Source organism: Pseudophryne corroboree, chromosome 6 (genome assembly GCF_028390025.1).
Source record: "Pseudophryne corroboree isolate aPseCor3 chromosome 6, aPseCor3.hap2, whole genome shotgun sequence".
In the NCBI taxonomy this organism is placed as follows: domain Eukaryota; kingdom Metazoa; phylum Chordata; class Amphibia; order Anura; family Myobatrachidae; genus Pseudophryne; species Pseudophryne corroboree.
In genome coordinates this window covers 743,858,419-743,930,507 of record NC_086449.1, presented here as the reverse complement: position 1 = coordinate 743,930,507, position 72,089 = coordinate 743,858,419, and the positions used below count along the sequence as shown (strand labels likewise).

The 72,089-nt window shown below is 46.3% G+C and overlaps 1 long non-coding RNA gene and 1 pseudogene across 1 annotated transcript; both read left to right on the top strand.

Moving 5' to 3' along the window:
* Nucleotides 1-38,151: 38,151 nt before the first annotated feature.
* On the top strand, nucleotides 38,152-59,117 carry LOC134935650 (uncharacterized). Its single transcript, XR_010180309.1, has 2 exons — nucleotides 38,152-38,200; nucleotides 58,546-59,117. It is a non-coding gene; the product is annotated as an uncharacterized LOC134935650 (long non-coding RNA).
* LOC134938757 (5S ribosomal RNA) lies at nucleotides 50,814-50,932 on the top strand (annotated as a pseudogene).
* Nucleotides 59,118-72,089: the final 12,972 nt, after the last annotated feature.

The window sequence follows — 72,089 nt, the reverse complement described above, 5'->3', positions numbered from 1 at the left end:
GCCTGTATAATACTTGTCATGAGTACATTGAAGGACAGAAGAGGGTGAAGAAGAAAAATGGGAAAGTAGATGGGGAGAGAAGACGGAATAAGTAAAATCAGAAGGGAAGTGGGAAGGAAGCAAGCGTCATGGAAGAGAAAAATAAAGTTCATAAAAAGAATCAGAAGAGGCTAAGTGCCAAGCATGTAAGGCTGTTGATGGGCAAATCGGTGCAGGTCTGTAAGTGGAGAATTCATAGACTGAAACTATGGGCCCCAGACCTTGTGAAATATAGGGACTATACTGTTCTGGGGGCTGGTGATCTATTCCAAGGACACACAAAACCCGAGCCAATGAATCAGGGAAGTTCTAGGTGACAGGACATGATCTTCATATCCCCGCATTGTCACTAATAAAGGTTGGATGTTCAAGGGAACATTGCATGCAGTTTTTTGGGGACTAAGTACCTGCGGGAGAAAACTTTATATGAGGTCTCCTTATACTAATAGAGGCCTGCGCAGTGCGTATTCTAATGGCATCCCAGTCTTTGGTGTCCAGTGGTGACCCCAGATCCGCTTCCCAAGCAATCTCATGATGAATCTGGAGACAGGAAGCCAGGGCCAGTATCGTGTGATAGATGGCAGAGATATCACCTTTGCAGCCAACTGAAAAAAGACACAATCTCTCGGAGGGGGTAGGGTGGCGGTGAATTTTGGATTTTGTCTAGGAATGAATGAAACTCCGAATCTGGCAATACTGAAAATGTAATGTAGCAGGGAGATAGAATTGTTTACGTATTTTTTAACCCATCCTGAGTATATGGATGCAGTGGAAACATTTTTTGCCTATTCAAAAGATTTATATATATATTAAAGGATGTTTGCAAGGCTGGTGACATGTAGGTTGAGTTGCCTTTAATAGAATTGGTAATTTGATAATTAACCTGCAAATTAAAACAAATTGTGAATTTTATCACTAATTCTGCAAAATGGACCTTTAGTAGATGGCCTCATAATTTGCCCCGTAGTGGTCATAATGATGAGTGATGAAAAAACAAAACAAATGCAAGGTACAAACAAACTCATCGGGTCTGTAGTTTATGAAGGCCAAAATGGCCTAAATGCAGGGCAAACAGAGCCGGACTGTACCACAGGGGCAATCCTCGGTGGGCCCCACTGTCCGAGGGGTCCCCACCCCTACCTCTAATGTCAGGTTCCAGTGAGTGCACACAAATTATACATTTGTTACTCTGTTAGAGGGTCAGTTTCATGGTTTCTAATAGCTGTCCAAGTCTCTGTAGGGCTCTGTTAACTGGCCAAACTCCTTAAGCATGGGCCCATTCCGCTGAATTCCCCAGTGGGCCTTTCATGCCCAAGACCGACATTGAGTGCAAATATCCACTTTGGTCATTTCACATAACCAGAACCCAGATTTCCACCATCATGCATTGCTGTATGAAAGAAGAAGGCAGTTTGAGGAAGACCACAAGTAGGCACTGGCTGGAACAAGGGCATGCCTGGCTAATACTAAGTAGTAGCACTAAGCTAGTGCCTCTAGTTCAGCATAGCAGTGTAAATACGAGATTTAAGTTTGTTGACCATGTAGTGGAGGGGAAGCTTTTTAGGGTCATTGCTGGCATTTGTTAAAGAGAAGTGCACTCCTCTGTGCAGTGGCCCGGTGGGATGAAATCACTGCGCATGCGTGACCTGGCACAAGCGTTAGAATGTCACAGTACTGTACGGACTTGTACTGTGTAGCTCCTCAGAGGTGAGATCGATTACCGTGGTATTATGTGCACTAGCGCTACTATAGCCACTGCTGTGTGCTGCTGTTATCACTGTGTGTGTACCACTATTACCAATAAACCTGCTAGCCTGGTTAAGGACATCTGTGTAAACTAACTTCCATTTCACATCCTGCTGTACACCCTATTTGAAACCACCCTGATTTACCAGTAGGTCATATCAATAGCATTGAGAAGAGTCATATAATTATTATCTTATTATCTCTTAATAGAGACAATGGATATGTTCACCCTAATTTTTAATGATTTACATTTTTGCATCTTTTGCGGAGAAACGCGTTTCTAAGTACCCTCTGATGCAAAGAGAAAACTTATGGAAGGTTGGACTTTGATGTTTCCAATTTTGCACAATCCGCCTATCCAGATTATTCTGCCATGCCGTAAATCTTAGGGGCACTTTAGTTTATGGAAGTGTCTATAGAGACGGGAATGTTTGTGTGCACCTTGATGTATGCTGGTCAGAACAAATAGATACACACGGAAAAACAGAAAAAGTGATTCGTGGTGCACATCCAGTGACAACGTGCATTGTGTTCCTCTTCACAATAGAGTGGTTTCCCTTAGTAAGCTAATACTTCTTTATTGCTTGCCAAATATGTTTATGCCAAGGCCTTGGAAATATATCCCTTTGAAGAACACTATTTGGCACTCATCTAAATGGTGATTGAAGCTTTCATTTAAAGAATTTGGGCCTTACATCCTGTGTTAGTGTAAACAAACCATGAGATATACGCTTTGTAGCTTTTATCACGTATTGTCATCTGCAGCTTTCCTGTTCTTATAGTTAGAACAGTCAGTGTTCCCCAAACTCAGTTCTCAAGACACCCTAACAGTCCAGGTTTCAAGGAAATCCATGCCTGAACATAGACATTTAAGTCGAAATGACTGAGGTACGTCAACTGAGCTCAAGCATGGATAGCCTTAAAATCTGTACTGCTAGGATGCCTTGATGACAGTGTTTTTGAAAAATATTGCTCTATGGTGTACCTTCCAAAACACCCAGTCAAATAGAATTCTGATGATGCTCAGGCATTAAGGATATGACCAGAAGGCTCCGGCTTACTTCTCCCCTGTCCAGTGATATTTAAAGGGACAAATTGTAGCTCAGTCTAAAACACACACAGTGTACCAGGACAAATAATCAGGAGGAAATAACTATTCCACCGTAGATGGCACTGTCACATCAGTGAAGTGGAGACAACTGTCAATTACAGTATGTGCCTTTTATTACTAGACACACAGCAATCAGTATAAAGAACCAGACCCTTAGGTGATGATATGATTGCAGGACTCCGGCCTAATTAATAGCTCCAGGAATGATTGAGCTTTTGCAACTCTTCAAGAGAGGAACACCCTTTCATCCTGGTAGACCAGTTCCACACTGGGTGGTCATGCCCTGCCCAGTTATGGGAGGAAGGTGGTGGACTATCACACTCCATAGGACTTAACTCCTTCCCCACATGTGGCAAATCTCCACTCTGACACTCCCTCCAAATTCTTATAATGTGTACAGTTGCATTATATTATTTAAATAGGCTTACCATACCATCCATTTAAACTGGGACACTTAATACGGCTTTCAGAACGCAAACCCAGGTCGGACCTGGCTTTTGAACCCATGTCCGACCCTTTCACATTGCAGTTTCAACCCGGGTTATTCCTAACTTGGTGCCTTTCATACTGAACCCGGGTCACCCATGTTAAACACTGTGATGTGATTTAAAATGGACTTTTCTGGCTCATGTTGATGAGGTTCAAAGGAAATAAAAGGAGGGTCTGGAGATTGCTCTGAGCAGACGCATAAACAGCCAATCAGCACCTTTTTCTGAGACCTGCGTTGAATATCCCGGGTCAGAGGCTTTCACACTGCACAATGACCTGGGACTTACCCGTGTTTAACCCTTCTTTTAACCTGGGTTGAAATGCCGGGTTGCTTGACCCGGGTATTCACTTTGACGCTTTCACACTGCACCTCGACACGGGTCGACTTGGCAACAACCCGGCAATAACCCGGGTTATTTTTGCGATGTGAAAGGGGTATAAGGAATCCACAGGTTCTGTGGCTGCCCTACTTCAAGCCTGCACATCACCTGGTTTTAATCATCCACAGAACCTGTGTAATCCATGAGCATCCTGGTTCAAAGAGATGGTATGGTAAGCCTATATATAATACCCCTTCACACCGCCAATGCAGGATCCCACCCGGGAATTGGAAACGGGTCCTTCCCGGGTGGGATGCGGCATTGGACACTGCTGCTAGCTTCCCCGACCCATCAATATGCTGGGTGGGTTGCCATAGCAGCGGGGGCAGAGCCGGCAGCAGGGGTGAAGCTGGGAGATGCGATCATCTCCACGCCTCCTCTCCCTGTTGCAGTAAACGGGTCCCGGGTCGCATCGACCTGGGAGCCCGTTTACGCTGCCATTGACCCGGTATTTATTCCCGAGTTGAATTGCCAGGTCAGAAGACAAATAAGTGACTAACTGAAGCATTAAATAGATTTATAGATGTTTGGATAAAAAATTTTGTTGGTACTGCAAGACTTTTATACATCCTTATACTCATCCCCACCCCCTCCCCAGGGTGATACTTCCTCCTTTTGGGAGGCGCTACCCGTCCCACAAATTGAAGAGTCCCAGGGAGCTTCCTTGTTGGTCCCAATATCAGAGAGCGAGGTGGTTGAGGCTATAGCGGGACTTACATCGGGCAAAGCACCTGGCCCAGATGGCCTAACTCCTGATTACTACAAACTCCTTGGCCCGCTGGTGGCCCCGACTCTGGCCTCTGTATTCAACACTATCATGGAATCGGGCTCGCTTCCGACGTATTTTAATTCAGCAGTTCTGAGACTTCTCCCAAAACCTGGGCGTGACCTTTCTAACCCCGGCTCTTATAGACCAATATCTCTTCTTAATATTGACTACAAGATACTGACTAAAATTTTGGCCAACAGACTTAAAGTGATTTTACCTAGTGTGATACACTCTGACCAAACGGGATTTGTATGTGGTCAAAACCCGGTAGTGAACATTCGACGGGTTCTGGCGGCGGTGAGTGACTCCCGGTGCCCCAGGTCTGAGCTATCGAAAGCCATCCTATCGCTTGATGCCGAAAAGGCTTTTGACATGGTGCACTGGGACCATCTTTACGATTCCCTAATCCGTTTTGGCTTCCCGCGTCGGTTTATAACAATCCTCCAAACATTATACTCTGGTTCCTCCTCCCAGCTGATCTGTAATGGCAATTTATCTTCCCATTTTCCGATCAAGAGAGGCACCAGACAGGGATGCCCCCTCCCCCTCTACTATTTGTTTTGGCGCTGGAGCCACTGGCAATAGCCTTGAGACAATCTCCATTGTTCTCGGGTATTTCCATTGGCTCCCTTGATTTACGTTTATCTCTTTTTGCAGACGACATGCTTCTTTTTCTCTCTGACCCCGAAACCTCTATTCCCCAAATTTTTAAAATCATCCAGAATTTCAGCTCTTTCTCAGGGTACAAAATTAACATAGAAAAATCTGAACTGCTTATGCTTACAGGCCCCCCCCCCCCCTCATTCTCTAATAGTGCCTCTCTGTCCTCTATCAAAATTGTGCAATCCCACATCAAATATCTAGGTATCTTAATCCCGAGAGATCTAGCGCTTCTCTATAAACTTAACTACACCCCAACCATCACATATTTCGCTAAAACCCTGGAGAATTGGTGCAACCTCCCTTTATCGCTGCTGGGCTGATTGGAAGTAGTGAAAACAATCTTGCTGCCAAAACTCACTTACTCTATGCAAATGTTGCCTATTAGACTTACTCTACACGATGTGGGGGAGCTGTATTCGATTTTCCAGTCTTTTATCTGGAGACACAAAAAAACACGCATCTCTAGACAAAAACTACAATTATCTAAATCGGATGGAGGCTGGGGTTTCCCCGACATTCTTCAATACTCACGGGCCCTAATGTTCCGCTATATCTATGACTGGTTACTTGAAACAAACAAATACACCTCCTACGACCTGGATTGCGCTTTATTCTTCCCTTATGCCCCAGGAGCACTTTTACATACAAATAAAGCAAACCTGCCTGCAGTGATTTATACGAATATACTTTTCAAAGACACTTACAATGCTTGGTGGGCTGTTAACAAAAAATTAGGAAAATCCCCTCAAAATTCAAAATGGATACCTCTGTGGGGCAATCCTTTATTTTTACCGGGATGCAGGAAACACTCTTTTACAGGCTCAAGCTGAAAGGGTTACGTAGCACTTCTCAAGTTTTTGATCCTGGCGGGAAACTCATTTCTTTCTCTTACTTGAAAGAAACGTATGGGGTCTCAGATATCTATTATTTTCCTTATCTCCAACTCCAACACTACATCAGATCTCTTCGCCCTATCATGTTGCGGCCTGACACCCCGGACCTTATCGCTCAGATGTCGACTTTGTTCTTGAAGGACAAGTATAAAACGAGACTAATATATCAGAAATTGATATCACCTGCTAAACAGGTGGTGTGGGGGTCGGTCGCTCAGATGTGGGAAAGAGACTTGCCTACCTGTTTACCTGAATCCTTAATATTCAAATACTACCACAAAACATTGAAAATTCTACATACAGCCTCCTTACAAGAAGTACACTTGAAATCACTACATAGGGCATATATTTCTCAGCAACAGCGAAGCCACTATGTTCGGGAGGAGGATGGGTCCTGTCCTAAATGCCACTCTTCCTCAGCCTCTTTGTTTCACAACTTTTGGGATTGCGGCCATGTAAAACGATTTTGGCACAAACTGAGGAATTTTATAAATTCCTCCTTTGCTTTAAATATACCCTTTGACCCGCTCCCAATGTTGTTTGCCAATTTTGATTCATGGTCCCTGGAAGTTTGGAGTAGGCACCTTATCCCCTTCTTTACGGTTTTGGTAACTGTTGCTAAAAAAGTGATTCTAAACTCCTGGATCTCAAGGATAGCCCCCTCAATGGCAGAAGTACACGCCCTACTAAATAAATTAATGTATTACGATAGATACTCTTTATACCCCAACGTCCAGTTGAGAGCTAAATGCTTTACTAAGAAATGGAACCCATATATTAATACCCGTCCAATTGAAGAACGCTCCCAAATACTAAAGATATTTGATCACTACTCTATTTGATCAATAGTTATCCTATCTGGCCCCACTATACGATATTATTTGATTGTTTGGGCGTTGTCTGGCTGGACCCCGATATCCATCCCCCCTCCTCCCTCATCTCCTCTCCCCCTTACATCCCTCCCTTTTCCGGTTCTATTTCTTCTCCCCCCTCCTTTACTCCCTCTGTCTTGTCTCTTATCTCTTGACCTCCTTTTGATAGACCTCACCCAAAAATTTGGTTTGGGAAAGCAAGGTTATGTAAATTTTTGGTTAACACAGCATTTTACGTAAAGGCTTGCAAGCTTTTTTATGGTCCTTTTCTTTTCTATGTGGGTTTCAGACGAATTTGTCCAAACTTCTGAAGTCAAGGGGTAGCTTGTCTCCCCTTGCTGCGCCTAGTCTGTTCTGTTATAGAGTTTATTATACTTATTGTCCGGAATTATACAGACCCATTCTACTATTGTCTGATTTTACCACAGGATTGATTATCAAAATTTTTCTGGGTCTACATTGTCTTTCTGGATGTCTCTCTAAATGTCTTATGTTTTTTGTCTAATGTTTTGTATTGAAAAAATTGAAAAATCCAAATAAACATATGTTTAAAAAAAAAAAAAATTGTTAACATTAATCTTTATTAATGTTTTGCAGACATAAAACAGGGTACAAAAACAATAAGGGAAACATGGGGGGAAACAAATGGTGAGTAATATGGCACAAGGGAAAGGAACAAGACCAAGAGTTACATAATAAATACAATAATACATCAGCTAGAACGTGCATCAATATCTGAGTATAGGTAGCAGGAGTCTCATTACTGTGACTAGGATCTTTGGGTTATTTTAAAAAGTGGCCATGTTTAGTTGTACAGATTCACAAGCAGTAGAGGATGAGTCCAAGAACTGAAGAACTGGCCAATAGAGACCTTTGTGGTTTCAATGAGAGAATTAGTGCTTCTCCATATTGAAACAAGTCTGTAGACAGTGACACCTTCATGGCATCACTGGGATGCTCAGTACTTAGCCCTAATGAAATAGAGCACGCTGCACGAGTCCCAATGTTAGGGTTGGACATTTGTAACATTGGGCTGCATGAAGGCTTTCTGTAACGGTGGAGTCATCCTGGAAGAAGGGCTAGAGATGTTAGAGGGGTGTTCCCACTTTGGGACCCATTTATCAACCAGTGATAAAACTTGTTGTGAATGGTAAAACTTGATCCGTATGATAAATGCTGCTTCATCCAATCAGCTCCCATCTGTAATTTTTTCAAACACATGTCAGTTAGGAGCTGATTGGCTGGTCACCATTTATCATTCACAATGAGTTTTATCGGTTATTGATAAATTGACCCCTTTGTCTGATGGAACATGATATTTCATATCCCAGAGAAAGCACTTTAACTGTGGTCAAGATTATTAAAATTGCCACCCATTCTAATACAGAGATTTACAGTAATGCCACAGCAGCTGCAAATGTGTACATTGCGACTGTGCAAAAATATGCAAATGCAGCGGGCTCCTGAATTTGTATTGAGGCTCCCACTATTGAGACTATGAGTCCCAGTGGCTGTGTACAAAGACTCAGTGTCGGTCACCGATCAGTCTGTCGTCTAACTTCCGAGTATCTCTATAGTCAAACAGCATGACTGCAGGGAGTAAGCTCCTGCATGCTGCTGCATACGGAATCACAGTTGCATGCTGAGACACACTCCTAAAATGGTCTCGACACACCTGCACTTTTGACCTCATTCCCTGTCACCACCCCGAAACGGTCCCTGACTGTCACTCACTGTACAAATAAATCCTCTCTGCCACCACAGTCGCAAGGGTATCCGGACTCCAGGTCGACAGCACAAAGGTCGACACACCTTAGGTCGACGTCAATTGGTCGACACGCCTTAGGTCGACATGGACAAAAGGTCGACAGGAACAAGGTCGACATGGAAAAAGGTCGACATGAGTTTTTCACTATTTTTTTCTTTTTTTTAACCTTTTCATACTTAACGATCCACGTGGACTACGATTGGAACGGTAAAGTGTGCCGAGCGAAGCGGTAGCGGAGCGAAGGCACCATGCCCGAAGCATGGCGAGCGAAGCGAGCCATGCGAGGGGACGCGGTGCACTAATTGGGGTTCCCGGTCACTCTACGAAGAAAACGAAACAAAAAAAACATAAAAAACTCATGTCGACCTTTTTCCATGTCGACCTTGTTTCTGTCGACCTTTTGTCCATGTCGACTTTTTGTCCATGTTGACCTAAGGTGTATCGGCCAATTGGCGTCGACCTAAGGTGTGTCGACCTTTGTGCTGTCGACCCTCAGTCCCAGACCCGTCACAAGACCTTTACGGCACATGTGCGACTTAGATGCATGCGCATTCCGCCGATAATCACTCAACTGTCTAAAAATTGGTTTACGTCCAACTCAGTATCAGTCCCTGAGTGGATTGCTAGCTGTGTGGCTGGTTCTGCAGGTTTCTGATTACCAGATGTCTAGGCTCATCCCAATACTGTGGGACGATGAGTCATAGCGATAAGGATGCAGCACTGAAGGCTGAGATCCTGACATCGGGGAGGAGCTCCATGCAATTTCCATTTCATTTATGTTAAGGAGCTTTATAAATAAACTGTGGCTTCCAGCGCTTTTTGCCAGAAAACTGTGTTGAGGTCTTTATCCTTGGCTGGGGTAGGACGTCCACACCCTAAAATGAAGCCCTGCACAAATACAATGGAAGCTTTCTAAAGGTCGTGATGGTGCTCATTGTATTTTTGTGGTGGAATTCTCCATTTACGTAGCAGAAGGTCTCAGAACTTTGCGTCGGTAATCTCTGTATTAGTTTATGTCATACAAAACAAATGCTTCATACATGGTTACTAATTAGTGGCCTGCTTGCCAGAAACAATATAAATGGAGATGTGGGGCAGCAATGCATCCTGCAGATATGCATACTGCGAACACAGACAAGCCGTCACGCGAAAACATAATTAATAACAATTTGCCTGAAACAGATAATTTCTTGCCTGCTGGGCCAGTTGCCAATTTGGCTAAACACTTTCCCTGCCTATTTATTCTGCATGTCTATTTCATCCACTGCATAAGATACTATTTTAAAAAATAACTTTTTATTTTTAGAAGAACGTTGCTTCATAAATGGGAGAACTAAATATTTGCTAAATTAGGCTGTGGTACATGAGGCAGTGACGTACGGTGGGGTGAGGCAGAGCCTTTCCTTTCGTACTAACATTTGTGCAAGAATTTTGACTGTATAAAGCAGGGCTGGCCAAACCGGTCCTCGAGATCTACCAACAGTTCATGTTTTCCAGGCCTCCTGGAGATCTGTAGAATTGTCAGTTAGGAATGAATGCAGCACATCTTAATTAGTAATGACTACACCTGTGCACCAGCTAGGTGGTCTGGAAAATGTGTACTGTTGGTAGATCTCGAGGACTGGTTTGGCCAGCCCTGGTATAAAGTATATGAAACATACAAAGAATGTGTTTGAAATATCTTCTTTGCATTATTCTATTCATTGTTATAGCCAAAACTCTGCAGTAAAAAGTTTATGGCAGGCGGGGCAGTGCCTCACCTGAATATCTTTTCCGCACATCTTTGATCAAAATTCAAAACGAGTTTAAACTGCTGCACCTGTGTATAATGCCCACATGTATATACTGCTGCACATGTGTATAATGCCCACATGTATATACTGCTGCACATGTGTATAATGCCCACATGTATATACTGCTGCACATGTGTATAATGCCCACATGTATATACTGCTGCACATGTGTATAATGCCCACATGTATATACTAGTGATGAGCGGGTTCGGTTTCTCGGAAACCGAACCCCCCCGAACTTCAGCCTTTTTACACAGGTCCGAGGCAGGTTCGAACCTTCCCGCCTTGCTCGGCTAACCCGAGCGCGCCCGAACGTCATCATCCCGCTGTCGGATTCTCGCGAGGCTCGGATTCTATCGCGAGACTCGGATTCTATATAAGGAGCCGCGCGTCGCCGCCATTTTCACACGTGCATTGAGATTGATAGGGAGAGGACGTGGCTGGCGTCCTCTCCGTTTATAGAGAAGAGAGTAGAGAGTTAGAGACACTATTTGGTATTTACTAATTTTGGGGAGCATATTAGGACTGGAGTACTACTACTTGCTGATAGTGTGACCATTGACCACCAGTTTAATTAATCCGTTCTCTGCCTGAAAAAAAACGATACACAGTGTGACACAGTCACATACCATATCTGTGCTCAGCCTCAGTGTGCTGCATCATCATATGTAATACTGTATATCTGACTGTGCTGAGTGCTCACTGCTCACACAGCTTAATTGTGGGGGAGACTGGGGAGCAGTTAGAGCAGGAGTACATAAATAAATAATATATTTTAAGTACAGTGCACACTTTTGCTGCCAGAGTGCCACACTGCCAGTGTGACTGACCAGTGACCACACTGACCACCAGTATATTGTGATTGTCTGCTTAGGACGGAGTACTACTTGCTGATAGTGTGACCAGTGACCAGTGACCACCACCAGTTTAATTAATCCGTTCTCTGCCTGAAAAAAAAACGATACACAGTGTGACACAGTCACATACCATATCTGTGCTCAGCCCAGTGTGCTGCATCATATGTAATACTGTATATCATTATCTGACTGTGCTGAGTGCTCACTGCTCACACAGCTTAATTGTGGGGGAGACTGGGGAGCAGTTATAGCAGGAGTACATATTTTAAGTACAGTGCACACTTTTGCTGCCAGAGTGCCACTGCCAGTGTGACTGACCACTGACCACCAGTATATTGTGATTGTCTGCTGACCACCAGTATATTGTGATTGTCTGCCTGAAAAAGTTAAACACTCGTCGTGTGGTGTTTTTATAAACGCATTCTGCAGACAGTGTCCAGCAGGTCCGTCATTACATAATATATATACCTGTCCGGCTGCAGTACTAGTGTGATATATATATATATATATATATTTTAATTTTATCTCATTATCATCCAGTCTATATTAGCAGCAGACACAGTACGGTAGTCCACGGCTGTAGCTACCTCTGTGTCGGCAGTCGCTGGTCCATCCATAATTGTATACCACCTACCCGTGGTTTTTTTTTCTATCTTCTTGATACTAGTAGCTTACTTTAGGAGTCTGCAGTGCTGACAGACAGTGTCCAGCAGGTCCGTCATTACATAATATATATATACCTGTCCGGCTGCAGTACTAGTGTGATATATATATATATTTTATTTTTATCTCATTATCATCCAGTCTATATTAGCAGCAGACACAGTACAGTAGTCCACGGCTGTAGCTACCTCTGTGTCGGCAGTCGCTGGTCAATCCATAATTGTATACCACCTACCCGTGGTTTTTTTTTCTATCTTCTAGATACTAGTAGCTTACTTTAGGAGTCTGCAGTGCTGACAGACAGTGTCCAGCAGGTCCGTCATTACATAATATATATATACCTGTCCGGCTGCAGTACTAGTGTGATATATATATATATTTTATTTTTATCTCATTATCATCCAGTCTATATTAGCAGCAGACACAGTACGGTAGTCCACGGCTGTAGCTACCTCTGTGTCGGCAGTCGCTCGTCCATCCATAATTGTATACCACCTACCCGTGTTTTTTTTTTTCTATCTTCTTGATACTAGTAGCTTACTTTAGGAGTCTGCAGTGCTGACAGACAGTGTCCAGCAGGTCCGTCATTACATAATATATATTTCTCTAACGTCCTAAGTGGATGCTGGGGACTCCGTAAGGACCATGGGGAATAGCGGCTCCGCAGGAGACTGGGCACATCTAAAGAAAGCTTTAGGACTATCTGGTGTGCACTGGCTCCTCCCCCTATGACCCTCCTCCAAGCCTCAGTTAGATCTCTGTGCCCGAACGAGAAGGGTGCACACTAGGGGCTCTCCTGAGCTTCTTAGTGAAAGTTTTAGATTAGGTTTTTTATTTTCAGTGAGACCTGCTGGCAACAGGCTCACTGCATCGAGGGACTAAGGGGAGAAGAAGCGAACTCACCTGCGTGCAGAGTGGATTGGGCTTCTTAGGCTACTGGACATTAGCTCCAGAGGGACGATCACAGGCCCAGCTTGGATGGGTCCCAGAGCCGCGCCGCCGGCCCCCTTACAGAGCCAGAAGGCAGAAGAGGTCCGGAAAATCGTCGGCAGAAGACGTCCTGTCTTCAACAAGGTAGCGCACAGCACTGCAGCTGTGCGCCATTGCTCTCAGCACACTTCACACTGAGGGTGCAGGGCGCTGAGGGGGGGCGCCCTGAGACGCAATAAAAACACCTTGGATGGCAAAAAAAATGCATCACATATAGCTCCTGGGCTATATGGATGCATTTAACCCCTGCCAGAATCCATAAAAAAGCAGGAGAAAAGTCAGCGAAAAAGGGGCGGAGCCTATCTCCTCAGCACACTGGCGCCATTTTCCCTCACAGCTCCGTTGGAGGGAAGCTCCCTGTCTCTCCCCTGCAGTCACTACACTACAGAAAGGGTTAAAAAAAGAGAGGGGGGGCACTAATTGGGCGCAGTATTAACTATACAGCAGCTATAAGGGGAAAAACACTTATATAAGGTTATCCCTGTATATATATAGCGCTCTGGTGTGTGCTGGCAAACTCTCCCTCTGTCTCCCCAAAGGGCTAGTGGGGTCCTGTCCTCTTTCAGAGCATTCCCTGTGTGTGTGCTGTATGTCGGTACTTTTGTGTCGACATGTATGAGGAGAAAAATGATGTGGAGACGGAGCAGATTGCCTGTAATAGTGATGTCACCCCCTAGGGGGTCGACACCTGAGTGGATGAACTGTTGGAAGATATAGACGCCGACACGGATACTGACTCCAGTGTCGACGGTGAAGAGACGAATGTGACTTCCAGTAGGGCCACACGTTACATGATTGAGGCAATGAAAAATGTTTTACACATTTCTGATAATACGAGTACCACCAAAAAAAGGGGTATTATGTTCGGTGAGGAAAAACTACCTGTAGTTTTCCTGAATCTGAGAAATTAAATGAGGTGTGTGATGATGCGTGGGTTTCCCCTGATAACAACGGATAATTTCTAAAATGTTATTGGCATTATATCCTTTCCCGCCAGAGGTTAGGGTGCGTTGGGAAACACCCCCTAGGGGGGATAAAGCGCTCACACGCTTGTAAGGGCTCTACCTTCGCCTGAGATGGCCGCCCTTAAGGATCCTGCTGATAGAAAGCAGGAGGGTATCCTAAAAGGTATTTACACACATACTGGTGTTATACTGCGACCAGCAATCGCCTCAGCCTGGATGTGCAGTGCTGGGTTGGCGTGGTCGGATTCCCTGACTGAAAATATTGATACCCTAGATAGGGACAGTATATTTTTGCCTATAGAGCATTTAAAAGATGCATTTTTATATATGCGTGATGCACAGCGGAATATTTGCCGACTGGCATCAAGTCTAAGCGCGTTGTCCATTTCTACCAGTAGAGGGTTATGGACACGTCAGTGGTCAGGTGATGCGTATTCCAAACGGCATTTGGAAGTATTGCTTTATTAAGGGAGGAGTTATTTGGGGTCGGTCTTTCAGACCTGGTGGCCACGGCAACAGCTGGGAATTCCACGTTTGTACCCCAGGTCGCCTCTCAACATAAGAAGACGCCGTATTATCAGGCGCAGTCTTTTCGTGGACAAGCGGGCAAAAGGTTCCTCATTTCTGCCCCGTGACAGAGGGAGAGGAAAAAGGCTGCAGAAATCAGCCAGTTCCCAGGAACAGAAACCCTCTCCCGCCTCTGCCAAGCCCTCAGTATACGCTGGGGCTTTACAAGCAGAATCAGGCACGGTGGGGGGCCCGTCTCAATGAATTTCAGCGCGCAGTGGGCTCACTCGCAAGTAGACCCCTGGATCCTTCAGGTGATATCTCAGGGGTACAAATTAGAATTCGAGACATCTCCCCCTCGCCGTTTCCTAAAGTCGGCTTTACCGATGTCTCCTTCTGACAGGGAGACAGTTTTGGAAGCCATTCACAAGCTGTATTCCCAGCAGGTGATAATCAAGATACCCCTCCTGCAACAGGGAACGGGGTATTATTCCACACTGTTGTGGTACCGAAGCCGGACGGCTCGGTGAGACCGATTCTAAATCTAAAATCTTTGAACACTTACGTACAGAGGTTCAAATTCAAGATTGAGTCACTCAGAGCAGTGATTGCGAACCTGGAAGAAGGGGACTACATGATGTCTCGGGACATCAAGGATGCTTACCTTCATGTCAAAATTTACCCTTCTCACCAAGGGTACCTCAGGTTTATGGTACAGAACTGTAACTATCAGTTCAGACGCTGCCGTATGGATGGTACACGGCACCCCGGGTCTTTACCAAGGTAATGGCCGAAATGATGATATTCCTTCGAAGGAAGTGAATTTTAGTTATCCCCTCCTTGGACAATTCCCTGATAAGGGTAAGATCCAGGGAACAGTTGGAGGTCGGTGTAGCACTATCTCAGGTAGTGTTGCGGCAGCACGATTGGATTCTCAATATTCCAAAATCGCACCTGGTTCCGACGACGTGTCTTCTGTTCCTAGGGATGATCCTGGACACAGTCCAGAAAAAGGTGTTTCTCCCGGAGGAGAAAGCCAGGGAGTTATCCGAGCTAGTCAGGAACCTCCTAAAACCGAGCCAAGTCTCAGTGCATCAATGCACAAGGGTTCTGGGTAAAATGGTGGCTTCCTACGAAGCAATCCCATTCGGCAGATTCCACGCAAGAACTTTCCAGTGGGACCTGCTGGACAAATGGTCCGGATCGCATCTTCAGATGCATCAGCGGATAACCCTGTCACCAAGGACAAGGGTGTCCCTCCTGTGGTGGTTGCAGAGTGCTCATCTTCTAGAGGGCCGCAGATTAGGCATTCAGGACTGGGTCCTGGTGACCACGGATGCCAGCCTGCGAGGCTGGGGAGCAGTCACACAGGGAAGGAATATCCAGGGCTTATGGTCAAGCCTGGAGACATCACTTCACATAAATATCCTGAAGCTAAGGGACATTTACAATGCTCTAAGCTTAGCAAGACCTCTGCTTCAAGGTCAGCCGGTGTTGATCCAGTCGGACAACATCACGGCAGTCACCCACGTAAACAGACAGGGTGGCACAAGAAGCAGGAGGGCAATGGCAGAAGCTGCAAGGATTCTTCGCTGGGCGGAAAATCATGTGATAGCACTGTCAGCAGTATTCATTCCGGGAGTGGACAACTGGGAAGCAGACTTCCTCAGCACGACCTCCACCCGGGAGAGTGGGGACTTCACCCAGAAGTCTTCCACATGATTAAAAACTCGACAGGTATTGCGCCAGGTCCAGGGACCCTCAGGCAATAAGCTGTAGACGCTCTGGTAACACCGTGGGTGTACCAGTCAGGGTATGTGTTCCCTCCTCTGCCTCTCATACCCAAGGTACTGAGATTGATAAGATGGAGAGGAGTAAGCACTATATTCGTGGTTCCGGATTGGCCAAGAAGGACTTGGTAACCGGAACTTCAAGAGATGCTCACGGAGGATCCGTGGCCTCTACCTCTAAGAAGGGACCTGCTCCAGCAAGGACCCTGTCTGTTCCAAGACTTACCGCGGCTGCGTTTGACGGCATGGCGGTTGAACGCCGGATCCTGAAGGAAAAAAGGCATTCCGGATGAAGTCATCCCTATCCTGATCAAAGCCAGGAAGGATGTAACCGCAAAAACATTATCACCGAAATTGGCGAAAATATGTTGCGTGGTGCGAGGCCAGTAAGGCCCGACGGAGGAAATTCAACTGGGTCGATTCCTACATTTCCTGCAAACAGGAGTGTCTATGGGCCTGAAATTGGGGTCCATTAAGGTTCAAATTTCGGCCCTGTCAATTTTCTTCCAAAAAGAACTAGCTTCAGTCCCTGAAGTTCAGACGTTTGTAAAAGGGGTACTGCATATACAGCCTCCTTTTGTGCCTCCAGTGGCACTTTGGGATCTCAATGTAGTTTTGGGTTCCAAAAAGTCACATTGGTTTGAACCACTTAAATCTGTGGAGTTAAAATATCTCACATGGAAAATGGTCATGCTGTTGGCCCTGGCCTGGGCCAGGCGCGTGTCAGAATTGGCGGCTTTATCCTGAAAAAGCCCTTATCTGATTTTCCATTCGGACAGGGCGGAATTGAGGACTCGTCCTCAGTTTCTCCCCAAGGTGGTTTCAGCGTCTCACCTGAACCAACCTATTGGTGGTGCCTGCGGCTACTAGGGACTTGGAGGCCTCCAAGTTGCTAGACGTTGTCAGTGCTCTGAAAATATATGTTTCCAGGACGGCTGGAGTCAGGAAATCTGACTCGCTGTTTATCCTGTGTGCACCCAACAAGCTGGGTGCTCCTGCTTCTAAGCAGACTATTGCTCGTTGGATTTGTAGTACAATTCAGCTTGCACATTCTGTGGCAGGCCTGCCACAGCCAAAAATCTGTAAATGCCCACTCCACAAGGAAGGTGGGCTCATCTTGGGCGGCTGCCCGAGGGGTCTCGGCTTTACAACTTTGCCGAGCAGCTACTTGGTCAGGAGCAAATACGTTTGTAAAATTCTACAAAATTGATATCCTGGCTGAGGAGGACCTGGAGTTCTCTCATTTGGTGCTGCAGAGTCATCCGCACTCTCCCGCCCGTTTGGGAGCTTTGGTATAATCCCCATGGTCCTTACGGAGTCCCCAGCATCCACTTAGGACGTTAGAGAAAATAAGAATTTACTTACCGATAATTCTATTTCTCATAGTCCGTAGTGGATGCTGGGCGCCCATCCCAAGTGCGGATTGTCTGCAATACTTGTACATAGTTATTGTTACAAAAATCGGGTTATTATTGTTGTGAGCCATCTTTCAGAGGCTCCTCTGTTATCATGCTGTTAACTGGGTTCAGATCACAGGTTATACGGTGTGATTGGTGTGGCTGGTATGAGTCTTACCCGGGATTCAAAATCCTTCCTTATTGTGTACGCTCGTCCGGGCACAGTATCCTAACTGAGGCTTGGAGGAGGGTCATAGGGGGAGGAGCCAGTGCACACCAGATAGTCCTAAAGCTTTCTTTAGATGTGCCCAGTCTCCTGCGGAGCCGCTATTCCCCATGGTCCTTACGGAGTCCCCAGCATCCACTACGGACTATGAGAAATAGAATTATCGGTAAGTAAATTCTTATTATATACCTGTCCGGCTGCAGTACTAGTGTGATATATATATATATATATATATATATATATATATTATCTCATTATCATCCAGTCTATATTAGCAGCAGACACAGTACGGTAGTCCACGGCTGTAGCTACCTCTGTGTCGGCAGTCGCTCGTCCATCCATAATTGTATACCACCTACCCGTGGTTTTTTTTTTCTATCTTCTTGATACTAGTAGCTTACTTTAGGAGTCTGCAGTGCTGACAGACAGTGTCCAGCAGGTCCGTCATTACATAATATATATATACCTGTCCGGCTGCAGTACTAGTGTGATATATATATATATATTTTATTTTTATCTCATTATCATCCAGTCTATATTAGCAGCAGACACAGTACGGTAGTCCACGGCTGTAGCTACCTCTGTGTCGGCAGTCGCTCGTCCATCCATAAGTATACTAGTATCCATCCATCTCCATTGTTTACCTGAGGTGCCTTTTAGTTGTGCCTATTAAAATATGGAGAACAAAAATGTTGAGGTTCCAAAAATAGGGAAAGATCAAGATCGACTTCCACCTCGTGCTGAAGCTGCTGCCACTAGTCATGGCCGAGACGATGAAATGCCAGCAACGTCGTCTGCCAAGGCCGATGCCCAATGTCATAGTACAGAGCATGTAAAATCCAAAACACCAAATATCAGTAAAAAAAAGGACTCAAAAATCTAAAATAAAATTGTCGGAGGAGAAGCGTAAACTTGCCAATATGCCATTTACCACACGGAGTGGCAAGGAACGGCTGAGGCCCTGGCCTATGTTCATGGCTAGTGGTTCAGCTTCACATGAGGATGGAAGCACTCAGCCTCTCGCTAGAAAAAAGAAAAGACTCAATCTGGCAAAAGCAGAGCAAAGAACTGTGCGTTCTTCGAAATCCCAAATCCACAAGGAGAGTCCAATTGTGTCGGTTGCGATGCCTGACCTTCCCAACACTGGACGTGAAGAGCATGCGCCTTCCACCATTTGCACGCCCCCTGCAAGTGCTGGAAGGAGCACCCGCAGTCCAGTTCCTGATAGTCAGATTGAAGATGTCAGTGTTGAAGTACACCAGGATGAGGAGGATATGGGTGTTGCTGGCGCTGGGGAGGAAATTGACAAGGAGGATTCTGATGGTGAGGTGGTTTGTTCAAGTCAGGCACCCGGGGAGACACCTGTTGTCCGTGGGAGGAATAGGGCCATTGACATGCCTGGTGAAAATACCAAAAAAATCAGCTCTTCGGTGTGGAAGTATTTCAACAGAAATGCGGACAACATTTGTCAAGCCGTGTGTTGCCTTTGTCAAGCTGTAATAAGTAGGGGTAAGGACGTTAACCACCTCGGAACATCCTCCCTTATACGTCACCTGCAGCGCATTCATAATAAGTCAGTGACAAGTTCAAAAACTTTGGGCGACAGCGGAAGCAGTCCACTGACCAGTAAATCCCTTCCTCTTGTAACCAAGCTCACGCAAACCACCCCACCAACTCCCTCAGTGTCAATTTCCTCCTTCCCCAGGAATGCCAATAGTCCTGCAGGCCATGTCACTGGCAATTCTGACGAGTCCTCTCCTGCCTGGGATTCCTCCGATGCATCCTTGCGTGTAACGCCTACTGCTGCTGGCGCTGCTGTTGTTGCTGCTGGGAGTCGATGGTGATCCCAGAGGGGAAGTCGTAAGACCACTTTCACTACTTCCACCAAGCAATTGACTGTCCAACAGTCCTTTGCGAGGAAGATGAAATATCACAGCAGTCATCCTGCTGCAAAGCGGATAACTGAGGCCTTGGCATCCTGGGTGGTGATAAACGTGGTTCCGGTATCCATCATTACTGCAGAGCCAACTAGAGACTTGTTGGAGGTACTGTGTCCCCGGTACCAAATACCATCTAGGTTCCATTTCTCTAGGCAGGCGATACCGAAAATGTACACAGACCTCAGAAAAAGACTCACCAGTGTCCTAAAAAATGCAGCTGTACCCAATGTCCACTTAACCACGGACATGTGGACAAGTGGAGCAGGGCAGGGTCAGGACTATATGACTGTGACAGCCCACTGGGTAGATGTATGGACTCCCGCCACAAGAACAGCAGCGGCGGCACCAGTAGCAGCATCTCGCAAACGCCAACTCTTTCCTAGGCAGGCTACGCTTTGTATCACCGGTTTCCAGAATACGCACACAGCTGAAAACCTCTTACGGCAACTGAGGAAGATCATCGCGGAATGGCTTACCCCAATTGGACTCTCCTGTGGATTTGTGGCATCGGACAACGCCAGCAATATTGTGTGTGCATTAAATATGGGCAAATTCCAGCACGTCCCATGTTTTGCACATACCTTGAATTTGGTGGTGCAGAATTATTTAAAAAACGAGAGGGGCGTGCAAGAGATGCTGTCGGTGGCCAGAAGAATTGCGGGACACTTTCGGCGTACAGGCACCACGTACAGAAGACTGGAGCACCACCAAAAACGCCTGAACCTGCCCTGCCATCATCTGAAGCAAGAAGTGGTAACGAGGTGGAATTCAACCCTATATATGCTTCAGAGGTTGGAGGAGCAGCAAAAGGCCATTCAAGCCTATACAATTGAGCACGATATAGGAGGTGGAATGCACCTGTCTCAAGCGCAGTGGAGAATGATTTCAACGTTGTGCAAGGTTCTGCTGCCCTTTGAACTTGCCACACGTGAAGTCAGTTCAGACACTGCCAGCCTGAGTCAGGTCATTCCCCTCATCAGGCTTTTGCAGAAGAAGCTGGAGACATTGAAGGAGGAGCTAACACAGAGCGATTCCGCTAGGCATGTGGGACTTGTGGATGGAGCCCTTAATTCGCTTAACAAGGATTCACGGGTGGTCAATCTGTTGAAATCAGAGCACTACATTTTGGCCACCGTGCTCGATCCTAGATTTAAAACCTACCTTGGATCTCTCTTTCCGGGCCCACCCGCTGGCGGTGATGCAGGGCAGTCTGGAGCGACTGCTGATGCTGACATCTGGTCCGGACTGAAGGACCTGCCAACGATTACGGACATGTCGTCTACTGGCACTGCATATGATTCTCTCCCCATTGAAAGAATGGTGGAGGATTATATGAGTGACCGCATCCAAGTAGGCACGTCAGACAGTCCGTACTTATACTGGCAGGAAAAAGAGGCAATTTGGAGGCCCTTGCACAAACTGGCTTTATTCTACCTAAGTTGCCCTCCCACAAGTGTGTACTCCGAAAGAGTGTTTAGTGCCGCCGCTCACCTTGTCAGCAATCGGCGTACGAGGTTACATCCAGAAAATGTGGAGAAGATGAAGTTCATTAAAATGAATTATAATCAATTCCTCCGTGGAGACATTGACCAGCAGCAATTGCCTCCACAAAGTACACAGGGAGCTGAGATGGTGGATTCCAGTGGGGACGAATTGATAATCTGTGAGGAGGGGGATGTACACGGTGATATATCGGAGGATGATGATGAGGTGGACATCTTGCCTCTGTAGAGCCAGTTTGTGCAAGGAGAGATTAATTGCTTCTTTTTTGGTGGGGGTCCAAACCAACCCGTCATTTCAGTCACAGTCGTGTGGCAGACCCTGTCACTGAAATGATGGGTTGGTTAAAGTGTGCATGTCCTGTTTATACAACATAAGGGTGGGTGGGAGGGCCCAAGGACAATTCCATCTTGCACCTCTTTTTTCTTTAATTTTTCTTTGCGTCATGTGCTGTTTGGGGAGTATTTTTTTGAAGAGCCATCCTGCGTGACACTGCAGTGCCACTCCTAGATGGGCCAGGTGTTTGTGTCAGCCACTAGGGTCGCTTAGCTTACTCACACAGCTACCTCATTGCGCCTCTTTTTTTCTTTGCGTCATGTGCTGTTTGGGGAGTGTTTTTTGGAAGGGCCATCCTGCGTGACACTGCAGTGCCACTCCTAGATGGGCCAGGTGTTTGTGTCGGCCACTAGGGTCGCTTAGCTTACTCACACAGCTACCTCATTGCGCCTCTTTTTTTCTTTGCGTCATGTGCTGTTTGGGGAGTGTTTTTTGGAAGGGCCATCCTGCGTGACACTGCAGTGCCACTCCTAGATGGGCCAGGTGTTTGTGTCGGCCACTAGGGTCGCTTAGCTTACTCACACAGCTACCTCATTGCGCCTCTTTTTTTCTTTGCGTCATGTGCTGTTTGGGGAGTGTTTTTTGGAAGGGCCATCCTGCGTGACACTGCAGTGCCACTCCTAGATGGGCCAGGTGTTTGTGTCGGCCACTAGGGTCGCTTAGCTTACTCACACAGCTACCTCATTGCGCCTCTTTTTTTCTTTGCGTCATGTGCTGTTTGGGGAGTGTTTTTTGGAAGGGCCATCCTGCGTGACACTGCAGTGCCACTCCTAGATGGGCCATGTGTTTGTGTCGGCCACTAGGGTCGCTTAGCTTACTCACACAGCTACCTCATTGCGCCTCTTTTTTTCTTTGCATCATGTGCTGTTTGGGGAGTGTTTTTTGGAAGGGCCATCCTGCGTGACACTGCAGTGACACTCCTAGATGGGCCAGGTGTTTGTGTCGGCCACTAGGGTCGCTTAGCTTACTCACACAGCTACCTCATTGCGCCTCTTTTTTTCTTTGCGTCATGTGCTGTTTGGGGAGTGTTTTTTGGAAGGGCCATCCTGCGTGACACTGCAGTGCCACTCCTAGATGGGCCAGGTGTTTGTGTCGGCCACTAGGGTCGCTTAGCTTACTCACACAGCTACCTCATTGCGCCTCTTTTTTTCTATGCGTCATGTGCTGCTGTTTGGGGACTGTTTTTTGGAAGGGCCATCCTGCGTGACACTGCAGTGCCACTCCTAGATGGGCCAGGTGTTTGTGTCGGCCACTTGGGTCGCTTAGCTTAGTCATCCAGCGACCTCGGTGCAAATTTTAGGACTAAAAATAATATTGTGAGGTGTGAGGTGTTCAGAATAGACTGAAAATGAGTGGAAATTATGGTTTTTGAGGTTAATAATACTTTGGGATCAAAATGACCCCCAAATTCTATGATTTAAGCAGTTTTTTTGTGTTTTTTGAAAAAAACACCCGAATCCAAAACACACCCGAATCCGACAAAAAAAATTAGGTGAGGTTTTGCCAAAACGCGGTCGAACCCAAAACACGGCCGCGGAACCGAACCCAAAACCAAAACACAAAACCCGAAAAATTTCAAGTGCACATCTCTAGTATATACTGCTGCACCTGTGTATAATGTCCACATGTATATACTGCTGCACATGTGTATAATGCCCACATATATATATATATACTGCTGCACATATGTATAATGCCCACATGTATATACTTCTGCACATGTGTATAATACCCACTTGTATATACTTCTGCACATGTGTATAATACCCACATGTATATACTGCTGCACATGTGTATAATACCCACATGTATATACTGTTGCACATGTGTATAATGCCCACATATATATATACTGCTGCACATATGTATAATACCCACATGTATATACGTCTGCACATGTGTATAATGCCCACATGTACCCTTTGGCTCATATATTAAATCTACTTCTGGTGCTGGATAGGGGTGGTATTCAGTATGCCGGCTCTTGGGATCCCGGCGCTCAGTATACCGGCGCCGGAATACCGACACCCGGCATACCGACACCTATTCTCCCTCTTGGGGGTCCACGACCCCCCTGGAGGGAGAATAAATAGCGTGGTGCGCGTAGCTCGCCACCATACCTGCAGCAGGGCATGCCAGCGGTCGGGATCCCGGTGCCGGTATGCTGGTACACACACGGCCCCTGCTGTAGTAGGTCCTCTCGAGGAGGAAGAGGCCGAGGATCTTCTATGAGCAACTCCTGAAGATCTGGATACCAAGCCCTCCTTGGCCAGTCTGGGGCAATGAAGATTGCTCAAACTCTTGTTCTTATTATTATTTTGAGAACTTTTGGAATAAGTGGAAGTGGAGGGAAAACATGTACCGACCGAAACACCCACTGGGTCACCAGTGTATCCACTGCCATTGCTTGAGGGTCTCTCGACCTGGAACAATATCTCTGAAGCTTCTTGTTTAAATGAGATGCCATCATGTCTACTTGAGGAACTCCCCAAAGACTCGTCACCTCTGCGAAGACTTCTTGGTGAAGGCCCCACTCTCCTGGATGGAGATCGTGTCTGCTGAGGAAGTCTTCTTCCCAGTCGTCTACTCCTGGAATGAAAATTGCCGACAAAGCTCTAACATGTCTTTCTGCCCAGAGGAGAATCCTTGTCACCTCTGCCATTGCCGCTCTGCTTTTCGTTCCGCCTTACCTGTTTATGTACGCTTGTTGGTTTCAATATTTGTTTGACCATTTTCTGGATTTCCAGAGCCTTTTCCACTGGAAGAAATACTCTCCGTACTTCTGTGTCCAGAATTATCCCTAAAAAGGACAATCTTGTCGTCGGTTCCAACTGCGACTTTGGAAAATTCATGATCCAACCGTGTTGTTGGAGTATTGACAGGGAGAGTGCGATGTTCTGCACCAACTGTTCCCTGGATCTCGCTTTTATCAGGAGATCGTCCAGATAAGGAATTATATTGACTCCTTTTTAACGAAGGAGGACCATCATCTCCGCCATCACCTTGGTGAATACCCTCGGTGCCATGGAGAGTCCGAACGGCAACGTCTGAAACTGGTAATGGCAATCCTTTACTGCGAATCTCAGATAAGCTTGGTGAGGATAAATGGGAACATGCAAGTAAGCATCTTTTATGTCTACTGACACCCTGAAGTCCCTCTCTTCCAGACTGGAAATCACTACCCTCAGGGATTCCATCTTGAACTTGAACCTTTTCAGGTAGAGATTCAGATTTTCAGGTTTAAAATCGGTCTGACCGAGCCGTCCGGCTTCCGAACTACGAAGAGGCTTGAATAAAAAAACCTTCTCCTTACTGTATAAGGGTACCAGGACAATGACCTGATCCTGACATAATTTTTTAATTGCCGTTGTTACTGCCCCTCTTCCCGGAAGAGAAGCTGGTAAGGTTGCTTTGAAAAAATCGGCATGGGGGGACGTCTTGAAACTCTAGTTTGTACCCATGGGACACTATTTGTAAGACCCATTGGTCCAGGCCAGATTGAATCCAGATTTGGCTGAAAAGTTTCAGATGTGCTCCCACCCGAGCGGACTCCCGCAAGGGAGCCCCAGCGTTATGCTGTAGATTTGGCAGAAGCAGGGGTGGACTTCTGCTCCTGCGATCCGGGAGATGCAGCGGATTTCTTTCCTTTTCCCCTTCCCCTACCTGCAAAAAATAGGGGAGACCTTTGGCCTTTTTGTATTTGTTGGGCCGAAAGGACTGTATGTGAGAGTGATGTGTCTTTTTCGCTGGTGTAGGAGCATAAGGCAAGAATGTCGACTTACCTGCGGTAGCCGCCGAGACTAACGCATCCAGCCCATCACCAAACAAGGCCTCACCTTTATACGGGAGAGCCTACATATTTTATTTTGGAATCTACATCAGCATTTCACTGGCAAATCCACAACGCCTTCCGAGCCGATACTGCCATGGTAGCGGTTCTTGATCCCAAGAAACCAATATATTTCATGGATTCTAGTACGTACGCAGCAGCGTCTTTGATATGACCTAACGTTAGGAGTATCTCGTCTCCATCTATTGTCTAATGACAAGTTTTCTGACCACTTTTCAATAGCACTACTCACCCACTCACAGACAATGGTAGGCCTGAGTAGTGTCCCATTGGCCACATCAATAAATCACCTCACTCACTTGCGGTCTGTCGGCTCCTTAAGTGAAGCCATTCCAGGCGCAGGGAGAAACACCTTTTCTCTTTTATGACAGGCCCCTGTCTAAAATGCGGGGTGACTCCCACCTTTTTTGGAAAAAGGTAAGCTGCCTGAATTCCTTTTGGGAATCTGAAATTTCTTTTCAGGTTAAATCAGACCTGAGGTGGAGGGAAAATTACATTACTTCTTTACTAAAGTAAACCCTCTCCTTGTGGTAAAAGAGGGGGCTTCGTAACTTCTAAAACCTCCTTTATAGCTAAAACATGTTTTAAATGCTTTTTTGCTAACTTAGGACCTATTCCCCTGGAATCACTAGTGTCGACACAGGAATCAGAGTCCGTGTCGGTATTAGTTTGTACTACTTGTGCAAATTTGTATGTGACCCAGAAAGGTCCCTGTGGATGAAAGGCACAACTATTAAAAATCACATCTTCAACAGATTATTTTCATTTTCTGTATGAGATTCAGTCCAACCTCTTACTGGTATGATTCACGTTATCATGTAACCTTTCACCAAGTCAGGCTCTTGGTGTCATATTACACCTCTGTGTCCCTAACATGTCTCCACGGAGTTCCCTGCCACAGACATGTCACACACGTGCAGAACCACACCAAAGACACTCCAGGATTTATAGGGGACAGACCCACAGTAAAATCTGTCAGAGGGACAGAGATGGGATTTGCCAGCTCACAACCCAGCGCCAGTAACACAATGTCTGTGAACACAAAATGCCCACTGACATTCAGCGCTTTCATAATGTTAATCACACAATTATATAGCACCAAATTCACTGTGCCCCCCCCCCCCTGTTTTGCACCCTGATACTTGTTCAGTAGTAGAGGAGGACCAGTGTTGTCTCTGCAGCCTGAGGAGAGAGAGAAAATGGCGCTGAGCAGTGTGCTGGCTGACTGAGGAGGAAGCTCCACTCTTCAATGGTGTGTTTCTCCTCAGCTTTTATGAGGTAATTTTTTATACTGGTGGGGGTAGGACTGTGCCTCAGCAACTTATGCCCCTTATTTATGCCAGTTTCCATGGGTTTCATGCTGCCCAGGGCGCCCCCCCCTCACGCCCTGCACCCTGCAGTGCCTGTGTATGTGTGGGCAACATGGCGCGCTGCGCTCCCGCCAGACGCGCGGTACCTTTAGCCGTCACTTTCTTGATTGAAGATCATTCTTCTCATACTCACCTGTCTTCTGACTTCTGGCTCTGTGAGGGGGGTGACGGCGTGCTGTGGGAGTGAGCATCTAGGCACGGCAAGCGTTCAGTTCCCTTCAGGAGCTAATGGTGTCCTGTCAGCAAGAAGCAGAGCCATGAAACTCTTTAGGAAGTTGGTTCCTACTTCTGCCCCCTCAGTCCCACGAAGCAGGGAGCCTGTTGCCAACAGATCTCCCTGAAAATAAAAAACCTAACATAAGTCTTTTCAGAGAAACTCAGTAGAGCTCCTCAGAGTGCATCCAGTCGACCTGGGCACATTTCTAAAACTGAGGTCTGGAGGAGGGGCATAGAGGGAGGAGCCAGTTCACACCCAATGAAAAGTCTTCAGAGTGCCCATGTCTCCTGCGGATCCCCATGGTCTTGATGTCATCCCCAGCATCCTCTAGGACGTATGAGAAATGGAGATGCTACTTTGATAATAAAACAACACAGTAGTTTGCAGGAATCTATGACCTGCAAAACTTTCCTGTTATAGGGAACAGGATTGCCACCTAGCAACAGCTGGTGGGTGCGTGAGCAAGCCTCCAGATTATCGCTGAAACAGTAGCTTAATCCTACAGAGGAGGGCGGGGCCAAGCATCTGCTCTCTGAGAAAAAGCTCATGTGACCACTTGGACCCGCCCTCAGGTAGTTTTTTCCACAGCACAGACATGGAGGGAAGCTGGCTCAGTCTCTCTGACAGAATCCTTACAGCTGTCCTGTGTTGTCCTGTAATTCTGTGACAGTAGAGACACTGAGCAGGGCTGCCAGTGATTATTTATCATTTACACTGTTATTTATAAACTGAGTGTAATAAATGCTTTCATGTTTCTACCTCAGAGTGAGGTAAAGTAATTTCTGCCAAAAGTCACCTCTATTCTCTGTGCAAGAGATAGAAATAAAGCATTTGGGCACTTTAAGAAATCAATAGTGTGCACTGGCTCCTCCCTCTATGCCCCTCCTACCAGACTCAGTTTAGAAAATGTGCCCGGAGGAGCCGGTCACGCTTAGGGAAGCTCCGGAAGAGTTTTCTGCATTTATTTTCTGTTTGTTATTTTCAGGCACTGCCTGCTTCGTGGGACTTAGGGGGGAGAACGGCCCAACTTCCTAAAGAGTTAATGGTCCTGTTACAGGACACTTAACTCCTGAGGGAGTGATTCGCAAGCCCCACCACGGCGAGAGTACCCTCCCGCAACACGCTGTCACCCCTAACAGAGCCAGAAGATAGAAGAGTGGTGAATACAGCGCCGGCGTCCCAGTTAGCAGGTCGCCGGCGGGAATGGAGGCAGAAGGGTAGGAGCGTAGCTCTGAGTGAAGGCTGCACTCCAGAGGGCTCAGGAGGACATACAGTGTAGTGTGTCCCACTGTGAGGGGCGCGCTGAGCCACCACTGATTACCCACACTGGCTAACATACCTAACAAGAGTTTTAACCCTCTGTTAGACACAAAAATACCTCAGGCCGAGCACAATTAAGGGGGCGGGGCTTCACTATGAGCGGATCCAGCAGCTCTCCAGCGCCATTTTCCCTCTGCGGCTTACACTAACAGGATTCACAGTGAAGCGCAGCTCCTCCACCAAGACTCCACTTCTCCTCAGCGGTACCAGGGGGTCTTAGAAGGGGGGGGGGGGGTGCTGTATAATACTAAGCCCTATTAAGGGCTAAGGCCCTCATTCCGAGTTGATCGCTCGCTAGCTGCTTTTAGCAGCGGTGCACACGATAGGCCGCCTCCCTCTGGGAGTGTATCTTAGTTTAGCAGAAGTGCGACCGAAAGGTTAGCAGAACTGCGCGTAAAAAATTTCATGCAGTTTCTGAGCAGCTCGAAACTTACTCCTACCTTGCAATCACTTCACTCAGTTTAGTTCCTGCTATGACGTCACAAACACGCCCTGGGTTTTGCCAGCCACTCCCCCGTTTCCCCAGGCACGCCTGCGTTTTTACCTGTCACGCCTGCGTTTTTTAGCACACTCCCTGAAAACGGCCAGTTACCACCCAGAAACACCCACTTCCTGTTAATCACTTACCGATCAACACAGCGACAGAAAAGCGTAGTTCGGCCTTGTGTAAAACTGCATAGTTTTGTGTGAAAGTACTTCGCGCGTGCGTACTGCGGGCCATACGCATGCGCAGAAATGCCGCTTTTTCACCTAATCGCCGCGCTGCGACCGAAAGCAGCTAGCGATCAACTCGGAATGAGGGCCTTAGTGTGGCGACTCAGCTAGGTTTTACTTAGCTACAAGGGCGCTGTGTGGCTGGCTCCATCTTCTGTGTCTCCCTGCGGGCTCTGTGTGGGTTAAACTGTGTTTCACCTTCTGTGTGTGGGTGTGTGTGTGTGTGTGTGTGTGTGTATGTCCCTTCACGTTACCATGTCCAGGGACTGTGTATCCTGCACAGCAGAGTTTCTATCCTCCCCCGGAGACTCTCTACCATGTACCCACAATAGTGTACATTCTCAGGCTAGTGTGAATCTAATGGAATAGATTCCATTAAAGGGATGATATAAAAAAATTAATAGAAAATTGTCCCATAATGGGAGAAACGCAGTTCTTGAGACAGTCTATGGATAAACTGATGAATAGGGTTTCAGTTCCCATACCAGCGTCTCAGACCCCTGCCATTTGCCCACAAAAGCTTACTCTGGCCCAGCTCATGCAGGCTGATACTGATGACGATACATCAGACCCAGAGGAGGGTGAAGTGGATGCGAGTGGGGGGATGCTATCCTGTCACAAGGAATACAGGCCCTAATAGGAGCTATTAGAGATGTCCTGCACATTCCTGACAAGGTGGCGGAGGTCGAGGAGGAATCTTATTTTACTGTAAAAAAGAAATCCTCAGCTACTTTTGCTGCATCAAAGGAATTGAATGCCCTGTTTGAAGAAACTTGGGCCAATCCTGGCAAAAGTTTCAGATCCCTAAAAGATTAATTACATCCTTTCCCTTCCCTCTGGAAGATAGAAAGAAATGGGAAAACCCACCGATTGTGGATGCATCGGTGTCTAGGTTGTCACGTAAGATAGTCTTACCTGTTCCTGGGGCAGCATCCTTAAAGGACACAGCTGACTGCAAGATTGAGACCACTCTCAAATCTTTATGCACTGCTGCTGGGGTAGCCCAGAGACCCACTATTGCTTGTGCATGGATCACTAAGGTCATTGCTAAGTGGTCAGGTAACCTAATTGACGGATTAGATTCCTTATCCAGGGGAGAGATAATTTTACTCCTACAGCATATTCAAGACTCTGCTAACTTTATGGTGGAGGCCATAAAAGAAATTGGTTTGCTCAACGCATGCACCACTGCCATGGCAGTGTCAGCATGCAGGGTCTTATGGCTACGCCAGTGGTCTGCGGATGCGGATTCCCGGAAAGGTGTGTAAAGCCTACCATTCAGAGGTGAGGCCCTTTTTGGAGATGAACTGGTTTCGTGGATATCCAAGGCTACGGCGGGTAAGTCTACATACCTTCCTTCAGCAGCACCCCCAGCTAGGAAAACCTACTCTGCTCCAACTCTGCAGTCCTTTCGGACAGCGAATTTCAAAGGCAAATCCAAATGTTCTTCTACAGCCTTCAAAGGTAATAGAGGTAAACCCAGAAAACCAGCAGCTGCAGGTTCTCAGGAACAGACCTCCGGGTCTACTTCCTCAAAGACTTCAGCATGACGGTGGTCCGCACTGCCTGGAAGACAGGCAGGTGGGAACTCGGTTACATTATTTTAGTCACGTTTGGGCAACATCTTGCCAGGATCCCTGGGTCACAGACCTTATCACCCAGGGATACAGACTGGAGTTTTAGGAACTCCCACCTCACAGATTCTTCAAATCAGGCTCACCAGCTTCTCCGGAAGCAAGTATGACTTTACAGGCAGAAATTCAAAAACTGGTACAAACCCAGGTCATTGTTCCAGTTCCACCTCAGCTACAGAAAAAAAGTTATTATTCCAGCCTGTTTGTGGTACCGAAACCGGATGATTCGGTAAGACCCATTTTAAACCTCAAGTCACTAAACCCATATTTACGGGTGTTCAAATTCAAGATGGAGTCTCTGAGAGCGGTGATCTCAGGTCTGGAAGAGGGCGAATTCCTGGTGTCTCTGGACATCAAGGATGCGTACCTTCATATTCCGATTTGGCCGCCTCATCAGGCTTATCTACAGTTTGCACTACAGGACTGTCACTACCAGTTCCAGGCCCTGCCATTTGGCCTCTCCACGGTACCGAGGGTATTCACCAAGGTAATGGCAGAGATGATGTTTCTCCTCTGCAAGCAGGGAGTGAACATAATACCGTACCTGGACAACCTGCTGATAGAAGCGCTTTCCAGAGAGAGGTTGTTGAACAGCATTGCCCTCTCAACCCGACTACTTCAGGATCATGGATGGTTCTGAACCTACCAAAATCCCACCTGGAACCAACATGGAGGCTTCCGTTCCTGGGGATGATACTGGATATGGAAGAACAGAAGGTATTCCTTCCAATGGAAAATGCATTGGTAATCCAGTCGATGGTGCAGGATAATCTAAAACCAGCCCGGATATCGGTGCATCTATGCATTCGCCTTCTGGGGAAGATGGTCGCCTCTTACAAGGCTCTGCAGTACGGAAGGTTTCATGCGAGGCCCTTCCAGCTGGATCTGCTGGACAAATGGTCCGGATCGCATCTTCATATGCACCAGAGGATACGTCTGTCTCCAAAAGCCAGGAATTTTCTTCTATGGTTGCTTCAGATTTCTCACCTGCCCGAGGGTCGAAGGTTTGGGATTCAAAATTGGATTCTGCTAACCACAGATGCAAGCCTCAGAGGTTGGGGAGCAATCACCCAGGGGGAACAGTTCCAAGGAAAATGGTCAAGGCAGGAAACCATTCTTCCGATCAACATTCTGGAACTAAGAGCCATATACAACGCCCTTCTACTAGCATCGCATCTTCTTCAAGATCAAGCCATTCCGGTTCGGTAGGACAATGTGACGGCAGTAACGTACATAAACTGACAGGGCAGAACGAAGAGCAGAGCAGCAATGTCAGAGGTAACAAGAATTCTCCTCTGGGCAAAAAGACACGAGGTGGCGCTGTCGGCAATCTTCATTCCGGGAGTAGAGAACTGGGAAGCGGACTTCCTCAGCACACACGACCTCCACCCGGGAGAGTGGGGCCTTCACCAGCAGGTGTTCGAGTCCTTAACACGTCGGTGGGGAATTCCACAAATAGACATGATGGCCTCTCGTCTCAACAAGAAGCTAAAGCGGTATTGTTCCAGGTCCAGGGACCCGCAAGCAGTGGCGGTGGACGCTCTGGTGACTCCATTTACGTGTTTCCACCTCTTCCACTGATCCCAAGAATTCTCAAAAGAATAAAAAGGGAAAAGGTTCAAGCAATTCTCATTGCTCCGGATTGGCTAAGAAGGGCCTGGTACGCGGATCTGCTGGAGATACTCCTAGACGACCCGTGGCCTCTACCTCATTGAGAGGATCTTCTACAACAAGGGCCGTACGTCTATCAAGACTTACCACGGCTATGTTTGACGGCATGGAAGTTGAGCGTCAAATTTTAGCCCGGAAAGGTATTCCGGACAAGGTTATTCCAACCCTGATCCAAGCCAGGAAAGTGGTAACGTCTAAACGTTACCACCGTATTTGGAAAAAATATGTCTTGTGGTGTGAAAACAGGAAGTTTCCTGCAGTGGAATTTCAGCTGGGACGTTTTCTCCTTTTTCTACAGTCGGGTGTGGATGTGGGCCTACGTTTGTGATCCTTGAAGGTCCAGATTTCGTCCGTATCCATTTTCTTCCAGAAACAATTGGCTTCCCTCCCTGAGGTTCAGACGTTCTTGAAGGGGGTTCTGCACATCTAACTGCCCTTTGTGCCTCCCATGGCACCTTGGGATCTTAACGTGGTGTTGCAGTTCCTACAATCGGAATGGTTTGAGCCTTTACAGGAGGTTGACGTGAAGTTTCTTACGTGCAAGACCGTTACACTGTTGGCCTTAGCTTCTGCAAGGCGTGTGTCGGAACTGGGGGCGTGTGAGACAACGCCCCTGTTTGATTTTTCATGAAGATAGAGCTGAACTCAGAACTCATCAGCAATTTCTTCCTAGGGTGGTGTCTGCGTTTAGTATCAACCAACCTATTGTAATTTCGGTGCTTACTGACACCTCTGCTACCTCAGAGTCCTTGGATGTTGTGAGGGCTTTGAAGATCTATGTGAAGCGGACAGCTAGTCACTGTAAATCTGACTCGCTGTTTGTTCTCTATGATCCCAAGAAAATTGTGTGTCCTGCTTCAAAGCAGCCTATTGCTCGCTGGATCAGGCTTACTATCCAGCATGCTTATTCATCGGCAGGATTGCCGGTTCCTAAAGTACAGGCCCACTCTACTAGGTCGGTGGGTTCCTCCTGGGCTGCTGCCCGGGGTGTCTCGGCTTTACAGCTCTGACGAACAGCTACTTGGTCGGGTTCAAACACGTTTGCTAAGTTCTACAGGTTTTATACTTTGGCCTCTGATGACCTTCAGTTTGGTCAATCAGTTCTGCAGGAATCTCAGCACTCTCCCACCGGGTTTGGGAGCTTTGGTACATCCCCATAGTACTAATGTGGACCCCAGTATCCTCTACGATGTAAGAGAAAATAGGATTTTAATTACCTACCGGTAAATCCTTTTCTCGTAGTCCATAGAGGATACTGGGCACCCGCCCAGTGCTTCATTTTTCTTGCACCGTTACTTTGTTAAGTAATGTTGTTAGTTCAGCTGTTGCTGTTCCTGTTCAAGTTTGGTTGGCATGGCTTTCCTCTTGTTTGTGTGTGGTGGTTCGAATCTCACCACTGTTCTGTTACATCCTTCCTCAGGATATGTCCGTCTCCTTGGGCACAGTTTCTAGACTGGTAGGAGGGGCATAGAGGGAGGAGCCAGTGCACACTATTGATTTCTTAAAGTGCCGAAGGCTCCTAGTGGACCAGTCTATACCCCATGGTACTTATGTGGACCCCAGTATCCACTACGGACTACGAGAAAAGGATTTACCGGTAGGTAATTAAAATCCTATTTTATAGAGTTTTATAATACATTTTCATTTGGGGAAAAGCTTATTTGCACCTAAATATGTTGTATTTTAAAACTTACTGGCCAGCTGGTGGACCCACTTCTTCATCAAACCCACCCATCTCTCATCCTAGCATGTTACATGTTCATTGTCTACCCCATCAGGTTCACTCCTGTATGTCTGCCCATACTTGCCGATATACGTACTGGGGATGTGATGGAAGGGGGGTGATGCTGGGTAGGGGCGGAGTGGAAGCTTATCCATAAAATTGCGTCATCGCGGATCCGCCCCGCTACACAATGTCGAGATTAAAAGGCATTGTGAGGCAAGGGGCGGGGCCAAGATGACGCAAATCAAATCATCAGATGCCCTGTCTGTGGGAGGTTGTGTGGCTGCTGTGGGGTATGTGCAGTAGCGGCTCTTGCCACGGGCAAGCAGGCTTTTTGCCCGGGGCGCCGCTACCCTGAGGGCGCCACTGTGGCAAGAGCCGACACTGCTCCTCCTTTCCTCCCCGCACCCCGGCTGCAGCGAGCGCTGTGTGCGCCCGCTACAGCCGGCATCACTGACTGACGCTAGAGGTCAAAATTGACCCTAGTGTCAGTCCGGCGCTGCTATGGGAGAGACGTCATTACGTCTCTCCCATAGAGCGGAGCTGGCGCCCGGAGACAGCAGCAGCGGCAACAGCAGTCCGGAAACAGGAGACAGGCTGTTAAGTATTTTCTTTTTTCTTTTAGGATTTGAAAGCGTCGCTACTACTGGGGGCAAATATAGGGGGAACAGCTACAAGGGGCCCTATCACTGGGGGCACAACTACAGAGGGCACATACTGGGGGCACTGCAACAGGGGGAACAGCTACAGGGGGCACATTCTGGGGGCACTACTACAGGGGGCACAGCTACAAAGGGCACAGCTACTGGGGCACTACTACAGGGGGCACAGCTACAAAGGGCACTACTACAGGGGGCACAGCTACAGAGGGCACATACTGGGGGCACTGCTACTGGGGGCACTACTACAGGGGGCACAGCTACTGGGGGCAAATCTACAGGGGACCCATACTGGGGGCACTGCTACAGGGGGAACAGCTACTGGGGGCACTACTACAGGGGGAACAGCTACTGGGGGCACTGCTACAGGGGGCACATGCTGGGGCACTGCTACAGGGGGAACAGCTACTGGAGGCACTGCTACAGGGGGAACAGCTACTGGGGGCACAACTACAGGGGGACCAGCTACTGGGGGCAAATTAACTGGGGGCACAGCTACTGGGTGCAAATCTACAGGGGGGCACAACTACAGGGGGAAAATCAACTAGGGGGCACAGCTACTTGTGTCAAATCTGGGGGCACAGCTACTGGAGGCATAACTGTGGCCACGACCCTCCCCTAGGAAGCCACGGCCCTATTTTTTGCAAACTAACTTTTGCCGCGGGGGGGAAAAGGGAGGGGGGGCACCAGTGGAAACTTTCGCACTGGGCGCCGCAAGGTGTAGAACCGGTCCTGGGTATGCGGGCAGGTGGCCGGGAGGCTTGCCCTCTCATCCGGGGCCTCCCGGCTATTCCAGGAGAGTAGGCAAGTATGTGTCTGCCTCTCCCCTTCAAAATGTTAGTGCTCACAAGCAGGGCCCTCTCCTCTCTCTTAGACTATTTTCTACTCTATAAAACGACACCTAACCCTCGGTTTCTGCCACCCTGATGCTTATTCCAGTGTCATATCCACTAATGCAGAAATGTTTATATACCATGAAGTTGTCCTACATTATCTTGTACTGTAAGTCATTGGTTTCTTGCACTTTGTTAGGTGCTGCAGAACCCTTGTGGCACCATATAAATAAACAATAATAATAATAATAATAATAGTAACACCTTAAGAAAAAGACTCATTGTTGAAATGTGTTGGTGGATGAGGTAGGGGATACCTCTTTACTGGACTCATGCCATTGGAAGACCTATAAAGAAAGCTTGCATTTTTTGCTTTGGGACTATCTGGAACCCAATGGACTGTCAATCAGTTTTATATATAAGCCTAGGTCTGGTAAAGTTGCTGCCCCTGTCTGTGGGACTTTAACCGGTGGCAGCTGCTGCCCCTGAGCTGCAGAGCTGATCACACATTGCAGGGGGGAGCCGGTCAGCTCATATAAACATACATGCAATGTTAAATGTAACATATATGTGTTGGCTGCCTTACCTGGGGATCAGCAGCGCCAGGGGTTAAAGTGAGCCGGAATGGGGCGGAACTGCGTTCCGTCAGTTCCACTTGCGTTCCGCCTCCTCTGGCTCACCTAACCTGATGTGTCCCCGGCGCCACAAGGAGTTGATGGCTGCCCGCAGAGATTGTGTTACCAGCGGGCACCCGTCTCCCACTCTACAGCGGAAGCCGGCGGCAGGAGCTCAGTACTGAGCTCCGGCTTCCGGCGCTGTCACTGTGCACTATGGGAGAGACGTCATGACGTCTACGATCAGGTCTGAATTAAGCCCTTTATCCGGGCTTCACCCACTCTGTGGAATGCCCGCCCATGCACAATAAGACTCGCCTTTAGTCTCCAAACCTTTAAACATTCCCTGAAAGCTCACCTCTTCAGACAAGCCTGACCCACCCACCTAACCTCCAGTGCTTCCCTATCTAATTACATCCTCTCTGTACAGTACACATAACAGCACATATCTTGTCTTTCTTTACTCTCACACCCTCCTGACACTTGGCCAACATTGCTGGGTGATCATATCATACAACCCATTAAGAACCTAGCAATCTGGTGGACCATTATGCAATAGGTAGCATCTATCCTTGTGTACCAATGCCTGTTTCCCTATAGATTGTAAGCTTGCGAGCAGGGCTCTCCTACCTCTATGTCTGTCTGTTTTTACCCAGTTTTGTTCTATTACTGTTGTTCTAATTGTAAAGCGCAAAGGAATATGCTGCTCTATATAAGAAACTGCTAATAAATAAACAAATAAACAATGTAGCTATGACATACAAACCCTGGATTTGAATTATTCCTCACAACCCTCTTCTTCTTTTATAAAATGGAGTCTATGGTATGATTGTTATGCTACTCACCATGCCCCGGCCAGTAGAGCTTTCCCTTCCTCAGTCTGGTTAACTTTAGTATCTGTGACGAGAGATCCCACAAACTATATTGTATATTCAGCTGTTAATGTAATACTGCTGCTTTTTCATGTTCCCTTCTCCCTTAGTGTCAAGGGATTTCTTTAAAAATCCATAAAAACAGCTAAAATGATGTAACTTGGACCTGTTTTTCTTCCTATTTAGTATTATAACATCAATAACGTTCATTTTCAGTCAATGAGAGTCAATTTTGACCAATTATGGCACCTGAAATCACAAGGGAGGGAGTTACATGCAATCCAAAACACGCAAGATCCCTTTAGCTCTGAACCTACTCAGCTCTTGCGATCATTTCAGCCTATTCGTGTCCGGATTTGACGTCATACACCCGCGCAGCAAACGCCCAGCCACTCCTGCGTTTTTTCAGACACGCCTGCGTTTTTGCAAACACTCCCTGAAAACGGTCAGTTGACACCCAGAAACGCCCCCTTCCTGTCAATCTTCTAGCGGCCGCCAGTGCGAAGAAAAACTTTGCAAGAACCTGAGCACAACCACAAAGGGCTTTGTACCCGTACGTCGCACGTGCGCATTGCGGGGCATACGCATGCACAGAAATGCCGTTTTTTCACCTGATCGCTGCGCTGCGAAAATCAGCAACAAGCGATCAACTTGGAATGACCCCCTCTACTTGACTCAACCACAAAATTCAGGTGTGTTCGGTTTTCAGCAAAACTGAACAGCTCATCTGTAAAATAAAGTATTTAAAATGAAAAACAAAACATTCAGACACACACAAACATTATATTATATGAAAATATAGCTAATGTTGGTTTGGGATTTATTTTTTTGCTTACATTGATAAACTTTTTTATGTTTTGGGAACATAATTATCATATACATACAGCAAGTATTTGCCAGTTCAGTGTTTATATCCAAACATCTTTTCTGCATGAATCTTTGTTTGACTACAAAGTAAGCACGTATTTTTTTTTTCCCATGTAGAGGCAACATCGAGGATAGAATGAATGAGATCACATCTAATTTTAGGTAAACAATGTTATTCTTGACACAGTGGCAGATCGGAGTACAGATAAATACATTTTGTAACTGGAGCTTCCTGCTGTATCCTCTTATACATTATCTGTCATACGCGGTAGAGGGGATTGGAGATTATTACTGTACTGCAGTGAGATGCATCTAAAATAAGACTAGGAAATACATTTACTTGTGAACCCTCGGATTAGAAAAGGCAGCAATCGGATATGTTTCAGCTATGTAATTGCCAGACTAACAACAGGTACCGCTGCTATTAGGTCTTGACCATGGGGGTCATTCCGAGTTGTTCGCTCGTTGCCGATTTTCGCTATGCTGCGATTTGCTGCTAATTGCGCATGCGCAAGGCACGCAGGGCGCATGCGCTTAGTTATTTAACTAAAAACTTAGCAGATTTGCTGTGGATCCTGCGGCGCTTTTCAGTTGCTCTGCTGATCGATGAATGATTGACAGGAAAGGGGCGTTTCTGGGTGGTAACTGAGCGTTTTCCGGGAGTGTGCTAAAAAACGCAGGCGTGTCAGGGAAAAACGCGGGAGTGTCTGGAGAAACGGGGGAGTTGCTGGCCAAACGCAGAGCGTGTTTGTGACGTCAAACCAGGAACTAAACGGACTGAGCTGATCCATACTTGCCGACTTCTGGGCTGCTCTCTCCGGGAGAGAGCAGCCGGTCGGCTCATCAGGGCAGGCAGGAAGTGAGGTGACGTCCAGAGGGGGGCGGCCCAGAGGCAGAACGGGGCAGGCCAGAGGCGGAACGGGGGCGTGGCTGATTAATCGCGACATGTAAGCCACGCCCCCGCTGTGTAATGCCGCTATTCTCGGCATTATACAGCAGGGGGCGTGGCTATGATGACGCGATTCAACAAGAATCGCGTCTTCGCCTGCTCGGACCGCCCACTTTACTCGCTAAGTGGGCGGCCGGGCAGGGGGTGACCGCTGAAATCGGGAGACTTGTCTGCCCTTCCGGGGGGCCGGGAGGGTCACCCGATTTTCGGGAGCCTCCCGCCCATTCCGGGAGGGTAGGCAAGTATGAGCTGATCGCAATCTGTGAGTAGGTTTGGAGCTACTCAGAAACTGCAAAGAATTATTTAGTAGCAGTTCTGCTAATCTTTTGTTCGCTATTCTGCTAAGCTAAGATACACTCCCAGAGGGCGGCGGCCTAGCGTGTGCAATGCTGCTAAAAGCAGCTAGCGAGCGAACAACTCGGAATGAGGGCCCATGAACGCTGTGTTACCTTATGGTCTTGGGATGGGCTGTTGCAATGTTCAGCTGCACTCACTCCTGCAAATTACAGTGCAGCAATATCACAGATTGTGCCGTGCACCTCTGTGTTGTCAGCTATCATTTATGTAATACATTAATCAAAATGAATGGTTGCTATAGGCAACATCTCCATTTTCCCTTTTAGACACTTTAGTAAATTTGCCCAGAAGACTGCAAATAAAGTGTTATAGGTTTAAAAAAAACAAAAACAAAGAAAGAACAGCACTAACTGAGGGGTTCCTAGACACATTTGCATCCTTCTAAGCTACAGAATTGTATTAACTGAGTGTTGGGTGTACTGGACAACTGGAAACCCCTGTAAAGGCACCCCTCTTCTTCCTCACAATGATCATAGAGCCATGGCACCATAGTACTATCTGCATGTTTTCCCTATTTCACTGGTACTCATCCCTTACGCAACGTCCATTTTTCACTGTCTCTATTACCCATTTTACATCTCCAATGCCGGATCCCACCCGGGAATTGGAGACGGGTCCTTCCCAGGTGGGATCTGGCATTGGAGACTCTCCTACCCCTTTCGCTGGCTTCCAGACCCGGCAATATGCCGGGTCGGTTGCCATAGGCGGGGGTGGAGGCAGCGCTGGGAGATGAGCTCATCTTCATGCCATCTCTCCCTATCTAGTAGACGGGTCGACCCGGGGACCCGTTTATGCAGCCACTGACCCGGTATTCAACCCGGGAATAACACCGCTTAAAACCCAGGTTGAAGTACCGGGTCAGGCGACCTGGGAAATCGGACTTGGCGCTTTCACACCGCACACTGACCCGTGTCGACCCGGCAATTGAGATGGGCTGTTGCAATGTTCAGCTGCACTCACTCCTGCAAATTACAGTGCAACAATATAAAAAAAAAACTTTGCCATTTGTCACCTTACAAGATCCGCAAAAGTTTGCTTTTGGCCACTAATAGACATGTGGGGGATACAGCCGTGGTATTTTACCATAAGCTAATTGAAGCAGTGGGTCTATTCAATTAGTCCTGAAATAGTTCCGAAGGCAGCCCTCAAGCTGTAGTTAACAAAGATTTTTTTGGGAACCTCAACAGGCTCAAAAAGAAATATATGTTAAAAAAACTGTTTTCAGGTGCCACTGCCGTGTTAATCCATAGGTCCAGGAATTTATATCGGATTCTATGGGCTAATGCTTGTTAACACAGAAATTTGCCGGCCAAGTAAAAGTGTATCTAATTGAATAGCCCTAGGTGTTAATTTATTTCCAAATTTATCAATGAAATACTTGTATCCTAGTGCTGCCATAAAAAAAAAATGCTGATACCATGATTCAAGAAAGTTTGGGAGACACTGTCTTATTACCGCACAACCACCAGAGTAAGTTTTATACTGTGGAAATGCGCGTTAAGTGGGAGTGCGCATACCTGCAGCAAGTGAAATTACAGTGTGGTATGCATAATTAATGCTTTACCATGGCTAATTGAATTCCTCCTTTAGATCTTACACAAGAGGTGAATTTGGACACTGAACCCATTCCTGCTGCCACGGTTATGGTTCAAAGGGTCATCCTAGTTAAGGTTGATAGTCAGATGGTCGACATGGACATGGTTGACATGGGAAAAAGGTTGACAGTGAAATGGTTGACACAGGAACAGGTCGATACATGAAAAGGTCAACATGACATTTTTGGTGTAGTTTTTTGCGTAACATGAGCAGGAACCCCAATTAGTGTAGCGTGTCCCCTTGCATGGCTCACTTCGCTCTCCATGTTGCAGGCTACTATTCCCAATTGTAGTCCACGTGATTGGTAAAGTATGAAAAAGTAAAAAATCAATTTAAAAAAAAGCAATGTCGATCATTTAATTTGTCAGCCTGTCCAAGGTTGATCATTTTAATGTGTCGACTTTTTTTCCCTATGTGGACAATGTCAATGCCGACCAATAGAGGTCAACCTATTGACTGTCGACCTAATCCATGTTGACCTACCATCTGGATACCGCTGCCACAAGGAGGTACAAACTTTGCGACCTGGAGGCATACATCTTTTCACTGCTTTATTTGTATACTGTTTGTGGTGCCAAAATGTAATGTGGAAGATGTGCAATCATGACCCGGAAATCGGACGTGTGCTAGAATATCTTTAATGAGAAACACATTGCAGTTGAAAGATAACAATGTCTAATTCACTGACTAGAAGAGCAGAAGTTACACTGACCTAAAGAACAGAACGTCAATGATGTGTATCTTTCCTGGGTGTAATCTATGACTGGTCCTGTACCCCTACTGCAGATCTGCCACATTCTTGCTACACAGTGTAGTGCACAAGTTCACCAGAAATGTGTTCATCACATGGAATAAAAATAGAAACTCATGTAATAGGTTGCCAAACATTTTCTTAAAATGTTTCCAGATTTTGATTACAGATAGTAACAAACTTTTCTCATTAATGCTTATTAAGCAACTGAAACTTTGTACAAATCAATGGTATATCTGCAGTCCTGTCTCCTCAGCTTTCAGCTTCCTCTCTTGAGCTGGGTACACAGTGGAGCGATATTGGCCCGATATGTAATTTCCTGCCGAATTGGAACGACATATCGGCTTACATAACGGCCTTTCGAAACCTGGGCCCCACTGGTTTCTGGCAGTTCTGAGCTGATGGCACTGCTGGACAACTTCCGATTTCAAAGGGACATAAGCATGATGTGTCTTTTATCTAATGCAAGTTTCCTTGGCCAACCACTGTATCTACTGTCCTTAACGTTGCCTGTTTCTTTGTGCTTCAGTTCTGAGAAATACAGGCAGGTACTTATCCATCATGCAATATTATCAGGGAGGTGTCTGATTGGCTCCAAATTTATTCTGCAGCAGGACAACGACCCCAAAGATACAGCTAATGTCATTAAGAACTATCTTCAGCGTACAGAAGAACAAGGAGTCCTACAAGTGATGATACAGTATGGCCCCCACAAAGCCCTGATCTCAACATCGAGTCTGTCTGGGATTCCATGAAGAGATTGAAGGATTTGAGCAAGCCTACATCTACAGAAGATCTGTGGTTAGTTCTCCAAGATGTTTGGAACAACCTCCCTGCCGAGTTCCTTCAAAAACTGTGTGCAAGTGTACCTAGAAGAATCAATTCTGTTTTAAAGGCAAAGGGTGGTCACCCCAAATATTTTTTTTTTTTAGATTTCTCTTCTGTTCATTCACTTTGCATTTTGTTATTTGATAAAAATAAACTATAAACACTTCTGTTTTTGAAAGCATTATCACTTTGCAGCATTTTTTCACACCTGCCTAAAACTTTTGCACAGTACCCTATATGTAAAGTTTACTTACTTTCTTTTAATGTGTTAGCGCCCTCTGGTTTTCTTTAAGTCTATGTATTTTTGATCCTTACTACCAGGGTATCCACTGAGAAGTGCATCTTCAACACTGATGTGTTGCACAGGATAGCGGCATATTTGGTTTATAAATATCTATATACTGTATATCTAAAAGTGAAAATGTGTATATTTGTTCTTAACAGGCTCCTACATGGCTTGATGGATTGGACCAAACTTGGTACACATACCCTTCATTATCCAATTTAAAATACTGGCGGGGTTTCAACTAAAAAAATCCACCCCTTTTGGGGCAAGGGCCATATATCTGATATTTATCAAATTCATTGGTCTGTTTTGTTTGTTTGTCTGTCAGGTTATACATTAGGACACCCCTGCACCGATTAGGATGAAACCAACACGAGGTGGTTAAGTTGGATCTTGGCCAGGTTTTAGTTGGGTTAGGGTCCTTGTCAGATTACGGCGGAATGTGCCGGGCAGAACTTTGACACAGGGAGCCTGTTCTGGACCTTCCACTGAATGGATTTGGATGAAAACTTTAATGAACTGTAATAACTGACTGAAATAAAAAATACTGCGCACCCAAAAGCCTTGAAATAGCAACATTTATAACAGAAGGAAAACTTTATACCCATCTTGCAATAGAAAAGTGATTATAAAACTGAACAGAAAGGAAAGGTGCGGATCAGGGCTAGTGGTGGCACCGCCAAAACAAAAACAACACTGGGCAGCCACTTCATGGGTGTGTACTGGGTTTTGGACATACCAGCTTTGATTTTTAAATGTGGTTGTGCAATTCCAGATAGATAACACCACACTGTACATCATGAACTGCACTATTCAAATGTTAATGAGAATGACATTATCAGTAAATTTTATGGTGTATTATGTGTGGGAAAAAACATGCCTGAGGCATCAGTGAGGATACAATAGACACATAGGGGGTGATCAAATTGTTTATTATGGCCGCACTAATTAGGGGGCATTATGCGGTTAAACCCAGTCTGTTTGAGCAGACGTGAGCGGAAATAAAACCCATGTGAATATTGCCCTGTGATCTCCTGTCACTCTAGATATGAGATAGGGCACAAAATTTTATTTACTTGCCCCAAAAAGGTTGAAGGGGAGATGGAATAATCCTCTTTTTCCTCATGGCATGTCCAGAGTCTCAGGTTGCCCCACTCCTAAACATATTCTCTTTTCTTATCACAAGGGCTTAAGAAATACTTTACTTCCATTTTCGGCCCACCAATTTTCATTTCTTGGTGATAGGGAAGCAAAGATATTATATACTGTACTAAACAAGTGATGAGACACATGCCAATCCTGTTGCTCAGTCCAGAAGCTGAGTCTAGCCCCAATTTTATTAGCCAATGTGGATAGATCCGACAGATCACCTGCTAACCAGATTTACAGACATACCCAACAATGTTCCAAATATTTAGCTGTCATCATCTTGCATATTTGGGGGACAATTTGCTGACAATGATACTGACATTGGTGGATGTGTGGCCAGCAAAAATGTGTCCCATACATGTTCATGTACAGAAACACAAAAAATTATTTCAGTACATTTATTTCAATACTATTATGGAGGCACGGTCTACACAATGACATTCGTTTTTTTGTCTGTAGTAGTCTACACACATGCTCGTAAAATGAAGTCATTCAGCACAACCCTGGCAAGATTTGTGGTAACTTTTCCCGTATTGGCCCTGATTCATGTTTGAATGGAATTGTACAGCCACAAGGAAGCGACTGTAATTCCGTCTAATTAAAATTCAGATGCAGCTGGAGGTGTCTGTAGGAGATAGTTGCCTCCTGTTAGCATTAGCGAGGGTGTCGTACGGTATGCCGGCGCTCGGGCTCCCGGCGACCAGCATACCGGCGCCGGGAGCCCGACCGCCAGCATACCGACAGCGTGGCGAGCGCAAAGGAGCCCCTTGCGGGCTCTCTGCGCTTGCAACGCTGTGGGCACGGTGGCGCGCTACGCACGCCACACTATTTTATTCTCCCTCCAGGGGGGTCGTGGACCCCCACGAAGGAGAATAGTTGTCGGTATGCCGGGTGTCGGGATTCCGGCACCGGTATACTGTGCGCCGGTATCCCAACATTCGGCATACAGAAGACCACCCATTAGCGAGGATCCGAGTGCAGCATCTAAGGGAGCAAACTCAGATCACCATCACGACCGTCGGTTGCGATGACTGATGGTTACAGGCATCGTTCAGACTGTGTAAGCTTCAGTTTATTCAAGCTGGCTGCAGGATCCAGACAACCTGGTCCAGGAAGTATGCGTCTGACGACTCAGGCCCTGGATCCATCACGCATTCAAAACGGGAGTGACATGCCTCCATTTTGAAGTACGATGCTGGGTGCCAACCCCGCTCCTCCCCCCAAACGCAGCAGCATGTCAGTCATGCTGTGGCTGACGAGCGAGCAACATCGCAAGACCCATTCAGCATATGTGCAGTATGGGTCTTGCACCTGCATAGACCCCCAAACATCGTTTTTATACGCAAACCATAGGGTTTACATTCAAATAAGAATCAGTCCACATGTACCGTCAACCATGTGCACAGATCACCAAACAGTGAAAATCTGTACCCAATCTGGCCACGTGGAAACCTGAAGTCTAAGCTAAATTGATAGGTTCCACAAACAGTGTGAAGGAGTACTTTCAGCCAAAGTTGGTAAATCTGTAAAAGACCATAAGCCTTGGCCCCAAGTCAAGAATGGTATTTTTGTTTTCCCCTGCCCCAAATTTTAGCTAGACTTACAACTCCCTAATTTTGTGGGGTTATAGCTTACTGATATGGTTGTTTTTCTGGCCCTTAGACAAATCCCTGAATTATATGCAATGGAAATGGGATCTCCAACGCACATTTACACCTAAACAATAGGAAACAATTCCTCTCACCTCTTTCCGAATGTCCTCTTGTACCAACCATACTGAACTGCATATAAAACTTTTGTTTTAGTCTATTTGACCCCTACCAAACACCATAGATTGTGGCCCAAATGCTCTAAATTTTGTTTGAGTCCATGCCATCATGAAGGCATACTTCTACATATTTTGGGATTGCCCCATCCTATGTCCTTTCTGGGTAGAGGTGTATGACCTTATAGAAGACGTATCAAATATATATTTCTCTCCAGACCCTACATTAGCCCTGCTTGACTGGTATCCTCTTACACTTACAGTCCCTAAAGCTGATTGTTATGAACCTGGACATATCTTCATTTCAGCCAGGGTGACCATTGGCCGACGCTGGAAATCCATTGCCACCATTGACTGACACTGGAAACTAGAGATGTCCCATAATCCATGGCCTCCTCCCAGGGGCGGATTGGTGTGCCGGGACGCCGGACTGGATTCCGTTTGGCCGGTCCGGTGTCCCCTCATTGGCTGGCCATCACCCCCTATACAGGCCGCCGCCAGCCGCAGCCGCGATCGCGGCAGCGTTAACTGAAGCTTCTGCGCATGTGCACCAGTTGTGTGACAGTCAGTAAGTGAGCTTGCTATGGCGGTTTGCAGGCTTCCGTGCATTGGCCAATTCACTAACTAAACCCCCATCATTTATTTATTGATGTTGTGAGGATGTGAGCTTGCTATGGTGATTGCTGCATTTTATGTTTGTATATATTTAAGTAGGTGGCCATGGGCTACATGCACCCCACCCTATGAGTGGTGAGTGCATACATTGCTCCCCGCTTCTGGGGTGGCAAGTGCTGTGGTTTTATATTTGTTTTTATATATATATATATATATATAAATATATATATATATATATATATATATATATTATAGGCAATTTGTTAGTGGCGGCACTCACCAGACTTAGACTTATACACACAAATAAAGACACTGCACTACAACCAGCACAGTACTAACATTTAGGAGTTTAATCCTTCATCAGAGTACTCTGATGAAGGATTAAATTGCGAAACGTTACTACTGTGCTGGTGGTAGTGCAGTGTCTTTATTTGTATGTATAAGTCCAATAAGTGCCGCCTCTAACAAATTGCCTGTCTTACTTCTTTAGGATGGCACCGGGTCCGTTGTAATGTCTATCAGGAGTGCCGGGCTCTGCTGCAGTTATATATATGTATAAGTGTATAATGTGCTTTACCTGGTGCAATGTGTATAACGTGCTCTACCTGGCGCATAGTGTATAACATGCTGTACCTGTTGCAATGTGTATAATGTGCTCTGCCTGGTGCAATGTGTATAATGTGCTCTACCTGGCGCATAGTGTATAACATGCTGTACCTGTTGCAATGTGTATAATGTGCTCTGCCTGGTGCAATGTGTATAATGTGCTTTAGCTGGTGCAATGTGTAGACGTGCTCTTTCTGGCGCAATATGTATAACATGCTCTACCTGGCACAGTGTGTATAGGAGGTTCTACCTGGTGCAATGTGTATAAGCGGCACTACTGTGTGGTGTAATATGAATTGCCACTATTATGTGGCCACGCCCCTTCCCAATGAAGCCATGCCCCTAAAACTTTGCTACGTGCCCATCCAATACCTGCATATAATCAGGCCTTCTGAACAGTTATCTTGCCCACTTAACAGACTCCACCCCCTCAACAGACAACACCCCTATTAGGGCTGCTTCCATAAATTTCCCAGGCTGGTTTTTGATCCCAATCCGCCCCTGCCTCGCCTCTCCCTTTTTGAAGTGTTTTTCCTTGCATACATATGTATTGGAGGGTAAAGGTTCTCCTCACAAGGACTTGGCACAAATTGTCCCGCTCCATCATTCATCCTGAATGAAACTCTGGAAGTTATTACTCTTTACCTTTCTACGTCTCGCCTCATAATCTATTTTCTAAAATGGGCTAAGTGTTCTTATTCCAATTTATTTGTTTCATATATACTTTAACCGGTTGTATGTTAACAGGCATTACTGTATGTCCTGTCTTTTCCCTTCCCTTACCTCTTTTCCCATGCCCATTAACCTTTTTATATTTTTCTGTACCACCGTATTGTATCTAATGATATCACAAATAAAAATGTATTACAGGTATTGAAGAAAAAAATAATGGTACTCTGGAGAACATTTCCACCATTAGTCCCACCATTCCATAAGTCTCCTAGCACTCAATGAATGCCCTGTCAACTGGTTTCCCTGTTATTACCTCCCTTTCTCTAGCTAACTAGAAGCCTATATGCAGTCTTGCCAATGACAATGAGGATGGAGCCATACACAGATGGGCAGGGAGTACCGACATTTGTGCTGGTGGTAGACTTCATGGCCTTTAGACGCCTACCCTTGTCTTCCCAACAAGCCAAAAACTTTGGCTCTTTTACAATCAATCTCCGGTTACATAGGACATCTGGCATTCATTAAGGACAATTAACAATTTAAAGGCCCAAGAATTAATAATGTAATTACTAATTACATAAAATTGTATACTCTTGAGTTTGCCTCTAGAACAACTCACCATTCTCCACTATCCCAAATGCCTTACATAATACAGTATACCTGTCACCTTAGGCTTAGATCAGAATTTCCTAACTGTAGTCGTCACCCCCCCCCCCCACAACAGCTAATGTTTTCAGGATTCCTTTATTTCTGCCCAGGTGACTTAAAGAGCATACGCACGGCGCGTTGTAACCTTTCAAAAACGTTAGTGCAAATGGCACCATGTTTACACAGCTTGCGATACCGATGAGCACTCCCGTGGGGTCGTATCGCAAAAAAAGATAGATTGTGCAGGCAAGTCAATCTTGACTTTATTGTGTACAATTTAGTACATAGTATAGTCAAACGTGGCACTTAGTCAAAATCTCACATAGTTAAAATCTCAAGTAAAGATAGTCAATATCGGTGGTTCAGGGCTCTGCAGAGTTCAGAGGAAATGGCAAAGTCAAAATCGGAGATAGTCAATATCGCCCCGTGTGTATGCACCTTTAGCCTACTTGGCTGGGACAGCAATTATCCTCCCTGTTTCTGCAGTCAGAAATCCTTAAAACATGAGCTGTTGCAGGTGCATGAGGACTGGAATTAAGAAACACCAACTAAAAGGCCCCATACATTAGCAACGTATTGTCGTAATTCAGCGATCCCCAGATGCCGTGGTTGTCGGATCGATGAAATCCAACATGTTGGATTTCACAGATTTGCAGATCACGATCAAAGTATGATCATGATTAGCACATCGATAAGTTTTTACATGGAGAATTTCGACAATCTCCGATGGATCCTCGATGGCCGCTGGTCGGCATTTTTGGCTGGTGGATCGGCATTTCCAATCTGTTTGGAGGATTGGGCAATCAGTCAATCAGGCATTAGGTGTAGGGGGATCCCCAACTGGACACACACACACACACACATATATATATATATATATATACAAACAGAAAGTTCAGCACTCACCATAGCAAGCTCACTTATCCTCACAACATGCATTGGCCAATTCACTAACTAAACCCCCAGCATTTATTTATTGATGTTGTGAGGATAAGTGAGCTTGCTATGGTGAGTGCTGAACTTTCTGTTTGTATATATTTGGGTTGGTGGCCATGGGCTGCATGCACCCCACCCTTTGAGTGGTGAGTGCAGATATTGCACCCCGCTTCTGGGGTGGCGAGTGCTGTGGTTTTCTATATTTGTTTGTATATTATGGGGGTTAATCTTTGGTTAACTCTTATTAACCGTGGTCACAGGCCTTTTCATGCACCCCTGTGTAATCTCACTTGTTCTAAACCTGTGTCAGCTGCTCCTTAGTAATTTATCAGCCAGTGTCAGGTGACTAGTGTACCTTTAAAAGCCATAAGATGCATGGCAGATACACATTAAACCTAGTGGGCATGTGTGCAGTATATTGTGTGTGATACAGTTGCCAGGTTTTAATTTTTGAGACTTTGTGATAGTGTAGGACCTGCATGAAGGTGGGGTACCTTGGCGAGCGGTATGCAGGCTTCCGTGCATTGGCCAATTCACTAACTAAACCCCCATCATTTATTTATTGATGTTGTGAGTATAAGTGAGCTTGCTATGGTGAGTGCTGAACTTTCTGTTTGTATATATATTTGGGTTGGTGGCCATGGACTGCATGCACCCCACCCTATGAGTGGTGAGTGCAGATATTGCACCCCGCTTCTGGGGTGGCGAGTGCTGTGGTTTTCTAGATTTGTTTGTGTGTATGTATATATATATATACACACACACACACACACACACACACACACACACACACACATCGAACTCCAGGTTAGAAAGGAACCCATGGCCCCAGAGCTGAGGCTGCATAGCTAAGCACTGTGTTGACCATATATGCTAAACTGGGTTGCCTCTTGATGCATCGGAACTAAGATTGATTCCTGGCTGCGGTGTCAGGCGGTAGCCCACCATTTTCACAGTCCCCCAGGAAATGGTCCCATTCGGAACACCCTGCCCCCAAATGCTGCAATGACACCCGCCCCCAAGGCACTTTTATAGAAGTTGCTGCAACTGCATTAGCTGTGTGGTCTTACAAGGGGCCAGCAAACAGGCTTATTCTCTGAGGGTGTCGCGGTCCATGAAGACGCATTTCGCCCATTGTCCGGGCTTTGTCACTTCCGGATACCCTTGTCATGCAGTGTGGGCTTGAAAAAGGGAGCGCGCACCAATGGACGCGCGTGTGTGACTGCATTACCAAGTAACGTGATAGCCAATGGAAGCAGTCCTATGCCGACTTTGTGCATGAATATAGACTACGGAGTCTTGGAGATTCAATGTCCATAGTGTCTTTGTTGCTAAGCTACGGGGCTGGGTAGTGCATGTAATATACAGAGAACATTGTGGATTTGCTTTGAATCTGTGTACTTTATTTTCCTCCTCATAACGGACTCTCATCTCTGAGACTCCTTGTCTAATAGAGACAGCAGATCCGCTTCAATACTTTTTTCTACTTTTTTATATATACATTTTTTCTCTTGCCACTATCTTTTCTGGTTAACTTAATAATATTATCCATATTCGGCACTTTCTTCGCTGCAAGGTGGACTCTCATTAGAGATCCTGGTGTCGGCACTGGATAATTACTACTATCATACCACACTGCTAACGCCCAATACCATCTGATCTTGGAAGCTAAACAGTGGTGGGCTTGGTTAGTACCTGGATAGGAGACTTCCTGAGAATACTAAGTGTTGTAGAATTCGGAACATCGCTTGACTCTGTGCCTAAAAGGGGTTCACATGTAGCGATGTGTGCTTAAGTTCTAAACAATCTGTCTAGATTGCTTAGAAAAGAAGCACACATCTCTTCATGTGTATGCCCCATAGCGATGCGTGGCCCCGCGAGTCGCTATCGCTGACTCTAGATTGGCCTGCTTACAGGCACAATCTAGTTAGATCGCTCACTTCACCTACCCCACCTCCCCCCCTTCGCTCAGCACACATCACGCTGTGTGCTGAGCGGAAGGAGAGACGTGTGGGGAGCGGCCTGTGCTAGAACGCTCAGCACACATCAGTACATGTGTACCCCCGTTAACACTAACAGCAGATCCCCTTCTAGAACTTCCTTCAACTTTTGCTTCCATTCTGAGTGTCTGAGGGGATGATTCAGACCTGATTGCTGGGCTGCAATGTTTGCTGTCCTGCATTCGGATAGTCGCAAGTGTGCAATCCCATGTGTACGCAGAGCTGCAAAAATCCACTTTGTGAAGTCTCTGCGCAGCCCAGGACTTACTCCTACAGTGTGATGTGAAAAGGCTGATCGGGGGTCGGAGCTGATGCCAGACACCCTACCTGAAAACTCTTGGGCACGCCTGCATTTTTCTGTATACTCCCTGTAAACGCTCAGTTGCAACCCACAAACGGTCTCTTCCTTTCAATAACTTTGTGAATGCCCGTGCATTTTTTCGCACCATCGCTGACCGACGATGCCTGTTGTTCTTGTCCGACGTGCGTGCACATTGCGGTGCATATGCATGCGCAGTTAGGACCTGATCGCCTGCTGTACGAAAACGAACAACAGCGATCAGGTCTGAATCACCCCCTGAATCCATAAGCATATAGAACACATCTCTCTTTTTGCTCATGATTATGAGATCAATCCTAGGATCCTCCTAGTAGGACCAATCTGGAGATGGGACTATAGAAAGGATTGATTAAAGACACCATGCCCAAAAAAAGAAGCTAGTGTGATCAATTCATTCTAATGAGGCTTTCCTCCACCTCCACAATTACAAATCCACACAGAGCAGAAAAAATCAATATCACCAGCGCTGAAGTAATAATCTAATGGTCTTCTTCAATGTTAATCTCTTGTTCCCTTACACATACACCAATGTTGCTCGTTGAAAACAGAGAAATAGATACATAGTGTAGCTCATTAAAAATATTTAATAACACCACACAAATAAACCTAATGTAAAAATGAACATGAATCAAATAAAACAAATAGGCATTTAGCATCAATCAAGGAATCCTATATAGACCGAACGGGTGGCAAATTACCAGTGTAGGCAGAAATGGCAACGGACAGTACTTATAGAGCAGGTTTAAAGAAAGGGCTCCCACTGGCCTGCAACCGCTGTTGCGTCTTTGTGTTCTCCACCCGACGGAGTATAGGAATCAGCTTGTTGGCATCAACATCCACGCGTTCCGACCCTTGCTCGGGTCTTTCTCAAGATGAGCCTTTAGATGAGAATGCCTCTCCAAACAAAGTACGCTACTTAAATCTCCCTCCTTCGTCGACGATTGGTCCCCGCGCCTGGATCTCTATACAGCAAGGCAAACTACAAGTCCCGTGATCCCTTGCGCTGGGACCATATCCGGTTCCTTGTTGTCTTTAGTGTCCCAGTACTATAGAAACTCCAATAGCAGCACTATATTTACGTCCTTATGTGGCTGAAGTAAAGTCTGTTTAAAAAACATGATTCATAATAAAAAAGGGGCATTAATGCGACATTATATGGCAACATAAAATATTCAAGACCATCTTTTCAAATCCATTTTTTCAAATAATGTAATAAAGTACAACCCACTGTCGCTATTAAAGGTACAGGAAGCATTTTATTTCAAAGTCAGAATTGAGGCCGCCAGGAATTAAAGTACCTAATTCATATATTCTTTTCATTTCCGCTCTTGCTAATTGATTGGGTATATCTCTTTTCCTCCAATGTCCTTTAACCCACTGGATGCCCAAAAATTGTTTAATAGCACTTGTTGTGCAATTGTGTACCAATTTAAAATGGTTTGACAGGGCATGATATTCTACTCCTTTCCGAATATTCCTGAAATGCTCACCAATTCTGACTTTGAGTGGTCTAGATTTCCTTCCTATATAAAATAAACCACATGTACACTCCACTGCATACATGGCACTTTTTGTGTAGCATGTTATAAATTCTTTAATTTCCCATTTTTTATTATTTACTATGACCTCACTGATTTTACCAGTACTTTTTACAGCTGTTTCTTTACATCTGGAACAAGAATCACATCGATAGAATCCTTTCGATGTGATCCTCGTTGTTGGTTTAATTACCGGTAGTGCACTTCTTACTAGATTTGTACCGATATTTGGGGCCCGTCTATATATAAATTTGGGCTTCTCTGGAAGTAACGATTCAATAACCGGATCTTTTTGTAGAATATTCCAATGTTGGTTAATAGATTTTTCTACAAATCTGCGGTGCATATTAAATGTAGTAAGGAAAGCCCTTTCGTGAGTATTCAGCTTTGGAATTTTCGCTTTACGTCCTCGCGGTATTAGAAGCTGTTCCCTTGGGACCTGATCAACTTTCTCTATGGCCTTTTTAATCTCACTCTGATCATAAACTGAAGCTAAAAAATTTGACACATTTGTTCTGATTGTGTTTTATACACATCTTCTTGTGTACAGTTACATTTCAGTTCTTTCAGCTGTCCTCCTGGTATTGACCCCAACCAGTTGGGGTGGTGGCAACTATCTGTCCTAATGTAACTCAACGAATCTTTAGGTTTTGTGTATGTTTTGGTATTTAGAGTACCCTCTTCTACATAAATTTTTACATCCAAAAAAATTCACCATTTCTTTGCTTTTCGTAAAAGTGAACTTTATGTTGGATGAATTTATGTTCAAATATGTGCAAAACTCTTCCAGGGAGGACTCCTCTTCCACCATATAAATAGCACATCATCTATGTACCGTGTCCAGGACACCAGGACCGCTCCTAGGAGGTGGTCATTACAAATGTAGGAATCCTCCCACTGCTCCATAAAGATGTTAGCGTAACTAGGAGTGAACCTGGTGCCCATCGCGGTTCCCATTTTTTGCACATAGAATTCAACTCCAAACATTAAGTAATTATTAGTCAGGATTAGAGATGAGCGGGTTCGGTTTGTTGAGATCCGAACACCCCCCCCCCCCCCCCCGAACTTCACCTATTTTACACAGGTCCGAGGCAGCCTCGGATCTTCCCGCCTTGCTCAGTTAACCCGAACGCGGCCGAATGTCGTGATCCCGCTGTCGGATTCTCGCGAGATTCGTATTCTATATAAAGAGCCGCGCGTCGCCGCCATTTTCACTTGTGCATTGGAGATTGAACGGAGAGGACGTGGCTGCGTTCTCTCCCTGAAAGGCTCCGTAATCTGTGCTCAGTGTGCTGCAAATATCTGTGCTCAGTGTGCTGCAAATATCTGTGCTCAGTGTGCTGAAAATATCTATGTTCTCTGCCTGAAAACGCTCCATATCTGTGCTCAGTGTGCTGCAAATATCTGTGCTCAGTGTGCTTTATTGTGGGGACTGGGGACCACCAGTATATTATTATACTTATAGTAGTACAGTACAGTAGGCCATTGCTGTATCTTGCAGCTGTGTCACTGCAAGTATCCATTCCATATCTATGCTGCATTTTTGTGAGCAGTATATATAGTATTACAGTGCAGCATTTTGGTGACCCAACAGTATATAGTTGTGTACAGTAGGCCATTGCTGTATCTTGCAGCTCTGTGTTACTGCAAGTATCCATTCCATATCTGTGCTGCATTTTTGTGAGCAGTATATATAGTATTACAGTGCAGCATTTTGGTGACCCAACAGTATATAGTTGTATACAGTAGGCCATTGCTGATTATTGCAGCTCTGTGTCACTGCAAGTATCCATTCCATATCTGTGCTGCATTTTTGTGAGCAGCATATATAGTATTACAGTGCAGCATTTTGGTGACCCAACAGTATATAGTTGTATACAGTAGGCTATTGCTGATTCTTGCAGCTCTGTGTCACTGCAAGTATCCATTCCATATCTGTGCTGCATTTTTGTGAGCAGCATATATAGTATTACAGTGCAGCATTTTGGTGACCCAACAGTATATAGTTGTGTACAGTAGGCCATTGCTGTATCTTGCAGCTGTGTCACTGCAAGTATTCATTCCATATCTGTCCTGCATTATTGTGAGCAGTATATAGTAGCACAGTGCAGCATTTTGGTGACCAGCAGTATACATATATAGTACAGTACAGTACAGTAGGCCATTGCTGTATCTTGCAGCTCTGTGTCACTTCTAGTATCCTGATCAGTGCTCAATATCTGCTGCATTGTTGTGACCGGTATGTATACTGTACTGTGCGACGTGTGTTATACACCTGGTGATTATACATCCTGTAATCTGTACTGAGCGATGTGTGAGATACACCTGGGGATTATACACCCTATATACTGTACTGTGTGATGTGTGAGATACACCTGGGGATTATACACCCTATATTATTATTATTATTATCCTTTATTTATATGGCACCACAAGGGTTCTGCAGTGCCCAATTACGGAGTACATAAATAATAAAACAGGAAAACAGCAACTTACAGTTGATGACAGTATAGGACTAGAACAGGGTAAATACACATAGTTACATCAGCAGATGACACTGGAATAATATCAGGTGGCAGAAGACTGCTGGATGTGGTACAGTTGAAGATTATTAAAGTAAGACAAAGGATAAGCACATAAGGGAAGAGGGCCCTGCTTGTGAGAGCTAACAATCTAAAGCGGAGGGGTAGACAGACATGGGTGACACAGATGGGGTACATAGAGAACGTGGAACAGAGGGTTAGGATGAGATTTGGCTGGGTTTGGTGAAGTGGACCCCCAGAAGGCACAAGTCAATACTTCACATTGCAACATTTTACTGGGCTATGCAGGAGAAAATTAAAAATAGGGGGGAAAATTTTTTTTTTATAACTTCTACCGCTTTCAAAAAGGTCAATGGAAGCTGAAATAATAGACAACTACCTCATGAAAGCCAGATACAGTATACCGAACAGTACTTAGCAGAGTTAGGAATGAGTGCTTATGAAATACAGTAACATTTTGTCATAGTATTTCAGAAACTGCATGGCTGGTCTCTTGCACTCTTTTGCTCTAATACACCACCTGCTTTAGGATTTATATTCAAAAACATTATGTCTCCATAATCCCAAAAACGCCAGTCTTCTTGGAAAGTGGTTTGTTTCTTTGTAAGGGAAAGAGAACAAACGTTCTCAAACAACAGTTTCTCAATTTCTTTTTCCTCTGGGAAGGGATTGTGTATTCGCAGGAATATCTGAGCATTTCTGTAATCAGAAAGCAGCGACTTTCTACAAATGTTTACGAATAATTCCAGTGATTTTGTCATTTTCTTCTAGTGATTTGGACCAATAATACCATTGATTAGAACGAATAATTCCAGTGATTTTGTCATTTTTTTCCAGTGATTTGGACCAATAATACCATTGATTAGAACGAATAATTCCAGTGATTTTGTCATTTTCTTCCAGTGATTTGGATCAATAATACCATTGATTAGAATGAATGATTTCTGTGATATTGAGGTGTTTGTGTCGCTTAGCTTAGCCGTCCAGCGACCACAGTGCACCTCTTTTTCTCTTTTCTTTGCATCATGTGCTGTTTGGGGCCAATTTTTTGAAGTGCCATCCTGTCTGACACTGCAGTGCCACTCCTAGATGGGCCAGGTGTTTGTGCCGCCCTCTTGGGTCGCTTTGCTTAGTCATCCAGCGACCTCGGTGCAAATTTTAGGACTAAAAATAGTATTGTGAGGTGTTCAGAATAGACTGGAAATGAGTGGAAATTGTGGTTATTGAGGTTAATAATACTAAAGGATCAAAATTATCCCCAAATTCTATTATTTAAAAAAACACCCAAATCCAAAACACACCCGAATCAGACCAAAAAATTTCAGGGAGGTTTTTCCAAAATCGAATCCAAAACACGGCCGCGGAACCGAATCCAAAACCAAAACACAAAACCCGAAAAATTTCCGGTGCACATCTCTAGTCAGGATGAACAGGACAGCCTCTGTAATAAAAGCCTGCAATCCTTGATTTAAACTGCTACGTTTAAGATATTCAGAGACTGCCTTTACTCCTTCCTGATGGTTTATAATGGTGTAGAGTGACCGAACGTCAACGTCACCATGGTATGACCCTCGTGCCACTCAATAGTTTTAATTAGATTGAGGAGACCTGTGGTGTCCTTTAAATGTGACTTATTAGAATGGACCAAGGGCTGTAGGTAAAAATCAATTAATTCAGAGAAATTAGATGTGACAGAATGAATGCCTGATACTATTGGCCTGCCTGGTGGGTTGCATGGGTCCTCATGTATCTTTGGCAAGATATATAGCACCGGGATGTCCGGTTCATTGATAAGGAGGAACTTTTTTCTCGTTCCTCCAGGACATCCAAAGTGCCATATGTAAGGGAACAAGTGCATGTGTAAGGGAGCAAGAGATAAACATTGAAGAAGGATACCGCAGTGTCTCAACACACAGACCATTTTATTGTTACTTCAGTGCTGGTGATATTGATTTTTTTCTGCTCTGTGTGGACAAGCAGGAGATGGACCTAGCGTGGGGTCTTATGTGACAATTTAACATAATTTTGATTTAACATATTTTTATTGTTGTTTTGTATGCACCATACTCATTGCAAGTGCCCATCATTACCTTTGGAATTGTTGTCACATGGACTCCTTCTGATTTATTCAGTTTTGGATTAATACACTGTTTTATCCTAAGTTATATCCATACGTGAAAATCAATAAAAGTTACATTTTAAATACTATTTTCTATTGAATATTAATACTCCAAAAGGTGCGCCAAAAAAGAGTCTTGTTTTTCTCCTGTTTTGTTCAGCTAACAAGCTCTCATAAATGGATGCATATTAAGGGACTATTTAAAAGCACCCGGCTAGGTGCAGAATCAGAATAACTGGTTTTAACTTCTGCATATTAATATTGGAAACTATCTAACAAAACAGCAACTTTTTAATTACTAATTGCTGACTGCTACAATTTATAATAACCAGCACTGACTGCTTGCTACTGTTATCAGCTGCACTAACCAATTAAGGCTATCACTGCGCTAGATGGTGCCGACTGAAGACACAGCATCATCTGTTGTTTAGTGATCACCTGATATAAGGACTGCAAGTTCCATGTTTATATTATAGCAACTTAACAGCAACTCGTAGCAGGCCCAGTCTGTTTTCCAATTGTATAATTGATATATAATTGCTTAGAAAATGTAAACCAATATGCTGATGTACTAATAATATTGTTAAAGTGATTTTAGATTGATATATATATTTTTTAATAAATATAAATCATACACTGTGATTGGACAGCGCTTCCTTCCCACCAATTTGTTTCTTTCTGAGTTGTTCTTTTTTCAGGGTCAGCTCCTCAATACTAAGGGAGTAGCAGTCCTATACCAGTATTTTATTAGTTTATTAAAGAGGAATAGTGAGATACTAACAGCACCATTCTTCTGTTTGCTCCTTCAGATACCTGGTAACACACCGCTCACAGCAGGACAAGACTTAATATGGCACTGACATGGATGTCAGAAGTCTATAATGCTGTTTGCAATTACATATGTGAGCTCAGATATTGCTCGTCTCATGGCACAATGCATAAATAAACTAGAAGAGGAGAAGAAAATCTTACTGGAAGAGAAGAAGATCTGGTGGAAAAGAAAAAGAACTTACTGTAGGAAAATGATTGTGTATTGATGCAGGTGGAGTCCTGTGGGACTCACTGTCGGCAGCACTGCTTCTATGAAGATCAAGAGATCACCGGGGGCAATGTAATAGGATGTGAGAATCAGAAAGTGAGAGATTTTTACGAGAGTTCTCCTGGGTTTTTTTAAATGACAATCATGTACATTACTAAATCAAACTGGTTTACCATGTAAATGATTGCCACTTTAAAAACCCCCACAAAATCTCATACTTTCTGATTCTCACACCCTATTACATTCGCCCCCTAGACTCATTTCGCCACCATCTGGTATCTGTCTTCTATTGAGTACTCTTTTGTTGGTAATTACTTTAAATAAACATCTGTAATCACCCAACCACACAGTCTGTTGTCTCTATTCAGTTCTGTAAATGTGTAGTAAGAAAATGTATCTTACGTCTTGGTAACTATAGAAATATGATAATTATTAGTCATATGAAAAAACTATATTGTTATCAGGAAAAACAATTCCATTGTCAGAGATAAATAGCCAAAATATTTAAAGTAAGTAACACATGGTGGTATTTTAAGGTATAATAACATAGAACAATATCTTACAGTTGTGCTAACCTGAATAATCGGTTCTCAGATGATGGCATCAATTTAGCTCCTGTATCAGAGCATCAATAAGATCGTCATTCACCTAATCAGATGTATCACTAAGAGAAAGTCTCCTAATTAATGTAACCAGCGGAAGTACAGATGCGTCCACGTCACATGTGCGTCCGCATCGCGATTGCAGCTAGCGTACACACCCATGCAATCCTATTGAAGGCAGGTGCATAGGCAGTGCACGGGCAGCTAATTGTGGGAAACGACCCACAATTGCTGGGTCTAGGGGCTAACGACAAGTACGCATCTGTAATCAGCACTTATAAATAGTATCATTAGTTCTTGAGCACAGTTTTGCTTCCTATATCTGAGCACTTATATCTTAGCTGAACTCAATATCCACCGATTTGAATATATCATTTGGAGAAAAATCGCCTATATAAACGTGACGTGGTTAGTGAGCTTGTCAATTTACTGCAATATTTTGGAAATTATCAGTCCCTGATTTTAAATGATATGCTTGGGTGTGTTTCTGTCTATTTAAGCCAGAACCTAAACCCATTGAAGAAGCGTAAATTGTATTTAAAATCTGTGTTATATTCTGAGCCCAATAATGCAGAACAATGCTCATATTTTATTGAGAGTCAGTGTAGGGACTCCCCAAAGGGGAAGGCAGTGACGTGGCTGGTGAGCTTGACAATTTATTGCAATATTTTGGAGATTAACATTCCCCGATTCTAATGGGCCCTACACACTTGCCGATATGTGGGGCCGATATGAACAATCTCATTCAGTAATAAACGAGAAATTGTTCATATGCCTGCAAGCCAACATGGACAATATCGTTCATATTAGCATGCAGGGCTATGGGACCGATAGACATCATGGAGTGAAGAAACTTTACTCCCCATGCCACCCCCGCCCACTGCCGGGTCGGCCGTATCGATCATCGAGCACCTCGGTGGCAAATCGTTAAATGTGTATGGGCTATAAATGGAATACAGTTTGGAATTTAATTAGGTGATTGCTGTGTATGTATGAGATATCTATCTATACGTATACACACACACACTGTTATAAACTAGTAGCTACAAGTATCCAGCATCAATTACAGATACACCCGTGCATTGACGCACACATTAGGTAGCACAGGTGGGATGCGGTTATGTTACTGGCATTCAGGATCCCGGTGGTCAGCATATGCCGACGCCGGGATCTCAAACACTAAAAATGCCTACAATCGGAATGCCAACCCACAGGGTCTATTCCCATTTGTGGGTGTCCACTACACCCATAGAGTTGGAATAGAACCTGTGCCGTGCACCGTGAGCAATCCGCACATGAGGCCTGTACATGCACCACATTGTGAAATCTGTAACAGAATACCTGACATTATGTGTGGCTGGCTAGATTTTTGTATTATATACTTAAATTGCAACACAGAAAAGGTCATTTACAAGAGGGCAAATTTATTTATTTATTTATGGTCATTTACATTCTAAATGGCACACCTGAAGAGAACTTAATGTTTCCAGTCACCAATACTTAAGGGAGCTGACTGCCCAAATGGGGCTTTAATAAGCAAGCACCTGCAACTGTGCTTATTCGTAATAGAAGGTCGGGTCCCTACAGTCAGTGCCAGATTAAGGTCCACATGGGCCTGGAGCTGAAATTGAAAAAGGGCCTATTTTTTGCCGCCGCAGGGTAAAAACGATGTGGGGGTGTGACTAGTGATGTGGTGGATGTGGTTGATTTTTTGAGGGTGTCCAGGAGGGGCCACATTGCACACCCTGCACTCATTGTTTTTAATACTAGGAATTCGACTTGTCGAAAAGCACGTGGATCGGCGGAATAGCTGCTGATCCGCATGCTTGTGTTGAAAACGGGGCCAAAACCGACAGGTTTCGGCCCCCTTTTCGACCATCTCAATTTGGGCAGACGGGGGACAGCAGCGCCGAAGGATGTATCACAGCCGCCGCTCACAGCAGCGTCCACCCGGCTCCAGCAAGCGAGGTCTCGCTTGCTGGAGCCGGGTGGACGCTGCCGTGAGCGGTGGCTGTGATATGGGAGCAGAGACGGGGGAGAGCCACAGGCAGACGGGGGAGAGCAGCGCTACAGCAGCGGCAGAGTAGCCGGAGGATATGTCACAGCCGCCGCTCACAGCAGCGTCCACCCGGCTCCAGCAAGCAAGGTCTTGCTTGCTGGAGCCGGGTGGACGCTGCCATGAGCGGCGGCTGTGACATATCCTCCGGCTACGCTGCCGCTGCTGTAGCGCTGCTCTCCCCTGTCTGCCCGCGGCACTCCCCCGTCTCTGCTCCCGCATCTCAATTCGACTTTTTAAAAAGTCGAATTGAGATTGCATTGAATAGCTAAGGTCGGATCCATTTCGACAAATGAATGCCAGAATGGATCCGACTTCAATTGAATATACTCCTAATTCAGCAAGCGGCACTAGCAGCAGTAGGACTAATCAGTTAAATAAATGGGTCATCATCCCATCCTTATAGCAACGTTTATATATACAAGAGATGAGAGGTTCTATTGTGACACAGTTTTTCATGTCATATTCGGATCTGAAAACTAGTCAAAATATCATATTTCATGGACATTTTGGATTTCCAGATTTTTTTTATCTTTGGAAAGATTGTGTTTTGCTTCGTTTTCAGATCTGATTCTGCAGAGAAAAACTGAGTCAAAACCGAATTGCTTATCTCTAATACAAGCATGGAGAAGCAATTCCTTATGCACATGTTATGAGAGTGTCACTGAAGTGTTTGGGAAATTACTTAGACGCTTCATTACTAACATTGGAGGCCATAGTCTGCCAGAGGTTCTGCACCAAGCATGGGCTGCTGCAGGTTTTGATGACTGCGTTGTAAGACACACCAAGTGGTTTTATAATGTCTATAGAAGCTCAAAGTGGACTTGCATATTCAGACACATAGCTGTACACCAGGGTCATACCAATATTAACATAAAGTCGTACACATGGACGTGCCTGAGTCCAACTCAGAATCAGGCCCAATTTGTCGGTTATATATATTTTTTAATGGTGCCAAAATGTATAAAGCAAATTGAGAGGACTTTCTGTATGTTATTTTCTGGGGCTATACACAGAAAACCTTTTTTTTTTTTTGGGGGGGGGGTGGGGGGGTGGTATAAAACTCTGCAGGCAGCACACTCGGTTTGCTTTCCCGCCGACCACCCCCCTCTAAAAAAAAATTAAAATACAAAAAAATTAAAAACAGTATTTTCTATACACATCAGTTTTATATATCCAGGCAATGCTGCTTTCACATCGCAAAACCTGCTTTTGAAATGGTATTTGAAACGGTTCTTAAAACGGGTCTGAGCAGTTAAACCCCTTTCACATCTCATGTTGTAACCAGTAAATTACCATTTCATTCCCGTTTTGGTACCTTTCACACTGAACCCGTTTCACCCATAGAAAACAGTGGATGTCATTATAAATGGACTTTTCTGGCCCACACATTATTATTAATCACTAATTAATTCATTATTAATAATTTGGATAGTCGTACGATGGAACCCAGCAGCTTGAAGCATATCTATTTTTATTAGATGGGATTAGGTACTTGGTTTGTCTTTTTTGGAGGCACAAGTATTATTTATATATTTTTTAAAATTATTATTATTTTTTTTAGATGGAATGGTTAAATACAGGAAAAAAATGGCGTGGGGTCCCCCCTCCAAAGCATAACCAGCCTCGAGCTCTTCGAGCTGGTCCTGGTTCTAAAAATGCGGGGAAAAAATTGACAGGGGATCCCCCGTATTTTTAAAACCAGCACCGGGCTCTGCGCCTGGTGCTGGTGCAAAAAATACGGGGGACAAAACGAGTAGGGGTCCCCCGTATTTTTCACACCAGCATCGGGCTCCACTAGCTGGACAGATAATGCCACAGCCGGGGGTCACTTTTATGCCGTGCCCTGCGGCCGTGGCATTAAATATCCAACTAGTCACCCCTGGCCGGGGTACCCTGGGGGAGTGGGGACCCCTTCAATCAAGGGGTCCCCCCCCCCCAGCCACCCAAGGGTGAAGCCCGAGGCTGCCCCCCCCCATCCAATGGGCTGCGGATGGGGGGGCTGATAGCCTTTGTTGTAAATGAAAAGATATTGTTTTTTCCAGTAGTACTACAAGTCCCAGCAAGCCTCCCCCGCAAGCTGGTACTTGGAGAACCACAAGTACCAGCATGCGGGAGAAAAACGGGCCCGCTGGTACCTGTAGTTCTAATGGAAAAAAAATACCCAAATAAAAACAGGACACAGACACCGTCGACAGTAAAACTTTATTACACACTGCCGACACACACATACTTACCTATGTTCACACGCCGACATCGGTCCTCTTCTCCATGTAGAATCCAGGGGTACCTGAAAATAAAAGTTCAATATACTCACCTCAGCCATGGTCCAGAGATAAATCCACGGACTTGGCAAAAAAAGAAAACGAACACCCGGACCTGCGGACCGAAAGGGGTCCCATGCTGACACATGAGACCCCTCTCCCCGAATGCCGGGACATCACGTGACTCCTGTCACTGAAGTCCCTTCAGCCAATCAGGAAGCGCTACTTCCGTGGCGCTCACCTGATTGGCTGTGCACTGTCTGAGCTGTCAGACAGCGCATCGCAAAGCCGCTCCATTACTTTCAATGGTGGGAACTTTGCGGCTAGCGGTGGGGTCACCCGCCGGTCAGCCGCTGACCGGCGGGTGACCCCACCGCTAGCCGCAAACTTCCCACCATTGAATATAATGGACGGAGCTGTGCGATGCGCTGTCACAGCACAGACAGCGCACAGCCAATCAGGTGAGCGCCACGGAAGTAGCGCTTCCTGATTGGCTTAAGAGACCTTTCTGTGACAGCTGTCACTGACAGGTCTCATTCGGGGATAGGGGTCTCATGTGTCAGCATGGGACCCCTTTCAGTCCGTGTGGTCGGTTGTCCGGTTTGTTTTTTTCTCCAAGTACGTGGATTTATCTCTGGAGCCTGGTTGAGGTGAGTATATTGATCTTTTATTTTCAGGTACCCCTGGATTCTACATGGAGAAGAGGACCGATGTCGGCGTGTGAACATAGGTATGTGTGTGTCGGCAGTGTGTAATAAAGTTTTACTGTCGACGGTGTCTGTGTCCTGTTTTTATTTGGGTATTTTTTTTCCATTAGAACTACAGGTACCAGCGGGCCCGTTTTTCTCCCGCATGCTGGTACTTGTGGTTCTCCAAGTACCAGCTTGCGGGGGAGGCTTGCTGGGACTTGTAGTACTACTGGAAAAAACAATATCTTTTCATTTACAACAAAGGCTATCAGCCCCCCCATCCGCAGCCCATTGGATGGGGGGGACAGCCTCGGGCTTCACCCCTGGCCCTTGGGTGGCTGGGGGGGGGGGACCCCTTGATTGAAGGGATCCCCACTCCCCCAGGGTACCCCGGCAAGGGGTGACTAGTTGGATATTTAATGCCACGGCCGCAGGGCACGGCATAAAAGTGACCCCCGGCTGTGGCATTATCTGTCCAGCTAGTGGAGCCCGATGCTGGTGTGAAAAATACGGGGGACCCCTACTCGTTTTGTCCCCCATATTTTTTGCACCAGGCGCAGAGCCCGGTGCTGGTTTTAAAAATACGGGGGATCCCCTGTCAATTTTTTCCCCGCATTTTTAAAACCAGGACCAGCTCGAAGAGCCCGAGGCTGGTTATGCTTTGGAGGGGGGACCCCACGCCATTTTTTCCGTGTTTTTCACATTTAAACGTTTATAAAGCCACTCTCTCATGTGTCTCCTGTGTTTTCCAAGCTGTTTCCTGGTTGTGGCTGGTGACATCACACATGGAGACAGCCTATCATCTTCTGGGGCTTGCAAATACCGTTTCAGACCCTTTCACACTGCACAGTGAAATGGGACTGAAACGGGTAGGACCCTTCTTTTTTACCGTTTCAAAATACCGGTATTTTGAAAACGGTAAATTGAAGGGGACCCTCTCACATCGCAGCTTGACCCGTTTAGGAAGCCAGTTAAAACGGCAAAATACCGGGTATAAGCTGCGGTGTGAAAGGGGTATTAGTGTTCTGTAGGGTACTAAGGTCCAGGCAGCCATGCGTTGCCAGTGGTGCCAATTAAGCCGCAGTGTGTCACGGGGAGATAGACATTAGCCGCAGTCACAGGCAGGTGATTAGCTGTATGCAGAGCGCATTTCCCGAGACCCACTCATTTTATATGTAGCAAGACTTTGCGGTACATCCCGCCACTTACCAGATCGATACTAATTGCATAAGTACTTACATATGCAGTTAGTATCACAAAGGACAGCTTTCCCGATAAGAACTGTCTTTTACGAAGCCGCACTTCCAGGTTCCGGCCACGGAAGTCGCTCTGCACATGTGGAGAGGGCTGCGGCTGCTGCAGGGAATGCAAGGAGGGGTCCGATTGGACCGCTCTACAGCACAGATGAGAGGTACTGCCAGCTTTTGCTGGCATTATCCTCCGCACTGAACCCCCAGCGTACGAGGCTTAATACATATGGGAAATGTGTCCAAAGCCGAAAATGGGCTTTTGGTCGCATTTTCCCATTAGTACATCTTGCTCTATATAAGTACTCAATCACAATTTCAGAGTAAAATGAACACTTATATAAATACAGATTTTATACAGTATATATATATATATATATATATATATATATACACACACACACACACACAGTATATATATATATATATATATATATATATATATATATATACTAGGTGCTTCATCGCGCCCTACGGGCGCTCTTCACACCGTCGAAAGGGGATACGCCCCCTTAACCCCTACACGCCTTGCTGCGGTTCAATATTTGTATGAGTATTACCTGCATTCCTAGGTTTGTTAGTGGTTAAATATTGCACGACGAAAGTGCTTCCAATGGTGAAGGGGGCGTAGCCCCTTGCGACGGCGTGAACAGTGCCTGCAGAGCACGATGTACAGAATGTAGCGGGTGCGGGGGGGGGGACCGCGGATGAGGCAGGGAGTATGTAGATGCTGCGGGTGGAGGGGGAGGTGGATGCAGGTGTGGGGGGAGGGGGTGCGGGACCTATACCTGGATGTATGTGATATAGACATACCCGCATGAAGAGGTAAATAGTGTCATTAGACACAGAGGGAAGTGCTGGTACAATGCGGAGCAGGGGCAGCTGTGTCCTCTCTCTACACCGTACCATCCTTCAGGCGTAGCAACACGGACAAGTTGCGCACGCAAGGTCTCCACGCGGCCGCAGGTGCACCAGTCCCCTCTGCATGCGCTATGTGCGCGCCCCCCTCAGGTGCAGTAGGAGGAGGGGGCGATGGCTGGAGCTGGTACCAGGGCCAATGGGCATGGACAGCGCGGTCATGTGCTCGGTGCTGGGCTTGCGCCCTGCGCTTGCTGTGTGAGGGATAGGGAGGAGGCGGCAGAGCGGAGCATCACCGATATACCGTTAACTATGGGGGGCACCGCTCCTGTACTCCTGGTGAGGGTTTGTCAGGGAGGTATCAAGGAGCCAGTGGTATGGACCGTGTATGGGATACAGGGCGGTAGGGAGGGGATACAGAGACGCGGGGCGGTAGGGAGGGGATACAGAAACGCAGGGCCGTAGGGAGGGGATACAGAAACGCAGAGCGGTAGGGAGGTGATACAGAGATGCAGAGCGGTAGGGAGGGGATACAGAGACGCAGAGCGGTAGGGAGGGGATACAGAGACACAGGGCGGTAGGGAGGGGAAAGAGAGACGCAGAGCGGTAGGGAGGGGATACAGAGACACAGGGCGGTAGGGAGGGCACACAGACGCAGGGCGGTAGGGAGGGGATAGAGAGACACAGGGAGGGGATAGAGAGATGCAGGGCGGCAGGGAGGGGATAGAGAGACCAGGGCGGTAGGGAGGGGATAGAGAGACGCAGGGTGGTAGGGAGGGGATAGAGAGAAGCGGGGTGGTAGGGTGGGGATACAGAGGCGTAGGGAGGAGGGGATACAGAGACGTGGGACGGTAGGGAGGGGATAGAGAGACGCAGGGCGGTAGGGAGGGGATAGAGAGACGCGGGGCGGTAGGGAGGGGATACAGAGATGCAGGGTGTTAGGGAGGGGATACAGAGACGCGGGGCAGCAGGTAGAGGATACAGAGAGGCGGGGCGGCTGGGAGGGGATAGAGAGACGCAGGGTGGCAGGGAGGGGATAGAGAGACGTGGGTGGTAGGGAGGGGATACAGAGATGCAGGGTGTTGGGGAGGGGATACAGAGACGCGGGGCAGCAGGTAGAGGATACAGAGAGGCGGGGCGGCTGGGAGGGGATAGAGAGACGCAGGGTCGCAGGGAGGGGATAGAGAGACATGGGCGGTAGGGAGGGGATACAGAGATGCAGGGTGTTGGGGAGGGGATACAGAGACGTGGGGCAGCAGGTAGAGGATACAGAGAGGCGGGGCGGCTGGGAGGGGATAGAGAGACGCGGGGCGGTAGGGAGGGGATAGAGAGACGCGGGGCGGTAGGGAGGGGATACAGAGATGCAGGGTGTTAGGGAGGGGATACAGAGACGCGGGGCAGCAGGTAGATACAGAGAGGCGGGGCGGTAGGGAGCAGTGGCGGATTTAGCGGGGGGCGATTAGGGCGAACGCCCCCCCTACATATAACGGCACCGGGATGGAGGCCGGGTCCCGTCGCGGTATTGGGAACGGGGTGGAGAGCGGTGCAGCGCGGTTGACCGAAAGTGACCTCACCGCTGACCTGAAAGTTCCCACCATTGGTTACAATGGAGCGCATAGGCGCTACATTGTAACACTGCCGTGTGCCGCCTGTCATACAGTACAGGAGCACACAGCCGATCAGGAGGGTGCCACAACGTGGCGCTCCCTGATTGGCTGAAGAAACCCACTTAGACATCAGTCAGAGTGGGTTTCTGGCATTCGGGGAAAGGGGGCCCATGTGAAAACATGGGTCCCCTTTCAGTTCGAGGTCGGGTGTCCCGTTTTTTTATTTTTTCAAGTACGTGGATTACAAAAGGATTTACTGAGGAGCCGAAAACACTGGATTATGTGAGTATAATTTTTTCTACAGGTACACCATGGATTCTACTGGAGAAGAGGACCGACCTGCGTGGGAACATAAGGTAAGTATGTGTATATGGAGGTGTGGATGGATGTATTAAAGTTATACTTTCAAGGTGTCACAAGGTGCCGACACAAACACCGGGCCCATCTAGGAGTCACTGCAGTGTCACGCAGGATGTCCCTTCCAAAAAACCCTCCCCAAACAGCACATGACGCAAAGAAAAAAAGAGGCGCAATGAGGTAGCTGTGTGAGTAAGATAAGCGACCCTAGTGGCCGACACAAACACCGGGCCCATCTAGGAGTGTCACTGCAGTGTCACGCAGGATGTCCCTTCCAAAAAACCCTCCCCAAAAAGCACATGACGCAAAGAAAAAAGAGGCGCAATGAGGTAGCTGTGTGAGTAAGATAAGCGACCCTAGTGGCCGACACAAACACCGGGCCCATCTAGGAGTGTCACTGCAGTGTCACGCAGGATGTCCCTTCCAAAAAACCCTCCCCAAACAGCACATGACGCAAAGAAAAAAAGAGGCGCAATGAGGTAGCTGTGTGAGTAAGATAAGCGACCCTAGTGGCCGACACAAACACCGGGCCCATCTAGGAGTGTCACTGCAGTGTCACGCAGGATGTCCCTTCCAAAAAACCCTCCCCAAACAGCACATGACGCAAAGAAAAAAAGAGGCGCAATGAGGTAGCTGTGTGAGTAAGATAAGCGACCCTAGTGGCCGACACAAACACCGGGCCCATCTAGGAGTGTCACTGCAGTGTCACGCAGGATGTCCCTTCCAAAAAACCCTCCCCAAACAGCACATGACGCAAAGAAAAAAAGAGGCGCAATGAGGTAGCTGTGTGAGTAAGATAAGCGACCCTAGTGGCCGACACAAACACCGGGCCCATCTAGGAGTGTCTCTGCAGTGTCACGCAGGATATCCCTTCCAAAAAACCCTCCCCAAACAGCACATGACGCAAAGAAAAAAAGAGGCGCAATGAGGTAGCTGTGTGAGTAAGATAAGCGACCCTAGTGGCCGACACAAACACCGGGCCCATCTAGGAGTGTCACTGCAGTGTCACGCAGGATGTCCCTTCCAAAAAACCCTCCCCAAACAGCACATGACGCAAAGAAAAAAAGAGGCGCAATGAGGTAGCTGTGTGAGTAAGATAAGCGACCCTAGTGGCCGACACAAACACCGGGCCCATCTAGGAGTGTCACTGCAGTGTCACGCAGGATGTCCCTTCCAAAAAACCCTCCCCAAACAGCACATGACGCAAAGATAAAAAGAGGCGCAATGAGGTAGCTGTGTGAGTAAGATAAGCGACCCTAGTGGCCGACACAAACACCGGGCCCATCTAGAGTGGCACTGCAGTGTCACGCAGGATGTCCCTTACAAAAAACCCTCCCCAAACAGCACATGACGCAAAGAAAAATTAAAGAAAAAAGAGGTGCAAGATGGAATTGTCCTTGGGCCCTCCCACCCACCCTTATGTTGTATAAACAGGACATGCACACTTTAACCAACCCATCATTTCAGTGACAGGGTCTGCCACACGACTGTGACTGAAATGACGGGTTGGTTTGGACCCCCACCAAAAAAGAAGCAATTAATCTCTCCTTGCACAAACTGGCTCTACAGAGGCAAGATGTCCACCTCATCATTATCCTCTGATATATCACCGTGTACATCCCCCTCCTCACAGATTATCAATTCGTCCCCACTGGAATCCACCATCTCAGCTCCCTGTGTACTTTGTGGAGGCAATTGCTGCTGGTCAATGTCTCCACGGAGGAATTGATTATAATTCATTTTAATGAACATCATCTTCTCCACATTTTCTGGATGTAACCTCGTACGCCGATTGCTGACAAGGTGAGCGGCGGCACTAAACACTCTTTCGGAGTACACACTTGTGGGAGGGCAACTTAGGTAGAATAAAGCCAGTTTGTGCAAGGGCCTCCAAATTGCCTCTTTTTCCTGCCAGTATAAGTACAGACTGTGTGACGTGCCTACTTGGATGCGGTCACTCATATAATCCTCCACCATTCTTTCAATGTTGAGAGAATCATATGCAGTGACAGTAGACGACATGTCCGTAATCGTTGTCAGGTCCTTCAGTCCGGACCAGATGTCAGCATCAGCAGTCGCTCCAGACTGCCCTGCATCACCGCCAGCGGGTGGGCTCGGAATTCTGAGCCTTTTCCTCGCACCCCCAGTTGCGGGAGAATGTGAAGGAGGAGATGTTGACAGGTCGCGTTCCGCTTGACTTGACAATTTTCTCACCAGCAGGTCTTTCAACCCCAGCAGACTTGTGTCTGCCGGAAAGAGAGATCCAAGGTAGGCTTTAAATCTAGGTTCGAGCACGGTGGCCAAAATGTAGTGCTCTGATTTCAACAGATTGACCACCCGTGAATCCTTGTTAAGCGAATTAAGGGCTCCATCCACAAGTCCCACATGCCTAGCGGAATCGCTCCGTGTTAGCTCCTCCTTCAATGTCTCCAGCTTCTTCTGCAAAAGCCTGATGAGGGGAATGACCTGACTCAGGCTGGCAGTGTCTGAACTGACTTCACGTGTGGCAAGTTCAAAGGGCATCAGAACCTTGCACAACGTTGAAATCATTCTCCACTGCGCTTGAGACAGGTGCATTCCACCTACTATATCGTGCTCAATTGTATAGGCTTGAATGGCCTTTTGCTGCTCCTCCAACCTCTGAAGCATATAGAGGGTTGAATTCCACCTCGTTACCACTTCTAGCTTCAGATGATGGCAGGGCAGGTTCAGTAGTTTTTGGTGGTGCTCCAGTCTTCTGTACGTGGTGCCTGTACGCCGAAAGTGTCCCGCAATTCTTCTGGCCACCGACAGCATCTCTTGCACGCCCCTGTCGTTTTTTAAAAAATTCTGCACCACCAAATTCAAGGTATGTGCAAAACATGGGACGTGCTGGAATTTGCCCATATTTAATGCACACACAATATTGCTGGCGTTGTCCGATGCCACAAATCCACAGGAGAGTCCAATTGGGGTAAGCCATTCCGCAATGATCTTCCTCAGTTGCCGTAAGAGGTTTTCAGCTGTGTGCGTATTCTGGAAAGCGGTGATACAAAGCGTAGCCTGCCTAGGAAAGAGTTGGCGTTTACGAGATGCTGCTACTGGTGCCGCCGCTGCTGTTCTTGCGGCGGGAGTCCATACATCTACCCAGTGGGCTGTCACAGTCATATAGTCCTGACCCTGCCCTGCTCCACTTGTCCACATGTCCGTGGTTAAGTGGACATTGGGTACAACTGCATTTTTTAGGACACTGGTGAGTCTTTTTCTGACGTCCGTGTACATTCTCGGTATCGCCTGCCTAGAGAAGTGGAACCTAGATGGTATTTGGTAACGGGGGCACACTGCCTCAATAAATTGTCTAGTTCCCTGTGAACTAACGGCGGATACCGGACGCACGTCTAACACCAACATAGTTGTCAAGGCCTCAGTTATCCGCTTTGCAGCAGGATGACTGCTGTGATATTTCATCTTCCTCGCAAAGGACTGTTGGACAGTCAATTGCTTACTGGAAGTAGTACAAGTGGGCTTACGACTTCCCCTCTGGGATGACAATCGACTCCCAGCAGCAACAACAGCAGCGCCAGCAGCAGTAGGCGTTACACGCAAGGATGCATCGGAGGAATCCCAGGCAGGAGAGGACTCGTCAGAATTGCCA